Source organism: Rutidosis leptorrhynchoides, chromosome 9 (assembly GCF_046630445.1).
Source record: "Rutidosis leptorrhynchoides isolate AG116_Rl617_1_P2 chromosome 9, CSIRO_AGI_Rlap_v1, whole genome shotgun sequence".
Taxonomy (NCBI): Eukaryota; Viridiplantae; Streptophyta; class Magnoliopsida; order Asterales; family Asteraceae; genus Rutidosis; species Rutidosis leptorrhynchoides.
In genome coordinates, this window is record NC_092341.1 from 313,969,394 (window position 1) to 314,041,482 (window position 72,089).

Genomic DNA, 72,089 nt, shown 5'->3' on the forward strand with positions numbered 1-72,089 from the left:
TTGAAAGAAAATCGAGATAGTACACGTAGTTGTATAGTTCGGGGTTGAATAGTAGTTGGCCGATTATCAGAAACACAAGGACGTTAAGTCAAAGAAGAGTGAAGTATCGTTGGATTGTGTGTTATCTTAAATTCCAGTAATATCAGACAGTAACGGTGAAATAACAGAGGTATGTATGTGGTACGTGATGACGAGAAAGTTGATCGGATCTACAGTTTAGTATTCGAATTCTTCGTGCAAAATAACGAATTTTAGTTACGTTAATTTTGAGTCGAGAGAGTATGCCTTTCGGCGTTCATGTAGAAATATTTCCATGTTTGAGTTATATCTGTTGCTATACGATTTTAACTAGAAATGTTGGTGTGAAGAATCACGCTCAAGGTTCGAACACGGAGAGGTTTAAAGTTTTCCCTTAGTGAGTTAACGAGTTTAAAAGTCGGGTAACATGAGAAAAGTCAGAAATGAATCTTCGGTGATAACAGGCGAGATCTAAGATTTTACGAATACAAGTCTGAGTTGAGAGAGTTTCATGATTACGTGTGGCTTGATTTCGAGATTGATTGTAATGCCTTGACCATTAACATCATGGTCTAGAAAATTTGACTTCGTTTAATAGAAATTCTCACTCGGAGAATTTGGTATAGAGTTGCTCTTTTCTCAAAGTTCGAGCGTAAGATGATGATGTTGTTCGTTTGCCTTCTTTACTTGAATAAGTTAAGATGTCACCTATAAATATGATAACAGATTTGTCTAGATAAGTTTGCATACGTGGTTTAGGAGGTTTATGGATACGGACGAGCCTTGGATAAATCGAATGGTACTAAGAGAGATTTACAACTAACGTTGCGAGTTCGGAAAAGACTCAGGAGACATCGTCTCCCTTAACCCCCAATTGATGATAACCGGAACGGAGGTCGTTTTGGAATACACACGGGATTCATGCAAGAAATCATGAGGTCATGGATGCGAGGGAGAGGGTATCGGTTTCCAACCGAAAATTACTCAGTTCACAATAATCTATACAAGATGATGGGGAAACATTTTTTTTTTTTTTTTTTTTTTTTTTTTAACGAATAGGTTCCGAGCTCCCTAGTTCTATAGGTGTCAAGTCAAAAGTCTTAACGTATATCCTCTAATAAAATTTATAGGCACACAATATTTTCCGTTGATCACTTGAATTGCCTAAGTAGTGTCTAGGGAAAAAAGGTGGAATATAAAGAGCACGAGTCAAATCCTTGGTTATAAAACGTCTAACGGTACTCGAATCGAATAAGTATGAAATATACGGTTTGTTGTGAAGAAACGTACCCGTGACTAGTCCATCATCGTCTCGGGCATCCTAGGTGTCGATGTTGTAAGTTCAACGGCGCGCGTTGGTTTTTGCTTTATTCTTTGGGCATTCATTCCTAAAATGACCCGATTGGCCACATTTGTAGCAAATACTCGGCTTTGGTGCGTCGGGCCCCTTTTGAGTGACGGGGGTGGTACTTCCACAATACTTGGCAATATGACCACTACCTTGGCACCGATGGCAAATTAGCTTGCCACATTCCCCAAAATGATGCTTGTGGCATTTGTTGCAAAAAGGTCGTGTCCCGGCATAACTTTTCTTGCCGACGGGGGTGAGAGGTTCCTTGGCAAAGTTGTTGTTGTAGTTGCTCGATTGGGGGGCTTCCCATTTTCTTTTGTTGTCACCCGACTCATCCTCGGCTTTAGGTGCCGGCACTTCAATCTCGTCTACCGTTTCGATCAATTGACGGGCCATATTCAGGGCCTCTTGGTGATTACTGGGTTTGGATGACATTACTCCTTGTTTGATGCTCTTGGGAAGACCATCCATGTAAAGTTCAACCCTTAGAGGTTCGGGGGTCACGAGGTTTGGGCACATCAAGGATAACTCAGAAAATCGTTGATTATATGCCTTTAGGTCATTCCCGACCGCTTTTAAAGTTCTTAGTTCGTGTTCGAGCTTACGGGTCTCTTCGCGCGGAAAGTATTCGGTGATCATCTTTTTCTTTAAGTAGGCCCATGAGAGAGTGTGAGCTTCATCGATACCCACCGACAGCACATACGTATTCCACCATGTGAGGGCGATACCGGCAAAAGTGTGGGCGGAATATTTGACTTTGCCTTGGTCCCGACAACCGCTTATGCTAAAAACGGCTTCTGTTTGCTCAAACCATCGGGTGAGCACAACCGGTCCTCCGGTCCCATCGAAGGTGTGAGGTTTGCACCCCATGAAAGTTTTGTAGGAGCAACCCTCGTTTGAATTACCGGCTCCATGGTTGTTGTGGTTGTGGTTGTTATTAATGTCGGAGGAGATACTAGCCATAGCCGCACCTATGGCGGTGGCTATCATGCGTTGAAAAGCTTGTTCGGAAGTTTCATTACGTGGCCCGCGACGGGGAGGCATTGTTCCTTCAAGACACAAGAATATCGTTGATTAGTATTCTCAATAATACTAATCATGATAGGGAATGATGATGTAGAGAAAATTTTCCTTGACTCGCCTTAAATTCTTTATGTCATAATGTCGGAATGTCCATATGAATCACCGTAATATAATCCCGGAAATTATATTACCCTGATTCTCATGTGCATTTAACATTACCTCATAAAGTCAAGGTGGCGCGTCAACAAAATTTATCAACGTAAGATCAAGATCGAATACGAGTTAGATATGATAGAAGAGTTCGAGTATAAATGCACAAATAGTCAAGTAATTCCTACTTCAGTCTATATGCCGGTTGTAGTCTAGATTCACCTATGTACCCTATGACTCGGGGTGGACACAAATGAACTCTAAATCCCTACAACCAAGGCTCTGATACCACTTGTAGCGACCCCGACAAATAGTCAAGTGACGGCATCGACTACGTAGGTCCCATTACCTGGTTATAAGTCTTTAAAACAGACGTTTGACCCAAAATATGTCGCATCAATTCAAGTGTAAAGATTGTTTCAAAGTTTACAAAGATAATTGACCACAAGTTAAGTTACAACGTTATAAGTACAAATGAAAACTATGCGACACAGTTTAAATAAGTTCAAAAGATGCTCCAAAGTGCATGTATACTCGACATCCAAGCAAGTATCAAAAGAGTGCGGAAGCATGTATCACTAAGCATTCATAACCTGAGAAAACATAGAAGAATCTGTCAACGAAAACGTTGGTGAAATCATAGGTTTAGTAAGTATTAAACGTTGTTTTTGAACCACAAGATTTTGTATTTCCATAACGTAGATTATCCAAATCATTTGCATTCCAAAAGTGTTGTTATACGCGAGCACTCAATTATCAAAACTTAACCAACGTTACCCCATCACACAGTGCTAGAACCCACACTAAAACACAAAAATATATTTCATCCGCATAACGGTAGCGAACCGTCCGAATGAGGGTTTGTTAAACCCGTATGGCCACACAATATAAGTTCTCGCTTACACCCTGCAAGTGTAACTAATGATAATCGAATTGAGGCATTTTTGTTCTAACTCGCACGTGGAATGTTTGTTTTCACACTTGTGTTCAAAACATAAAAGTAAGTAGTACAAGATGTAACAAAGTATATGTTTTCTCAGCCCACGATTTAAAAGTATAAAAGTTGTTGAAAAAGTGGGACTATGATCTCACCTTGAGCGCAAGAGTTAATAAAGTACTTCAACGAGTAAACGCGTGCAAAGACAAGGCTAGTCTTGACCTAAACATATAGGTTATATCAATAACGGTAAACACAAACGGTCAAAGATGTTCAATTAGTCCTATGGCTCGTTACGACTCGATTATGTAGCATGTGAATCAATTAGTCAAGTTTCATGCACGATACAAGTAACTAAGCATGTTAGAACGATCGTATAATTGTTTGGTTAAGTTTGACTAAAAGTCAAACTTGGTCAAAGTCAAGGTCAACGGGGTGGGGTCGGGTATCCGACAATTTTCCCATGATGAGAAATCATTTATGAGCAGAATGGCCAAGTTTCATGTTAATCGGAGTTACGGTTAAGCGGGAAACATTTTGTGAAAGGAAAAATAAAAACAAAAATGAGCTGGGCATATGCGCGGCGCGCTATGGGTTGCGCGGCGCGCACCCAAGTGTAAATCCTGGTCAGAACTTAACCACGAAGGCAAACATCTGGGATTTCTAATTCTGCGCGGCGCGCGGGTATATGCGCGGCGCGCAATACCTGGGAAACATGCAGTTTGCAGAAAAATGGTCCAAGTCACGAACCAAAACTCAAATTAACATATTTTATGAACCGAAAACATCCAAAATGCATACTATATATCGTTGGAAAGGTAATTTGACAAGGAAAACAACTAAATGCATTTCATCAATCAAACTTCCACTTACAACAACCAAAAACCGCAATTAAACATTCATAATCAAAGTTCAAGTTCCAAAAACGCATTTTATGATTCGGGCAACCAATTTACATGTATGTTATGCCGTTTCGAAGGTAATCAAACATACAATCCAACTAAACACTTACCAATAATAATCCATGGCATTCAATGCATCAAAAGTCCATTTCAAGTTCATCAAACCCTAACCCAAATTCACCAAAATCAATAATCAAGTTCATGAAGTTTTCTAAGGCAACCTACACATCAAATTGAAGCTAGTGATGCTAGTAACACAATTAAAACATCAACTTTTAACACCTAACAACATATGATCATCCTAAATTCAAGAACAACGCACCAAAATTCAAGTTCATGCTAGTTACACTAAAACAACGAGATCGAGCATATAAATTACACACACGACATCACAATGAGCCATAGACACTAACTAACACCATTTCAAGTCAAAAACACGAATTTAGAGAAATCTAGAGTTTTAGAAATGTTACCCAAACTTGATGATATTGGTATCAAAATGTAGAGGATGAAGAGAGGATCACGAAAATGTAATTTGTTTTGATGTTTGCTTCTCCAATCGGATTTAGATGATGATTTTATGTTTGAGGGTTTTGAGTTCAAAAATGGGAAGTAGAGAGAAAGAGGAGGATGGAGGTGGGAGGTGGAGATGAAATGAATGGATGTGGTAAGAGGGTTGACTAGTTGACCTAGTCAACTAGTTTGCCCATTTGGCAATCTCAGTCCCTCGAGTTTCAAAGCGGGTGCGGGAATTAACCCAACGAATATTTTAAAAACGTTCGAGTAACGGATGACTTTATAATTAAATAACGAGGATATTATGAACGTTAGTTAACGAAAGATGCCAAATTAAATGACGAAAGATATTATTTAAAAAAAAAAGACGGTGTTAAAATAAATTTAACGGAAAATCACGGGATGTTACAAACGCCATCTGGAGGCGTATGTCAAATTTTAATGTGTTTACGCGGGGAGGAAGACACTCCTATTTAGATATTAATAAAGCTGAGCTTCGTATAATACATAGATTCTTATCAAATTCGATTACACAAAGAGGTAACAATAAGAAGAAAATGACCTTACACGATTTATTTTACCTTAAGTGCATTCAAAACACTAGAAGCTTTGTTAATATCCCCTACTGTGTTGGTTTTTATCTGTCCAAAATGGTGGAAGGAATACAGGAAGGGGAAATAATAGGAGGAGGTATTTTTGTTACTCTCATTGGAGAGTATTTAGGTGTAGATAGGGATCAAGGGGGTCCGATGATGGTATGTAGGGAACAGGACGAGACTTTAGGTTTGCAAGTCTATCAAGGGGCAAAGGTATTGACTAGGAGACGCAATCTGGCAGTACAATATCAGGGCCGCCATCCACAGGTAGAGAGGGATTCGGATGAGGAAATGGAGGAGGCGGATGACATTAGGGATGTCATTAGGGATAGTGCTACTGACGTTTTCCAGCGTATAGATGAGGTAGAAATGACTAACGATGATAGACATCGTCGGTATGAGCAGTGTCAAGCTGCGAATGAGTATGAGACTTCCAGGCGACGCCAACACGATAGCTGGCAAGTTCATCAGCACCAAATTATGAGCCAGCTATTATATCAGGTACCAAATAACTACATCCCGACTCGGCCTGCTTACTATCCACCGTACCAGCCCGACATGCGACCACCCTTTGACCTGTACGACCCTAATCAAACATACCAGAACACCTATCACCAACCATGGAACCCAAACGATGATATGAACTGGAACCCCTATCCAAATCAATAGTGTTCCATTGGTGATGTATAACAACCCTCATATTTCCATACTTGAATTGACTAATTGCCTATAGGGTTGTTATCCATACGTAATATATAATTAAATTTGACGTTGATCAAATATTTATTTTTAGTCGACACTTTTTGTTAACTAAAGTTTACACTAATTATATAAAATAACTTTAGTTAATATTAACATTAATGCGTATTATATTTAAAACTATATGTAACATAATTATTAATTAAATGATAAGTTATTTTAATCATTATTTACATTTTTAGCTTATAAAAAAAAGAAATAAGATTTTTTTTTATAAATTAAATAATGAGCCCATGAATTTTGACTAAATATTTTCAAAAAAAAAACTTATTAAAAACATTTTTAACATGTTTTTATTATTTTGTCAAAATTGGCACCTTTATTTTATTATTTTTTTTCTTTTCACCAACCATTTTTTTTCCTATAAATACCCACTTCCATTTCATAAAAACTTGTATCAAATCTTTGGAAAAACTCTCTCACAAACTTGGGAAACTACTTGAGGTATTTTCTATATTTTTTATCGAATTGCTTTTATTTTTTTTTATATTATTTATAAATTCGAAATTAATATATATAAATTATGTTTATATGTTATAATTAGTATTATAAGTATTATAATGTATAAAAATAATTTTGATAATTTATGGAATATTATTTATAATTAAATACGAATTATGTAGTATTTAAACGTAAAAACTATGAAAAATTGGTAATAAAATATTAAACAGTAATAAAAATAATTATAATTTTTTTTGAGATTATTATACTTTTATAAACAAGTGAAAATTATAAAAATTAAATAAATGGGTTGATTAGTATTTAAATAGAATTTACTTTTGCATTATTCTAAACTGTGAGAAATAATAAAGAAAATACAAAATAAATACAAACGTGTATTAAATCTATTTTTATAAAAAATTTATATGATTAGTAGCATCACTAGATACTGTAAAAAAAATATAAAAATTATTTTTAAATTATTTTTCCTATTTATTTAATTATAGGCTGATTAGAATGGTTAAATAATTAGAAAACATTAAATAAATAATATTTTGATATAAAATTTGATTTAATAATTTTTATAACATTTTTACAGAATATAGAACCTGTAAAAAATATAAAATTATTTATTTAGGTCAATTTGATATTTATTACCTAATTAATTTTGATTTAATCTAAACCGAGAACATATGCAAAGAAAAATGGAAATAAATATAAAAACTTGGAAAAATTATTTTTGTAAATGTTTCTACTGATTCATATGCCTTACTAGAGTTATAAAAATTATGAACATAATTTTTAGGTGACTAATGGAATTAATCAACAAATTAAATCGTATATGTATATAATTCGGCAAAACTAATTAAATACATATAAATACATAAACATGTCGTATTTCTATACGCACATAATGGGTGAAGGTTATGATCAAAAGATAACATATGACTTATACAAACTCACCGCTATTTACGGTAAAGTGGATGATGTCTAGGTTGCCATAATGGGAATAAGGTTTTGGATTAAACGAAAGGTTGTAGACTTATAGTCCAACTAAAAGTTCCTGACCCCCGGTTACATCTGGTCATCCCGATTTACTTAATAGCAATGAAGTTTGGAAAAAGTTGTACAACGTCTTAATGTGGCGGATTATAACCCAAACTTTCTAAAACTATAAAACTGCTTTAAATGGAAACTTTTCAAAAGTAGAAACTCTTACTATAAATTGTCACTATTAATATAATCCTTATATTAATAAACATACTTTTGTCTGTTAGAACATAACTGACTAAACGTTATATCTCTAGGTTGAGATCTCCGTTACTTACTCCCGTCATTTTCTTTTCTTTGTGGATTATCTTCAACTGCTATTTAAGGTGAGTTTTCATAGCTCCCTTTTTATAATATTTTTGGGCTGAGAATACATGCACTATTTTTATAACTGTTTTACGTTTAGACACAAGTACTCAAACTTTTATGCTATATACATGCTTTGCCATGCTAAATCCCTACCGTAATATCGTTAATTGCTGAGGTATAAGATGCAAGCTTAGTTATTGTGAGTAGCGCTACTGAGAGTGATGTCTCTAGGCAGTTGACCGTTGGTCTTTGACTACATAATAATAATTCAACGACACGAATAACAAGTGTCACGGGGTAACTTTTGTTTAGTCACGATATTACAAACTCAGCATTACTTTTAGATTGGTATTTCTATATCAATCAACACTTTATATTGATATTTCTATATCAACTTTATTAAATCTTGTGGTCTAACACTATTATTGAAATCATTATTTATGATAAACCTATGAACTCACCAACCTTTTGGTTGACACTATTTAGCATGTTTATTCTCAGGTATTACATAATGCTTCCGCCGTGTATTTGCTAATTGAAAGCAACATTTCAACGAGTCATTCATGGATAATTTGAAAGGCTTGCATTTGCTAATTTGATGATGATTGCTTGCTATGCTTGGAGTCTTCATTACATATCATATCAATTAAAGACATTTAATGTTCTAAATACAATGTAATCTATTTATCTTCCGCTGTAAAACTCAATAAAACGTCTCATATAGAGTCGTTCTCGTTTATACAACTGTGATTTGATATAATTAGTCACAAATACCCCAGTCCCTATTTGGGGGTGTGACAGTTTGGTATCAGAGCAGGTTGTTGTAGAGAACCAGGATTGCGTTTTATGTGTGCCTTATACAATTAGGTACCTTAGTAATGTAGGACTACAACTTTCCTTGACTATAGTGCCTTTAACTGTTAAATGCTACACTATACTTTAGAAACTTTACTTATCTTAGAATGCCGAGTCAATCTAAGAACTCTGTTCACTGTCTTAAGTATTATCCAATTACACCATCGCATTTAAATGCGACACCAAGATTTTTGAAATTCTCGACATTCCTATGTCATCTATCATGGTTTTGTGTATTACATATGTATTACATGAAATATTATCCATGAATTTTGAAACTCCTATAATTGTTACTATTCATACTCAAATGTATATAACTCCCTGTTATATATCACGTACCTGTATGTCTTATGCCTTTATGCATCAGTTTGCGAACCGGAAAATGTCATTGGGTTATCACAGTATACGAATTGAAAGTCTTTAATAGAAAGATTATTAGATTACATACTTATCATTTTATGATCTCGACACGTCATACCGCCATTATTGGAGTATAGACAAATCATGTCTTATCATATCTTATCATATCTATCCCAATAGACTTTGTCTAACACTTTTCCTAAATTTCCTCCGTAAATTACAGAAATCTTTTTGCTATATATACATATTCAAGGAGACGAATATAATATTCAATATCCAATACCCATTTCATAACAAACCCTAATTCAAATCACATAATATGGATTACTCACTTGATTCCTCGAACTCCTCGAGCTCCAATGGCAGCGTAACCGGAATGAACCAACCAATTAGCCATCATCTATTTTGGATGAATTGGAGATGGGTTCGTAGTCTACTTAATCAATGGATAAGTGAAGAAGGTGATCCTTTCCACCCACCACATTGCCCTATTGGTGAAGAACCTGAAGCGCTTACCGACGAACCCGTTCGGAACACTATTTTCACCCTCATTTCCATGGTATCCCACCACGAGTATATAATAACTAGAATTTCAGATCTTATTTATCCACTCGTCCGAACCGCCAATCATCCCGGTATCATAGAAGAAGTCAATGAGCTTCGCACTCGAGTGGTGGCTCTGGAGAATATGGTGCGAATTCTACAAGCATCAGCAGCACCAGCAGCATAACCAACACCACCAGTACCATCAACATCACCACCAACAGCATCAGCTTCACCAACAACAACATCCGCATCCCACGCCTCAACATCATACTCGGTACCGTTGATATCAACATCATACGCCCTTAGATACCAAGGAATACTAGAAATAATGAGTTAAGATGTATTGACTCATTCTTTCTGAAGAATTATATATATATATATATATATATATATATATATATATATATATATATATATATATATATATATATATATATATATATATATATATATATATATATATATATGTATATATATATATATATATATATGATTTGAAACAATAATAAATCTTTTCATACTAAGCTATTACGTGTGAGTCTTAACTGGTAGTTACTACTTGGTTAATTCATATCACTAATATGCTATGATGTATATCTTTCGTTAATGACTTAACAATCGTTAATCACTGCTTCAACACAATAAAATTTCATAATAAATCAAGTGTATTATTCAAATACATATTTGATTTTACACTTCCATTTTTGATGTATTCGAAACTTTCTAGAAAACATTATTCGTGTCTTGTGAATTTCACAAGGATTCCACGAGCATCAACATCATATACCGAGGTATATCAATAATAATGAACGATGAAGTATTGATTCATAACTTCATTAGCGAAATATATCGCAACAATTATGAAATCTCTAAGGTTTCAGAGATTATTTATTCTCGTTTCAACCATAAATCAAATGAGCTTAATATTATATAAACTCGTTAAATCCATGATTACATCTGAAGAATATATATATGAACGTATATCTTCATAAAGATGGTAATTAAAAATCCTTTTGTACAAATAGTTAATTGTGAAAATATTTTAACGGGTAGGTAATACTCAAGAAATATTTATATCTCACATTAATATGTTACATTGTACATTCTTCAATTCTAATTCAACAAGTTAGTAACTATACTACTTACATTCACAAGAGATATATATCCGTTCACTAAAGAACAACCATTTGGATACAAATTCAATTACATATTCTGATTTTGACATATCGGAATTCAAGTAAAGCTTTAGCAGATGTTATCTTCCTAAAGATTACTACATTCATGAATTATATTCATTCGTATTCTATGATGAATTATCACATCAAATCACCAAAATTATCATTCATTACTTTTCAAATCAACAACGCCTATTCGTTAACCATTAGATCCATTGACGATTACAATCAGCGTTTAATCATCTAAAAATAAAATTTATTGAAACCATCTCGGATTGATAATCAATGATTTAGATTCGTTAACCTTGAGAATGCTGACGAAGCAGCAAAAGCTATAGATGGTCTTAATGGCCAAAAGTTTGATGATAAAGAATGACGCATTGAAAAAGCTCAGATTTGGAACTGGAAAACGGATTGAGCAAACCATGAAGAAAGCTGTGGACAAATCACAAGGACTAAACTTGTAATCAAAGAATCTAGATGATTCGATTTCTGATGTAAACCACAGAAGATCTTTTTACGCATTCTAAATCTTTACGGAAGAATTTTCCTCATTATCATTCGATCGTAGAAATTCTAAGATATCATCGTATCCTTCGTTATAAATATCCTCTATATTTATGAAGATATCTTCATAACGATTCTTGGCCGCAATTAATTATCTCTTTGTGATATCTTTATCACATCATAAAGGAAATTGTTTTAGTTTCTATATTCTGTAAAATTCAAGTTTAAATTATAAATGTTTTGAAGAAGTGTTGGGAATTGAAGCATGAGTTAGTATAATATAATGACGTCAGGCCAACGTGATTATATTACAGTAATTCATGCTAAATTTTAATGGAAGATGATGATTCATAGACTTTATAATCGTCATTTGCCATGTTACACGACTCTTACATTCTACATAACCTCTGAACATATCAAGAAAATATATTCTTGATAGTTCTATCCTCGGTAATTCTGGTAATTTACCAAATCAAATCGTGATATTACATTCCTTTCTGCTTAGAACATTAGGTATTCGAAGCTTCATACCTATGAATTCTGGACCATTATTCGCTTGACTTGAAGTTGGGAAGAAGAAACAAAAGCATGGAACTCCGAAATAGAAGAATATATATATATATATATATATATATATATATATAAAACCTAATAACAACACAGAAATTACAAACCGTGTATATCTATGAGAATAGCAAGATAAAGACACGGGAGAACTAAAAACACTATAAAACCAAGAGTATAGTAGAAATGAATAGATTCTTCTGGCGGCAGATGAAAAAGAAGAATGACAGATATGAAAGTTATGAGTATATCCAGAATCAGAACTGGATGGATCATATTGACGAGACTTTAAAGTATAAATTAAGGAAGAAAGTATTGGAGTGATGAAAATAATGAAACGAAAAAGGTTAATTTATAGTGGAAATACCAGACATAGTAATCGAGGCAGATTACGAATTTAATCAAAGAAAATCACAAATTCCTTAATTACCGGAGAATCAAATCTTATAGATTACAAAAATTTCCTTTAAATTCCTTAAATTCCGAAAATCAATCGTGACTACGTCAAAAGTTAAGGCGAACATTTAATTTTCTCATTTCACTCTTTTGTGATAGCTTCGTTTATACTCTTCCTATAATCGAATCGTTTTATCCATATTACCTAATGTTGATAAAACTCTATTTTCAACTCATATTCATCACTCTTGTTGTAAAGAATGACAATCTCTATCAAATTTTACGACTATAATTTTCATGAACTCCTCTCTATTTTGTCTACCCTAGCGTGGTGGCATAAACGCTCAAGGTTTAAATGAGCTCAATATTATTCATAACACATTTTATGTATCCAATTTACTTAAATGACTTGTATAACATCATCATTTTGAATGATCTCTGCATTAATAATAAAATGCACTTCGTAGAAGAACTGGTAGAAATTATGGTTGGTATGATTTTAATTCTTGAAACGGAACAATATTCTATTCGTTGGAATTCACGCAAGGCCCCGAGCATACCTGGGAACGTGAAAACCAAATAAAACGTAAATATTCTCGTCTATGTACGAACAACGCCGATTGATGGCAACAACTAAATTTCGGGACGAAATTTCTTTTAACGGGTATGTACTATAACAACCCTCATATTTCCATACTTGAATTGACTAATTGCCTATAGGGTTGTTATCCATACGTAATATATAATTAAATTCGACGTTGATCAAATATTTATTTTTAGTCGACACTTTTTGTTAACTAAAGTTTACACTAATTATATAAAATAACTTTAGTTAATATTAACATTAATGCGTATTATATTTAAAACTATATGTAACATAATTATTAATTAAATGATAAGTTATTTTAATCATTATTTACATTTTTAGCTTATAAAAAAAAAGAAATAAGATTTTTTTTATAAATTAAATAACGAGCCCATGAATTTTGACTAAATATTTTCAAAAACAAAAACTTATTAAAAACATTTTTAACATGTTTTTATTATTTTGTCAAAATTGGCACCTTTATTTTATTATTTTTTTTCTTTTCACCAACCATTTTTTTTCCTATAAATACCCACTTCCATTTCATAAAAACTTGTATCAAATCTTTGGAAAAACTCTCTCACAAACTTGGGAAACTACTTGAGGTATTTTCTATATTTTTTATCGAATTGCTTTTATTTTTTTGTATATTATTTATAAATTTGAAATTAATATATATAAATTATGTTTATATGTTATAATTAGTATTATAAGTATTATAATGTATAAAAATAATTTTGATAATTTATGGAATATTATTTATAATTAAATACGAATTATGTAGTATTTAAACGTAAAAACTATGAAAAATTGGTAATAAAATATTAAACAGTAATAAAAATAATTATAATTTTTTTTTGAGATTATTATACTTTTATAAACAAGTGAAAATTATAAAAATTAAATAAATGGGTTGATTAGTATTTAAATAGAATTTACTTTTGCATTATTCTAAACTGTGAGAAATAATAAAGAAAATACAAAATAAATACAAACGTGTATTAAATATATTTTTATAAAAAATTTATATGATTAGTAGCATCACTAGATACTGTAAAAAAATATAAAAATTAATTTTAAATTATTTTTCCTATTTATTTAATTATAGGCTGATTAGAATGGTTAAATAATTAGAAAACATTAAATAAATAATATTTTGATATAAAATTTGATTTAATAATTTTTATAACATTTTTACAGAATATAGAACCTGTAAAAAAATATAAAATTATTTATTTAGGTCAATTTGATATTTATTACCTAATTAATTTTGATTTAATCTAAACCGAGAACATATGCAAAGAAAAATGGAAATAAATATAAAAACTTGGAAAAATTATTTTTGTAAATGTTTCTACTGATTCATATGCCTAATTAGAGTTATAAAAATTATGAACATAATTTTTAGGTGACTAATGGAATTAATCAACAAATTAAATCGTATATGTATATAATTCGGCTAAACTAATTAAATACATATAAATACATAAACATGTCGTATTTCTATACGCACATAATGGGTGAAGGTTATGATCAAAAGATAACATATGACTTATACAAACTCACCGCTATTTACGGTAAAGTGGATGATGTCTAGGTTGCCATAATGGGAATAAGGTTTTGGATTAAACGAAAGGTTGTAGACTTATAGTCCAACTGAAAGTTCCTGACCCCCGGTTACATCTGGTCATCCCGATTTACTTAATAGCAACGAAGTTTGGAAAAAGTTGTACAACGTCTTAATGTGGAGGATTATAACCCAAACTTTCTAAAACTATAAAACTGCTTTAAATGGAAACTTTTCAAAAGTAGAAACTCTTACTATAAATTGTCACTATTAATATAATCCTTATATTAATAAACATACTTTTGTCTGTTAGAACATAACTGACTAAACGTTATATCTCTAGGTTGAGATCTCCGTTACTTACTCCCGTCATTTTCTTTTCTTTGTGGATTATCTTCAACTGCTATTTAAGGTGAGTTTTCATAGCTCCCTTTTTATAATATTTTTGGGCTGAGAATACATGCACTATTTTTATAACTGTTTTACGTTTAGACACAAGTACTCAAACTTTTATGCTATATACATGCTTTGCCATGCTAAATCCCTACCGTAATATCGTTAATTGCTGAGGTATAAGATGCAAGCTTAGTTATTGTGAGTAGCGCTACTGAGAGTGACGTCTCTAGGCAGTTGACCGTTGGTCTTTGAATACATAATAATGATTCAACGACACGAATAACAAGTGTCACGGGGTAACTTTTGTTTAGTCACGATATTACAAACTCAGCATTACTTTTAGATTGGTATTTCTATATCAATCAACACTTTATATTGATATTTCTATATCAACTTTATTAAATCTTGTGGTCTAACACTATTATTGAAATCATTATTTATGATAAACCTATGAACTCACCAACCTTTTGGTTGACACTATTTAGCATGTTTATTCTCAGGTATTACATAATGCTTCCGTCGTGTATTTGCTAATTGAAAGCAACATTTCAACGAGTCATTCATGGATAATTTGAAAGGCTTGCATTTGCTAATTTGATGATGATTGCTTGCTATGCTTGGAGTCTTCATTACATATCATATCAATTAAAGACATTTAATGTTCTAAATACAATGTATTCTATTTATCTTCCGCTGCAAAACTCAATAAAACGTCTCATATAGAGTCGTTCTCGTTTATACAACCGTGATTTGATATAATTAGTCACAAATACCCCATACCCTATTTGGGGGTGTGACATGATGTCTTCTCTTTTATTATTTTTATCTATTTATGCTAAACATTTAACATTTTGATACTTTAATGTAATGTTTAATATTTTTATTATTTTGTACTAATATTTCATTTTTGTAATTTGAAAGTGGGATATTAAGTCGCATTTAAAATTACCATACATGTTTATATTTGTATTGTATGTATTGTATCTCATGTACACAACAGGGTAAAACAGCGCATTTTCAAAGACTGGCATTAAGTTCAGCAAAAACTATTAATTTTGACGACAAAACGAAAAAACAAGTGTGATGTAACAACAGACGGAATGAACAAATGATGTGCACCATTTATCATTCAACATAAACAACAATATGTTTAAAAACTTTGGGAAATTTTAATCATTTTTCTATCCTAATCACCCTCAATAATTTAAATTGTTACTGATTTCTTGCAAATGAGGGCATTGCAAGATCTTAAGTGTGGGAAGGGGTTAAATTCTTTCGGATTTTTAAAAATTTTAATTTAAACACTTGGTTACCATTAAAAATACTAGTAACGCATTAGTTGTATTAGAATCTGGTGCTCTCTGATAATAAAGAACAGCCCTAGTCTTATATACTGACTACCCAATTATAGTAAAATTTTTAAAAAATTTCAAATAAATGAATTCAAAATCATGTATATACATATTTATGAACGATAAAACTAGGTGTTAACACCGAAATTATTGTTACCTCGGAAAGGACATAAATTGAGAAACAACCCAAAATATTAGAATTCATTTAAAATGAAATAAAGGAAAATAAAAAGGTAAAGAAAGGAAAATAAAAGCCAAGTGTGGAAAAAATTTACCAAGTTATTTAGAACATATATCACATATTTTTGTACAAATAATTGAAGATACTTTTGTTTTGAACGATATTAATCAATTTTACCCAGTTTATTATAAATGGAATTTAAAAGGAAGTAAAGTCTTCCGATAAAAAGACACGCGCTTCTTGATTTAGGTCAGGAAGTTGTCGTCCAGACCAGTTGTAGAGTCTACGAAAAACCTTGAAAAGTTTTCTCGAAAATCAGCTGAAAATCCACGGACCACAGCATCAAACAGGGTCGCCATGTGGTCAGACTTATCCTAACCATGAGAAGATCTGTCTCGTACAATGGGGGAGCACCGTGCAAATTAGCTTATAAGACTAATAAATCAGATTCCCAGAAAGGATAATCTCCTTAAAGATCAAAAATCAGCTTTTAAGACTGATATTACTCAATCCTTGGGATTGACCTTAAAGATTGAGAATTCAAACTCATGGAATTCGATGATATCTAAACTTGAGCTTGAACGAGAAAATATTTTAATCAAATTACAAACCGATTTGTTTTCTGAAACCCTATTTTCAATGCGTTCATTACAATTGAACGTAAAATCCTAGGAATTCACTTGGAATTCATTAGGTCACCTGAACCAAATCGGGTGTCAACCGTAAGAACGGTGGTTGCATAGCATGGTCGAAGACAGGACCTTGTGCCAGACCGAAAAAACTATAGGGTGATCTTTACTATTGCTCCTACAAAGGATAGTAATTGCATCCGACATGATATAGACCATAATCAAAAGCATGTCATTAGACATTGCCTCAACAGTTGCTTGTTCAACGCTTTCCTTTACAACTGGACGATAGTTTACCGAAAGGTAATATACGGAGCAAGTAAACTGGACGTGTTGCTTTCCCAATACAAGGTTAGCAAGTGGGTGACACAAAACCATAACTTTTGAGCTAAAATTTTCAAATCTGAAACCCACAAAAACATTTTGCAAACACCGGTGAAGGGTTATTCCGAAAAACTAATCTAGAGTAAAAGCTAGATTGAAATTTCAAAAGATCAAATGTTTTCATAAAGATCCAATTTCCTAAAGGATCTAAATTTTTATAGTCATGTGGGACTGTAAAGCACATCGTTACTACCATTATTCATACCGCCGTATTAAAATCACTGATGTACAAAGTGTGAAGAATAAAGAAGTTATTCTAGTAAAGTTATATTCAAGTTCTATATTGCTTGAGGACAAGCAACGCTCAAGTGTGGGAATATTTGATAATGCTAAAAACGAACATATATTTCATAGCATTATCCTTCAAGAAAGACAAGCTTTTAGTTGCAATTGTTCTATTTACAAGTGATATTCGTTTAAATATTAAAAGGTGAAGACAAAAGACAGATTCGACGATTTGAAGACGCAAACGACCAAAACGCTAAAAAGTACAAAGTACAATCAAAGTGGTTCAAATTATTGATGAGAAACGTCTAAAAATTACAAGAGTACGAGCCGCAAAACGCAAAGTACAAGATATTAAATAGTACGAAAGGGCGTTCGAAAATCCGGAACCGGGACATGAACCAACTATCAACGCGTGACGCAACGGAGCTAAAATTACAAGTCAACAATGCACAAGAATATAATATATATATATATAATTATATAAAATTATATATATTATATAATATATATAAAATAATACGAGCAGCCCACGTTTTGGAATAGGAAAAGGTGGCCATGCGATCGCATGGCCAGGAAGGCTTAATCCCATGCGATCACATGGCAGACTATAGCAGGTCAGGTCCTATAAATTGCAACGTTTGGTCGACGAATTTTACACATCTTTTTCTGTCTACTCTCTATCTCTCAATATATATATATATATATATATATATATATATATATATATATATATATATATATATATATATATATATATATATATATATATTTTAATTATAATTTTAATTTTAAGTTAATAATAATAAGGTTATAGTGGCGAATTTTTTAAGTTTGTAAGTCAAAATTATGTCCGTGTAACACTACGCGATTAATACTCATTGTAAGTTATGTTCAACCTTTTTAAATTAATGTCTCGTAGCTAAGTTATTATTATGCTTATTTAAATCGAAGTAATCGTGATGTTGGGCTAAATATTAAAGACGTGGTTATTGGGCTTTGTACCATAATTGGGGTTTGGACAAAAGATCGACACTTGTAGAAATAGGACTATGGACTATTAATGGGCTTTATATTTATTTAACTAAATGATAGTTCATTAATTTAATATAGAGATTTACAATTTGACGTATCTATAAATAACCATATACACTCGATCGGACACGATGGGCGGGATATTTATAAATATTAATAATCGTTCATTTAACCGGACACGGGGATGGATTAATAGTCAATGGACTCATTAAAACAGGGGTGGATTACATACAAGGACACTTGGTGTAATTGATAATAAAGTATTAAAACCTTGGATTCCACCCAGTCGATAACCTGGTGTAATCATTAACAAAGTATTAAGACCTTGTTACAGTTTAAGTCCCCAATTAGTTGGAATATTTGACTTCGGGTATAAGGATAATTTGACAAGGACACTCGCACTTTATATTTATGACTGATGGACTGTTATGGACAAAAACCGTATGGACATATTGAATAATCCAGGACAAAGGACAATTAACCCATGGTAATAAACAAAAATCAACACGTCGAACATCATGATTACGAAAGTTTAAATAAGCATAATTCCTTTATTTTATATCTTATCGCATTTTTAATTATCGCACTTTTTAATTATCGCAATTTTATTTATCTTCATTTTAATTATCGCACTTTTTAATTTATCGCACTTTAATTATCGTTATTTAGTTTACGTTTTAAATTAAGTTGTATTTATATTTAATATTTTACATTAGGTTTTAATTGTGACTTAAGACATAAAATCGACAAACCGGTCATTAAACGGTAAAATCCCCCTTTTATAATAATAATAATATTACTTACTTATATATATATATATATATATATATATATATATATATATATATATACATACATATATAGTTTAAAAATATAGCGTTAAACTTGGCTAGCTCCCTGCGGAACGAACCGGACTTACTAAAAACTACACTACTGTACGATTAGGTACACTGCCTATAGTGTTGTAGCAAGGTTTAGGTATATCCACTCTATAAATAAATAAATAACTTGTGTAAAATAGTATCGTATTTAATAGTATTTCGTAATAAAAATATAACTATTTCGCATACACCTCGCATAACATCAGCCGTCTTCTGGAATTTGCTCATTGACCTTGCTATTATCATCCTGTTTTTCTGATACAACCTCCTTTTCATCGTCTAGATTTTTTCCTCGTCAGTAAAGTCGTATGTATCATCCACGAAGTTGTCATCATCATCTGAATCATGTTTACTTGAATGATATTCTTCTGATATCCCATCATCAAAAGGACACAAGATCACATTATTGCAATCTTCTATGACCCTAACATACGTCAATCCATCATCATCGCTCAAAGCAACCCAGCTATCAATCCTATTTGTGTTATTTCGAATGTGAATCAAAACTTTGCCAGATACTAGGTTCTGATTAGCATCATCTAAACTGCAGTTTTTCAGTTCCAGAATTCTTCCCCACCATCCAGCGATTTTACTAAAAGTCTCTTCATTCCATCTAACAACTGGCACCCCTACAATGTCTAACCAAACTAGCCTTCCAGGAGCTCGATGTTTATTGTCAAATACCCAAACATCATTGCACCATTTGTGAATGGCATGCCCTTCATTTGAAATTATTTCATTAACCTTTTCCGACGAAGGACATATCACGAGTACCGTTAACACTCCTAGATATTTTACATGGAAATTACACATTCCTTCAGCTTTGCAAAGACCTACAAACTTGTGAAATATTTCTAATCCTTTTAGTTCATACATAATTGCTTTCCCTGCTAATTTTTTGTTGCACTGATGCTCTTTGAAGTTGATGGTTCTCTCTTCTTTGCCCATTGTGTTCTCGTTTCTGCAGTTTGAGTATCCCCCACTTTCCTTCTTCATGACATTAAGCTTGTTCCTCAGGTCTTCCTTTTCCTCCTTCAACGCACCAAGTCTATTTCTCAGATCTTCCTTTGATTGTCTAGCAACTTCACTGAAGTTACGTTCATCTCTGAACGCATTTGAATGATCTTTCTCATTAGGTCTGAAATCCGATTTCTTCTCTCTTTCTCTAGCTTTGAAAATTCTTATTGGCAACCCACTGAAATTGATTTTTTCGAATGCCAATAATAGTTGATCTGGATTATTGACATTGCCAAATCTCACAAATACGAATCGACTGTCATTTCTTAGTATTTTACTCGCCACATAGATGTCCCTAATATCTCCATAAGCTTTAAGGGATCTCCATAGGTCAGGTACCGTCCAACTATCCGGGAAGCTAAAAAACATGAATGACGTCAATCAAATTCTGAATAACCTAGCTAAATGATCTTGGAGCCCACCATTGTACCGGTTTCGAACCCTTGTCGTGCCGCCGCCCTCTGACTCTCTCTATCTCCATGCCCTCTCTCTCCTCACTCTCTCTCTCTCTCTCTCTCTCTCCATTTTTTCCCACAAAACGAAATGCTGTGTACACCATAATTACCTGCAAAAAAAAAGATCGAATCTTCAAAGGACATTCAAAGTGCGAAATTTATGAGGAAGTTACATAACAAAAAAATATGTTATGGATAAGAATTTATTTTTTAATAATGATAATTGAAACATGATTTAGAAATGAGAAGTGAAATGTGATTTAGAAATCAAAAGAATATTTATAGTGAAAAAATAAGTATGTTTAGAATTAAAAAAATCAAACGCTAATATATCGGTTTGAATTCAAACGAATATATTTCTGACCAATCAAAGCGTTAGTGCGTCACGTGCCTCTCACGTCTTCTTCCTTCTCCGTTTCGCAGTTGACTAACGGCGGGAAATTGTCATCATTGACGCGGTGTTAGCGGCGTTAGCCGGCATCACCGGTGACAAATCACCGTCGCCCAAGGCCAGTGACGTCGCAATGGAAGTGGCCTTAGATCTACACAACCTTTTTCCTTTTATCTCAATCCTTTAATCTCTTAGGGAGTATCTTTTATCGGCCGATATGGTATTAAGTTTGCGGCACATAATTCATTCTACAACTAACTCACTGTTTGTGGTTGACTCTAAGCAGCCATCACTAGGGGTGTTCATAATATCCGAATCCGCAATCCGAATAATCCGAAAATTCGATCCGAAAATATCCGAAAATTCGGATATCCGGATTTTCGGATATCCGAATTTTCGGATTCGGATTCGGATATCACTTTTCGAATTTTTCGGATATTCGGATATCCGAATATCCGAATATCCGAAATATATATTTTATTTTTAATATTAATAAATTAATATCAAGTCAGTTTGCTGTTGGCCCATATTGTTAAATGTGTTGGGCCTTAAGAAATTATACATACGGAGGATTTTACTTTTAAATAAAAACAAGGAAACCCTAGATCTTGTTTTCAATAACCCAGCCTCTTCATATCTTCACTTCTCATCTTCATTTTTCATAATCCATCCCTTCATCTCATCGGAGCATAAAAAGTCGTGAATCATCTCTACAAATAAATAGTTTTATGTTTCTTATTTACCCTTTTTTTTCTTGCTAGTTGCACACTTGCACCTACTGTTCATAATTGTTTAGATAAGTTGGCAATATATGTGTTAAATTGGCACAACTAGCTAATGTTTGTCATTGACTGTTGCTGGAATAAACATCGGAATTGAAGATCGTTTTTTTGTATTTTTTTTACCTTTGTAACCATCCAGTATGATGAAATTGGGTTAAATTTAATTTGGATAATTTGGATCTTTTGTAATTTTTTATATTTATGTTTTAACTTAGGTTAAATGTAACCAGAAATTTAGGATTTGATTTGATTTTCTATATGGTCTCACTTTGGAAGTAAGGTTACTTCGGATATTCGGATAATCCGATATCCGAATCCGAAATTTCGGATATCCGAAAATCGGATATCCGAAATTTCGGATTTCGGATGGCCAAATTCACTATCCGAATTTTCGGATATCCGAAATTCGGATATCCGAATTTTCGGATATCCGGTTTTGAACACCCCTAGCCATCACATTCAATTTTCACACAACCATTATGTTTTACTCCGTATATGTCCTACGTAAATAGTTGTTTTTTTTTTTTTTTTATATATATATATAACTTCACATTAATAAAATGAATCCCCATCTATGCCGGTAAAACTAAAAAAGTTGAATCCCTATCTATATACGACTGTTTAAGTATTTTATAAATTGTATTTATATGCAAAACAACTCAATGATGGCAATTAAATAAATTGATGGTATAATATATCCATTCTATTCTATTGTTATTACGTTGTTAGTGTATATTTTATTCGTTTCAATCTAATAATTATTTTCTCATTTTAAATTGCCTTATATTAATAACTAGAGTTGGATCGGCCCGCGCAATGCGGCGCAGACTTTTGGGTTGCATATTCATATTTAATGTAGCGTTATGTATTTACATAATTAAAAACGCGTTGTTGCGGGTGTATTTGGATACACGTGGGTAGTACCTAGTATAGTTAATGGTGTGCGCTTTTTTGACGCCGAGAATATTGCGTAAAAAAGGGGGACAGAACCACATGATGTAGTTAGTTTGAGTTGTTTAACATACGTGTATATATATGTATGGCAGATAGCCCGGAATATTTAGCGTTTTTTAAAAATCGTCTGTTTCGCGTGTAGTTAGTTGCGTTGCGTTCGTGAATTTATTTCGAGTTGAACGGTGATGTCGGAGGAATGTAACTGGTGTGGAGCGGGAAGATACGGTCCGTTAAAATTTTTGGTGGAGTTTGTTTAAGTGTTTTTAATAAAATAGTTTTTTTTTTTTTTACATTTTTTACCCCTATAAAGTTTGTACATTGAGCATAATTCAGGGGGTATTATGTAAAATTTTGAGTTGCGTTCGTGAATTTATTTCGAGTTGAACGGTGATGTCTGAGGAATGTAACTGGTGGGGAGTGGAAAGATACGGTCCGTTAAAAATTTTGGTGGAGTTTGTTCAAGTGTTTTTAATAAAATAGTTTTTTACATTTTTTACCCCTATAAAGTTTGTACATTGAGCATAATTCAGGAGTGTGTTATGTAAATTTTTGGTGGCATTTCATGGTCAACAAACGACCATATTTTTCATTTCTATTAGTATATAGGATATACTAGTGAAATGACCCGTGAAATCACGGACTTGTTTAAACTAAACAGTTTAATAATATGTTTTAGGTAATAAGTGAATTTAAATGTTAAAGGTCTTAACTTTAATGACCCGTTGAACTACGGATTTGGACTAACAAACTTCTTGTGGTTTTTACTAACATATTGATGTACTTAATTTGGTCAGGATAAATAAACTACATTTAATCTCTGTAACGACCCGACTTTTTTCGACTTGCTTTTGTGCTTTGTGCCTTTCCGAAACTGCGTATATGTGCGTACTGAGCTAGTTTATGCTCTGGGATCTTATTTAATGATTAATTACTCTCATTAATATCTTACAACGTGCTATTAAGTGTGTAATCACTTAACTTGATTCCCGAAAGCCTTTATGACAGTTAGTGTTACTTGACGTTTTTAACGAACTGCGTACTACGTACACGTTTAACTTTTGTCGTAATCGGAATATTATGACTACGAAATACTAATTGTTATTTTATAGTAACAATTACTTGGGCTTTTGGATGCTTAATTACGCTTAGTAATTTACTAGAGCACACTAGTTAGTCTTGTTAGACTTTCTACCTTGTTGGACCTTAGCCCACCCTACACTAGCTAGTGGACTATTTAATTAGCCCAATTATAAATAACTAGTGACCCATTAATAAGTAAGACAAATGCTCATTTATTAGAGGGAACATACTAGCATTTTTGTCAAGTATTATCCTTAATGTTGCATGAGATCCTAATATAAGCACCAACTTTAGACAACCATTAACCAAAAAGCAAAATGATGTCCCCCACCATATCCCACGTCCAACTCACCCCTCCCCTCACCTCACCACCTATAAATACAAGCCTTATTCCATCCATTTTACACTTGCTCTCATTTACATTTTATACACACTTACTCTCTTATTCTTTCTCTAGTCTTTCTCTCTCTAAAAAGTGTAAGTATTTGATTTTTCTTCTTCTTCTTCCTTTCTCTTTCACGAAATCATAATCATCATCAAAGGTTCTAGCTTTTTAGCTTTTGATCTTGATTACATCTTGTAGATTCAAACATAGATTTGAATCCTTCAAGAACATGGAAGATTCAAGCTTTCTAGTTTTAAATCTTCACCTATTTTGTAGATCTAAATCTTTTAGCTTTAATCTTGTTATTTTGTTATAAAGATTCAAACTTGTGTTTGTAATCTTCATGTAACTTAAAGATCCAAGCTTTATGCTTCAAGATCTTCAAGAACAACCAAGATTCAAGCTTTCTAGCTTTGAATCTTTATTTCGTTTGTTGGATATAAGTTTTCTAACTTATGATCTCATTATTTTGTTATAAAGATCAAAACTTGTGTTTGTGGTCTTCATGTAACTTAAAGATCCAAGCTTTATGCTTCAAGATCTTCATGAACACCAAATATTCAAGCTTTCTAGCTTTGTAATCTCATAACTTGTGTGAAAAGGATCCAAGCTCTCTAGCTTAGGGTTCCATTACTTTATTTGATTAAGATTGTCTTCATACTTGTTTGATTGAAGTAAAGTTTGTAGCTTTAGTTGTAAATAGAACTTGTATTTGTGTTAAGACTAAGGATATGATGTAACCTTGGTTCATCATCCATCTAAGACTCTTAAATGAGTTGTGTTCTTACTTGGTCTTAACATATTGTGTGTTGATGGTTGAATCTTGATCAAGGTGATGCTAACCCATCAATGAGTTGTACACTTGAAGCTACAAGCATCAAGGATGAGAACCGTGATGAGCATCAAGCACCAAGAACGTCACCGGAGCACTTGTTTGCTGTTTATCGGGGACTGACCGGACTCCTGGGCTTCTGGAAAATTGATTTTCAGATAGTTCGTCTCGAGTAGATGACTTTCCGTTTAGGTCTCGACTTAATCCGATATACGGTTTAGGATTTATAGCCTTCCGAAAGTCACTACGCCTTTATAACGTTGTGCTGAAATTTCTTACCTACTCGCACTTAAACCGTCGTCACGGTCAAACGAAGACGAGTTAGGTTCTGAAAATTGGTCAGCGGTTAGAGGACTCACATACGGAGCCATAGCCACTGACTACGCGTCTTTTCGATTTGTATAGAGGTCGTAACATCTGTCCGAATTCAACCTTTTGTTTCGATCTCTATTCTTGTTAAACTTACCTTAGTATTGATGAATGATGATGATGATAATGATGACACTTAAACTTAATTTATTCACTTTTAACCTTTTGGGACAATATACTGACCTAGTGACCTTTGACTTAGGTTGACGACCTTTCGGACCGACTTACTACCTGCATACGTTTCGTATCGACTTTTACTGCTTATTCACTGTGAGTTATAGCTTCCCTTTTTATTTATACCATTTTTGCGACTGAGAATACATGCGTTTTTTATATTTTACTTACTTGACACGAGAACTTAAACTTTACATATGTGTGGGTTATATAACGGCATAAACATTCCCCTTAGCACGGTCACGTTTAATCATTGGTTTTGAACCGGTGAACGCGAATATTAGATATGGATCCATAGGGTTTGACATCCCCACTCGGGCTAGTCGCGCTAGCATTTAACGGGTGTTTGATACTTCGAGGACATACGCACTCGTCAAGTGTACTTTTAGGGGGTATTACTATTACGTTAAATTAGTTACCGGGTGCCCACGGATGAGCATATACTTTATCATACTGATTTAAAATACTGATTTAAACTGCTGGTTGAAGCACTGGAATCTTGTGGTCTACATTACATTACTGATTACAAACAAACTATAGCTCACCAACATTCGTGTTGACTTTTTAAGCGTGTATTTCTCAGGTGCTTAGACAATGTTGCTTCCGCTATTAGACTTGCTATCTTGGTGTTATAGACTTGCTGTTATGGACCTGCTGTGTTAGATTTCCGCTGCATTACTTAGAGATGTCTCAATCATGAAACTTTTCTTTTGCATTCGTAACTTATGTTATTTTCAAATAATGAATTGTAACGACCTTTGTGTCACGTTATCTTTTGTAAAACGCTATCTTTTATTAATGCAAAACTGGTTTTCAAACAGCATATAGTGTTTGACCTCGTAATGATCCTGTTGTTGATGAACCATACACGATGGTTTTGTACGGGGCATCACAATCTCCCACCACCTTCTTCCAATTTTCATTACAATTATTATTTTTCTTGTCATAAAAGTCTACATTACAACCTTTTATTGAGACATGTATTTCGCATAAATATGAACGTAATTAATCCCGTAAAGAATTTCTGTATTTGAATAATAATAATATAATAATTATAATTATAGTTATAATTATAATAATAAAGTTTGTTTAAAAATGAAGTATTTATATTTTTAATAATAATTATTAAACAACAAATGCCTCTTGAATTTATTTAAAAAATTAAAATACAATTATTATATAAAGGTTGTACAATATGCATCAAAATTTGTACATATGTTCATAAGGTGTTTTGTAAAAGAGTGTACAATTGGTTACAAAGTTAATACATATAATCATAAGAGTGTATTATCATAAGGTTGTACATAATGATTCAAATGTTGTATATATGGTCATGTGTGATTTACCATAAGAGAGTACATAATGCTTTAAATATTGTACATAGGTTATAGGGTATTTTATCGTAAGGTTATATATAATGTTTCATATATTATAAATTGACATGTTAATATTTTTATTAAATACAATTAATTATTTTAATGACATCATCATGTGAATCTTAGAATTTTTCTTTTTATTTTTGAATTTTGTATAAGCTTGAATAATTTATTTATGACATAATTATTATAGAGATTTATTAAATATAAATTTTTAGTAAATAATTATATTTATATCTCTAAAATAATTAAGATTAATGACATTATTTATAATTTTATAAATGGCAAGTTTAAGTAAAATAAAGAGTTAAATTGTGAAATAATAACATCATTATTTTAGAGATTTAATAGAACTATAGATATAGATAGATAGATAATACTTCCTCCGTCCCACTACAAGTGTCCACTTTTTGCACACAGTTTAAGGAAATCCCACTAACTTCATTCTCCACCAATCAGAAATCTTCTCTCTCCAGAATAACCTCTTCTGATTGGTTGAAACACAAAGTGGACACTTGAAATGGGACGTCCCAAAATAGAAATATGGACACTTTAAGTGGGACGGAGGGAGTAATACATACGGAGTACTATATAACTCAACGAATTCATAATAAAATAAATTCTTTTATACTTTGAGCACGTAAAACAAATTAAACTTTTCACTATTTCATTATAGTTTGACTAAGTAACTGATTGTACCAAAGGTCTTAATTTGCCACATCAAACGACCACTTCGACCACTTCATGAACATCTGATTCAACTTTTATTATCATATGCAAGTATAAGAACATACACAAAAAAAAAATTAAAATAACAAAATGAAACCAAGACGAAGCTCCTATGTTCGTTACAAACATCACGATAGCACTTGTGCGGAAGTCATGGCTAACCAGTGCCTATAACGTCATAGCTATGGCTAGCTCCATTACGAGCCCCATAGTGACGAGTCTAACGGAAACATATAAAATTATAACACTAAGTATATGATAAAAATAACACAAACATACCCAAATAACATAACATCGTGAGATTAAGATTAAATCCTAGGAGTGATCATAGCTCTAAGGCTATTTTTCATCACAACTGTGAACTCCAATTTCTCACTAAAATCCACCTTACTATCTTCGGGCCATGACCTCCATTCAAACTCTTGAACCATTCGAGCAATCATTAAACTCACATGACACGTGGCCATTCCTAGCCCCGGGCAGATTCGTCTCCCAACCCCAAACGGTATCATTTTCACCCCGGTCACACCCGTTATATCCGCCGTCTCACCACCCGTAAGAAACCTATCCGGGTCAAATCTCTCAGGGTCGATCCAAAGTTTTGGATCGTCACTGATTCCCGGTAGATATATCTCCACATTTGTCCCCGTCGGTATATCGTAGCCAGCGAGTTTTGCGGGCTCGATAACCGAATGTGTTAGGGAGAAATAAGTAGGAGGGTGTCTTCGTAACAACTCCTTTACTACCGCGTTTAAATACGGCATTTTCTCAGTATCTTTCTCGTCTATTTTTCTGTCTCCCGCGACAAATTTTATCTCGTCGTAAAGACGAGACTGTATGGTGGGATTTTCAATAAACCGCCCGATCGCCCACTCAATGGCGGTCGCGGTGGTATCTGTCCCACCATTCAAAAACTCCGAACATAACGTTACGATTTCTTCATTCGTAGGCGGATCTTTTCGTCCCTCGACCGTTAAATCAAACAACGTGTCGAGGTACGAAAACTCTGCAGCCGTTGGATCAGATCCCGGGTTCTTAATCGCCAATTTCCTCTGTTCGATAAACGGAACCAATAAATCGATTTGTTGCTGTCTTACTTCCATTGCTCGCTTTCTTTGCTTCGAGAAAAACGGTCGTAAAACGGGCAAGTAATCGTCTAATCTCGGATCGAGCGTGATCAAAACCGTTTTCATCATCTCGTCCATTTCTTCGATCATTTTCGCGTCCATTTCGACACCAAAACACATCGACAAAAGTATACAAAAAACCGCAAACCGCGCGTTTTTTAGCACCCAAACCGCGCCCCCGTTCGCTTCGGCCTCGGCTTTCAACCTTTCCACTAGCTTATCCATAGCCGTAACTCGAACCTCCTTAAACGTACGCAACTTACTCGCACTAAGCGCATTTTGCACCATATTCCGTCTCAACGACCTCCAAATCGGGCCGTACAAGGACGCATTAACCGTAAACTTATTACAACTAAACACAACTCGGGTCGGGTTTTCTGCGGGCCGTGTCGCGAAAACCTGACCCTTTTCAATCAAAGCCTCGTGTACTAAATCTGCTTGTGCCAATATAATCATGGTTCTTGTCCCCATCTTAAGAGTAATAATCGGGCCGTAAATTGGAAACAACTCTCTAACATATTGAAAAAACTGTTTGCCCGAGCCCGCAACTTGGAATAAGTTCCCAACAATGGGCCAACCGGGCGGGCCGGGCGGAAGATTTAACCGTGGTTTACGGTACTTTTTAATTATAATTATGATTGAGATGATGAAAGTGAGTGTAGTGGAGATAGTAATGTATGAAAAAGCCATTGTTAGTGGTGGTCAAATTGAAGTGAATTGAATTGTGTTGGGGTGAGAATGTGTTATAATAAAGGGTGGTTGTTAAATATACAGGTGAGTGTAATTAAATAGATATGATGTTATTGGACCTTTGCCAACTACATTTGTATAAAAAATTAGTGGCGTATGTTTTTAAAATTATTATTTTTTGTAAATAATAGTAGATGGTTTTGAGAAAGTGTCAAAACAAGGTTCGATGGTTGTTTGGTAATTGGTAACCGGTCAGTAATGTTCTGAGTTGAAGTTAATGTTTATAGTTGGGTAACAACTGAACAACAGGTGTAATGTTTGAGTTTCTTACAACCTTTTTCTGGTAGTAATTAAATTTTGCATTATTGACATAAATAATGTTAAATGTCTTAAGTCTTTAGTAACTAGAGTTTTAAGGCATTTTGTGATTTCTGTGTTCATTAGATTGTAATATGCCATCAATTGTAAACTAACGATTAATTTTCTGGTGAATCTATTGATACGAGTTGTGCGACGACGCCAATAGTTAATGTTTCTATGTTTAGGTTAATGTATGTTTAATGTATTGTCGATGTTCTTAGGGTATGAATCACTAAGTAATTTAATTAGATCTTTAGATCTATTCGATCTTATTAGTGTCTGAATCACTATGTATCTTAATTAGATCTTCGGTATATTCAATCACATATATGACTGATTAGGGAACTTGCCAAAATACTTGACATGTGAATAACGGTATTGGGAACTTTAGTGGTGCAAGTGTAAGCATTGAACATTATGGGAAAAGTATTTACGTACAATATAGGAATATGGGGTAACGAAATGTAGTTAGGTCATAATGTGGGGGCTGAATGTTAATTTGTGTAACGAGATGAATTATGTATGGGCCTCAAAAACAGTTGGAGCGATGGGGAGTATAGAGTTCAATTAATATGGGAAGAAAAATGTCAGAAGTAATTATGACACCATGTCCACCATACATGGTTCCCAGATCAAAGACCAAATTGTGAATCTCCAATTTTAGAGTTGACCGTAATTTAGCAAAACCTGATAAATCTTACAAACATAAGACTAATGTTTGGGTGACAAAAACATTGAGTTGTAACTCAACTGATACTGGCATTCCTTTCTTAATGAAACATCAGAAGTTCGACTTTGCTGGGCTGCAACATTGCACTCAGTTTTATTCCTGACATGAATTATCCACCCATGTCTCCTTTCGATTAGTGCGGGGCAGCGGGGAGGGGGTTCTACCGGTCATGCCTTCGGATTGATCCGAATTTCCTCTAGGACTATAGTTGAGTGCGAGTTATACAACTAAGGAAGATGAGTGTGTGAGTAATTTAGTCCCCCTGGATGATCCCAGATGTCAAAAAAAACGTTCGGGTGATAAACAAAATTTGTTTCTTTAAGTAGTATTTCATAATCACAAGATTATATCATATTATTATTTGAAATAATATTCTTAGTTTCAGTTATTAACTATAGGATGATGGTGAAGTGATTAAGACATACCTTTTTTAAATGAGACCATGTGTTCAATTTCATAAAACTGAACCCTTGTATTCATGAAGGTTCATCCGCGATGACTCTGAGCTGTCGCAAAGCAATAATCACCCTTATATTAGTTGGCTCGCACAACGGGTGAGAAATTCAGGTAATACCCAAAAAAAATCCATCATTATTATTGTGCGTGTAAATGAATCTTGTTTCTCGTGTTCGCTGCTTTAAAAGCTCGATCTAATTGAACTTAAAACAATTTAAGCACGAGTTTGAACGTATTGTATTGTAAACAAAGCTCGATCTTATTCTATCGAGCTAGAACATCCCCATGCGCTTATACAAGCTTTCATTTATATACATTAATCCTTCATTTATTTTTACAACACCACATATAGAGAATTAGAATGTAGAACACAAATAACCTTAAAATTGTTCGAACACACCTTAAAATTCTTCAAACACAATAAAGTGGTCGTTTAACATATTAATATATGTCGTTTTACTAAAAATGGTGTCATATGGGTTGTTTGCTTTTCTCTTTATATTTAAATCTACGCTATTTTTTCTATAAGTAAGGGTGTAACTTGTAGTGACCCGAACTTTTCCATGTTTATATATATTAATTGAGATTGATATTTACATGATTAAATGTTTCCAACATGTTAAGCAATCAAACTTGTTAAGACTTGATTAATTAAAATATGTTTCATATAGACAATTGACCACCCAAGTTGATCGGTGATTCACGAACGTTAAAACTTGTAAAAACTATATGATGACATATATATGGATATATATATATATAGTTAACATGATACTATGATAAGTAAACATATCATTAAGTATATTAATAATGAACTACATATGTAAAAACAAGACTACTAACTTAATGATTTTTAAACGAGACATATATGTAACGATTATCGTTGTAAAGACATTTAATGTATATATATCATATTAAGAGATATTCATACATGATAATATCATGATAATATAATAATTTAAAATCTCATTTGATATTATAAACATTGGGTTAACAACATTTAACAAGATCGTTAACCTAAAGGTTTCAAAACAACACTTACATGTAACGACTAACGATGACTTAACGACTCAGTTAAAATGTATATACATGTAGTGTTTTAATATGTATTTATACACTTTTGAAAGACTTCAATACACTTATCAAAATACTTCTACTTAACAAAAATGCTTACAATTACATCCTCGTTCAGTTTCATCAACAATTCTACTCGTATGCACCCGTATTCGTACTCGTACAATACACAGCTTTTAGATGTATGTACTATTGGTATATACACTCCAATGATCAGCTCTTAGCAGCCCATGTGAGTCACCTAACACATGTGGGAACCATCATTTGGCAACTAGCATGAAATATCTCATAAAATTACAAAAATATGAGTAATCATTCATGACTTATTTACATGAAAACAAAATTACATATCCTTTATATCTAATCCATACACCAACGACCAAAAACACCTACAAACACTTTCATTCTTCAATTTTATTCATCTAATTGATCTCTCTCAAGTTCTATCTTCAAGTTCTAAGTGTTCTTCATAAATTTCAAAAGTTCTAGTTTCATAAAATCAAGAATACTTTCAAGTTTGCTAGCTCACTTCCAATCTTGTAAGGTGATCATCCAACCTCAAGAAATCTTTGTTTCTTACAGTAGGTTATCATTCTAATACAAGGTAATAATCATATTCAAACTTTGGTTCAATTTCTATAACTATAACAATCTTATTTCAAGTGATGATCTTACTTGAACTTGTTTTCGTATCATGATTCTGCTTCAAGAACTTCGAGCCATCCAAAGATCCATTGAAGCTAGATCCATTTTTCTCTTTTCCAGTAGGTTTATCCAAGGAAATTAAGGTAGTAATGATGTTCATAACATCATTCGATTCATACATATAAAGCTATCTTATTCGAAGGTTTAAACTTGTAATCACTAGAACATAGTTTAGTTAATTCTAAACTTGTTCGCAAACAAAAGTTAATCCTTCTAACTTGACTTTTAAAATCAACTAAACACATGTTCTATATCTATATGATATGCTAACTTAATGATTTAAAACCTGGAAACACGAAAAACACCGTAAAACCGGATTTACGCCGTCGTAGTAACACCGCGGGCTGTTTTGGGTTAGTTAATTAAAAACTATGATAAACTTTGATTTAAAAGTTGTTATTCTGAGAAAATGATTTTTATTATAAACATGAAACTATATCCAAAAATTATGGTTAAACTCAAAGTGGAAGTATGTTTTCTAAAATGGTCATCTAGACGTCGTTCTTTCGACTGAAATGACTACCTTTACAAAAACGACTTGTAACTTATTTTTCCGACTATAAACCTATACTTTTTTCTGTTTAGATTCATAAAATAGAGTTCAATATGAAATCATAGCAATTTTATTCACTCAAAACGGATTTAAAATGAAGAAGTTATGGGTAAAACAAGATTGGATAATTTTTCTCATTTTAGCTACGTGAAAATTGGTAACAAATCTATTCCAACCATAACTTAATCAACTTGTATTGTATATTATGTAATCTTGAGATACCATAGACACGTATACAATGTTTCAACCTATCATGTCGACACATCTATATATATTTCGGAACAACCATAGACACTCTATATGTGAATGTTGGAGTTAGCTATACAGGGTTGAGGTTGATTCCAAAATATATATAGTTTGAGTTGTGATCAATACTGAGATACGTATACACTGGGTCGTGGATTGATTCAAGATAATATTTATCGATTTATTTCTGTACATCTAACTGTGGACAACTAGTTATAGGTTACTAACGAGGACAGCGGACTTAATAAACTTAAAACATCAAAATATATTAAAAGTGTTGTAAATATATTTTGAACATACTTTAATATATATGTATATATTGTTATAGGTTCGTGAATCAACAGTGGCCAAGTCTTACTTCCCGACGAAGTAAAAATCTGTGAAAGTGAGTTATAGTCCCACTTTTAAAATCTAATATTTTTGGGATGAGAATACATGCAGGTTTTATAAATGATTTACAAAATAGACACAAGTACGTGAAACTACATTCTATGGTTGAATTATCGAAATCGAATATGCCCCTTTTTATTAAGTCTGGTAATCTAAGAATTAGGGAACAGACACCCTAATTGACGCGAATCCTAAAGATAGATCTATTGGGCCTAACAAACCCCATCCAAAGTACCGGATGCTTTAGTACTTCGAAATTTATATCATATCCGAAGGGTGTCCCGGAATGATGGGGATATTCTTATATATGCATCTTGTTATTGTCGGTTACCAGGTGTTCACCATATGAATGATTTTTATCTCTATGTATGTGATGTGTATTGAAATATGAAATCTTGTGGTCTATTGTTACGATTTGATATATATAGGTTAAACCTATAACTCACCAACATTTTTGTTGACGTTTAAAGCATGTTTATTCTCAGGTGAATATTAAGAGCTTCCGCTGTTGCATACTAAAATAAGGACAAGATTTGGAGTCCATGTTTGTATGATATTGTGTAAAAACTGCATTCAAGAAACTGATTTTGATGTAACATATTTGTATTGTAAACCATTATGTAATGGTCGTGTGTAAACAGGATATTTTAGATTATCATTATTTGATAATCTACGTAAAGCTTTTTAAATCTTTATTTATGAAATAAAGGTTATGGTTTGTTTTAAAAATGAATGTAGTCTTTGAAAAACGTCTCATATAGAGGTCAAAACCTCGCAACGAAATCAATTAATATGGAACGTTTTTAATCAATAAGAACGGGACATTTCAGTTGGTATCCGAGCGTTGGTCTTAGAGAACCAGAAAATTTGCATTAGTGTGTCTTATCGAGTTTGTTAGGATGCATTAGTGAGTCTGGACTTCGACCGTGTTTTCTTTAAAAATGATTGCTTAACATTTTTGTTGGAAACTATATATTTTTAACATATGAATATTATGTGATATATTAATCTCTTAACGTGTTTGATATTATGTGATAGATGTCTACCTCTAGAACAAGTCCCATTGACTCACCTAATAATAATGAAGAGTCAAATGTAAATTGGAATGATTTGTGGACTGATTCACAAGTTCCCGAAGAGGAACCGGAAGAAGAGTCGGAACCGGAAGAAGAATCGGAACCGGAAGAAGAATCGGAACCGGATGAAGAAATAGAACCGGTGGGGGAAATAATAAAACGGTTAAGTAAAAGAAAATCCTCAACCAACCGACCAAAGTTAATTATGGTCAATGGTGTTTCCGCCAAGGAAGCAAAATATTGGGAGGATTACCAATTCTCCGATGAATCGGATTCCGACGAGAATTCCGATGATGTTATAGAAATTACCCCAACTGAATTTAAAAAGGCAAAAGAAAATAATAAGGGAAAGGGCATAAAAATAGAAAAATCTAATTCCAACCCCGATGAACTTTATATGTATCGTCAACCCCCGAAGTCCTTAAGTTGTAACAATGACCCGGGAACCTCTAAACCACCAGGTTTTTCTAAACCAATGTGGACAACGACGGCTCGTATTAGGGGAACATCATATATCCCTAGAAACTTGGCAAAACGAACCAAAACCGAAGAAGAAGAAATGAGCGAGTCGGAATAAGATAGTTGTATTCGTGTGGTGTAATATATGTAATATAGTGTTCTTATGCTTTATGATATATGTAAAAATTGCTTGTATTAATAAGTATTTTTTTTATGAAACTAACTCTTGTCTATTTTACAGTTTAAAAACACAAAATGGATAGACAACCCAATATTTTAAGAGACCTACCCGGAGACATGATTGATGAAATCTTGTCTAGAGTCGGCCAGAATTCTTCGGCACAACTATTTAAGGCGAGATCAGTTTGTAAGACATTCGAAGAACGTTCCAAGAATGTCTTGGTTTATAAGAGACTTTCGTTTGAAAGATGGGGGATATCACATTGGGAAACCCATAAGTTACGATGTGTTTACTTTGACGCATATATTGCGGGGAACCCAAATGCTATTTTACGCAACGGGTTAAGAAATTATTTTGACTCAATATATCCGAATATTGGACTTCGTGATTTAGAAAAAGCGGCTAACATGCAACATAAAGAAGCATGTTATGCTTACGGATTAGTAATGTTCGCTTCTCACCAAAGTGAGAACAAGGACATCGGGCTACAACTATTAAACAAAACGTTTCCACAAGTGACGGAGTCGGTAATTGGGGTAAGAAATGAGGTTTTTAGATTATTACGGGACTGTTGGACATTACGTAACCCTCGTCCCTTTGATGACGTTACAACACGCTGTCTTATCAACGGCCATAACGGTTATGTTGCACAAGACCAAGGATGGGAAGTAGTCCTAGTAAAACCAGAATGCATGACTTGTTTCTGGACGTATGAATTACGTGTCTTTATTGCCTTTGCTGAACGACTTGTGTACTAGCTAGAATTGTCTTCACAACTATCTTGTATCAAAGTTATTGTGTGCTATATTTCATGCTTTATGTAAAATAAGCAGTATTGTAAGTTTGTAAAATATTGTATAAAAGTTTGAACGCGAAATATTATTACAATCAGTTTTTCATATAGAATTGTAGTAGTTGAATTGTATATTAGCTACTAAGTATGAACTTAACGGGTAGGTACTACCCGAATTTAAACTTATAAAATGCTAATATGAAGAAAAAGCTTTTATAAATGAGTTCATATTATGCTACGAAATACTATTAACTACTCTTAATATTCTGTATGATTAACTTGTTCCATTTAACTATTTTGAAGGAAATGGCACCGACTACTCGACACACCGTGAATATGAATGAAGAGGAATTCCGTACTTTTCTAGCTTCAAACATAGCCGCAGTACAGGCTGCGCTACATACCAACAATAACCTTGGATCTAGCAGTACAGGAAATCGTGTAGGATGCACCTACAAAGAATTCACTGCCTGCAAACCTTTGGAATTTGATGGAACCGAAGGACCGATAGGATTGAAACGGTGGACCGAGAAGGTTGAATCGGTGTTTGCCATAAGTAAGTGTACTGAAGAGGACAAAGTGAAGTACGCTACGCATACCTTCACAGGTTCTGCATTAACATGGTGGAATACCTATCTAGAGCAAGTGGGACAAGATGATGCGTACGCACTACCGTGGTCAGCATTCAAGCACTTGATGAACGAGAAGTACCGTCCCAGAACCGAGGTCAATAAGCTCAAGACAGAACTTAGAGGGTTACGAACCCAAGGATTTGATATTACCACGTACGAAAGACGATTCACAGAATTGTGTCTATTGTGTCCGGGAGCATTCGAAGATGAGGAAGAGAAGATCGACGCGTTTGTGAAAGGATTACCGGAAAGAATCCAAGAAGATATAAGTTCACACGAGCCCGCCTCCATACAACAGGCATGTAGAATGGCTCACAAACTAGTGAACCAGATTGAAGAAAGAATTAAAGAACAGACTGCTGAAGAGGCCAATGTGAAGCAAGTCAAAAGAAAGTGGGAGGAAAACGGTGATAAGAATCACCAATACAACAACAACAGCAATTACAACAATAATCGCAATAATTATCCCAACAATCGCAACATCAATCGCAACTACAACAAACGGCCCAACAACAACAACAACAACAACAACAACAACAACAACAACAACTACAACAATCATCCCAACAACAATAATAACCGCAACAACAACAACAATCAGAAGCAGCTATGCCAAAGGTGTGAAAAGAATCACTCGGGGTTCTGCACCAAATTTTGCAACAAGTGTAAAAGAAATGGTCATAGCGCGGCGAAGTGTGAGGTCTACGGACCAGGGGTTAATAGAACGAAAGGAACAAATGGTGTCGGAACGAGTAATGGCGGAGCAAGTAGTGTCGGAGCAAGTTATGCCAATGTAGTTTGTTATAAATGTGGAAAACCAGGCCACATTATTAGAAATTGCCCGAACCAGGAGAACACGAATGGACAAGGCCGTGGAAGAGTTTTCAATATTAATGCGGTAGAGGCACAGGAAGACCCGGAGCTTGTTACGGGTACGTTTCTTATTGACAATAAATCTGCTTACGTTTTATTTGATTAGGGTGCGGATAGAAGCTATATGAGTAGAGATTTTTGTGCTAAATTAAGTTGTCCATTGACGCCTTTGGATAGTAAATTTTTACTCGAATTAGCAAATGGTAAATTAATTTCAGCAGATAATATATGTCGGAATCGAGAAATTAAACTGGTTAGCGAAACATTTAAGATTGATTTGATACCAGTAGAGTTAGGGAGTTTTGATGTGATAATCGGTATGGACTGGTTGAAAGAAGTGAAAGCGGAGATCGTTTGTTACCAAAATGCAATTCGCATTATACGAGAAAAAGGAAAACCCTTAATGGTGTACGGAGAAAAGGGCAACACGAAGCTACATCTTATTAGTAATTTGAAGGCACAAAAACTAATAAGAAAAGGTTGCTATGCTGTTCTAGCACACGTCGAGAAAGTACAAACTGAAGAAAAGAGCATCAATGATGTTCCCATTGCAAAAGAATTTCCCGATGTATTTCCGAAAGAATTACCGGGATTACCCCCACATCGATCCGTTGAATTTCAAATAGATCTTGTACCAGGAGCTGCACCAATAGCTCGTGCTCCTTACAGACTCGCACCCAGCGAGATGAAAGAACTGCAAAGCCAATTACAAGAACTTTTAGAGCGTGGTTTCATTCGACCAAGCACATCACCGTGGGGAGCTCCTGTTTTGTTTGTCAAGAAGAAAGATGGTACATTCAGGTTGTGTATCGACTACCGAGAGTTGAACAAACTTACCATCAAGAACCGCTACCCACTACCGAGAATCGACGACTTATTTGATCAACTACAAGGCTCGTCTGTTTATTCAAAGATTGACTTACGTTCCGGGTATCATCAAATGCGGGTGAAAGAAGATGATATTCCAAAGACTGCTTTCAGAACACGTTACGGTCATTACGAGTTTATGGTCATGCCATTTGGTTTAACTAATGCACCAGCTGTGTTCATGGACCTTATGAACCGAGTGTGTGGACCATACCTTGACAAGTTTGTCATTGTTTTCATTGATGACATACTTATTTACTCAAAGAATGACCAAGAACACGGTGAATATTTGAGAAAGGTGTTAGAAGTATTGAGGAAGGAAGAATTGTACGCTAAGTTTTCAAAGTGTGCATTTTGGTTGGAAGAAGTTCAATTCCTCGGTCACATAGTGAACAAAGAAGGTATTAAGGTGGATCCGGCAAAGATAGAAACTGTTGAAAAGTGGGAAACCCCGAAAACTCCGAAACACATACGCCAGTTTTTAGGACTAGCTGGTTACTACAGAAGGTTCATCCAAGACTTTTCCAGAATAGCAAAACCCTTGACTGCATTAACGCATAAAGGGAAGAAATTTGAATGGAATGATGAACAAGAGAAAGCGTTTCAGTTATTGAAGAAAAAGCTAACTACGGCACCTATATTGTCATTGCCTGAAGGGAATGATGATTTTGTGATTTATTGTGATGCATCAAAGCAAGGTCTCGGTTGTGTATTAATGCAACGAACGAAGGTGATTGCTTATGCGTCTAGACAATTGAAGATTCACGAACAAAATTATACGACGCATGATTTGGAATTAGGCGCGGTTGTTTTTGCATTAAAGACTTGGAGGCACTACTTATATGGGGTCAAAAGTATTATATATACCGACCACAAAAGTCTTCAACACATATTTAATCAGAAACAACTGAATATGAGGCAGCGTAGGTGGATTGAATTATTGAATGATTACGACTTTGAGATTCGTTACCACCCGGGGAAGGCAAATGTGGTAGCCGATGCCTTGAGCAGGAAGGACAGAGAACCCATTCGAGTAAAATCTATGAATATAATGATTCATAATAACATTACTACTCAAATAAAGGAGGCGCAACAAGGAGTTTTAAAAAAGGGAAATTTAAAGGATGAAATACCCAAAGGATCGGAGAAGCATCTTAATATTCGGGAAGACGGAACCCGGTATAGGGCTGAAAGGATTTGGGTACCAAAATTTGGAGATATGAGAGAAATGGTACTTAGAGAAGCTCATAAAACCAGATACTCAATACATCCTGGAACGGGGAAGATGTACAAGGATCTCAAGAAACATTTTTGGTGGCCGGGTATGAAAGCCGATGTTGCTAAATACGTAGGAGAATGTTTGACGTGTTCTAAGGTCAAAGCTGAGCATCAGAAACCATCAGGTCTACTTCAACAACCCGAAATCCCGGAATGGAAATGGGAAAACATTACCATGGATTTCATCACTAAATTGCCAAGGACTGCAAGTGGTTTTGATACTATTTGGGTAATAGTTGATCGTCTCACCAAATCAGCACACTTCCTACCAATAAGAGAAGATGACAAGATGGAGAAGTTAGCACGACTGTATTTGAAGGAAGTCGTCTCCAGACATGGAATACCAATCTCTATTATCTCTGATAGGGATGGCAGATTTATTTCAAGATTCTGGCAGACATTACAGCAAGCATTAGGAACTCGTCTAGATATGAGTACTGCCTATCATCCACAAACTGATGGGCAGAGTGAAAGGACGATACAAACACTTGAAGACATGCTACGAGCATGTGTTATTGATTTCGGAAACAGTTGGGATCGACATCTACCGTTAGCAGAATTTTCCTACAACAACAGCTACCATTCAAGCATTGAGATGGCGCCGTTTGAAGCACTTTATGGTAGAAAGTGCAGGTCTCCGATTTGTTGGAGTGAAGTGGGGGATAGACAGATTACGGGTCCGGAGATTATACAAGAAACTATCGAGAAGATCATCCAAATTCAACAACGGTTGAAAACCGCCCAAAGTCGACAAAAGAGCTACGCTGACATTAAAAGAAAAGATATAGAATTTGAAATTGGAGAGATGGTCATGCTTAAAGTTGCACCTTGGAAAGGCGTTGTTCGATTTGGTAAACGAGGGAAATTAAATCCAAGGTATATTGGACCATTCAAGATTATTGATCGTGTCGGACCAGTAGCTTACCGACTTGAGTTACCTCAACAACTCGCGGCTGTACATAACACTTTCCACGTCTCAAATTTGAAGAAATGTTTTGCTAAAGAAGATCTCACTATTCCATTAGATGAAATCCAAATCAACGAAAAACTTCAATTCATCGAAGAACCCGTCGAAATAATGGATCGTGAGGTTAAAAGACTTAAGCAAAACAAGATACCAATTGTTAAGGTTCGATGGAATGCTCGTAGAGGACCCGAGTTCACCTGGGAGCGTGAAGATCAGATGAAGAAGAAATACCCGCATCTATTTCCAGAAGATTCGTCAACACCTTCAACAGCTTAAAATTTCGGGACGAAATTTATTTAACGGGTAGGTACTGTAGTGACCCGAACTTTTCCATGTTTATATATATTAATTGAGATTGATATTTACATGATTAAATGTTTCCAACATGTTAAGCAATCAAACTTGTTAAGACTTGATTAATTAAAATATGTTTCATATAGACAATTGACCACCCAAGTTGATCGGTGATTCACGAACGTTAAAACTTGTAAAAACTATATGATGACATATATATGGATATATATATATAGTTAACATGATACTATGATAAGTAAACATATCATTAAGTATATTAATAATGAACTACATATGTAAAAACAAGACTACTAACTTAATGATTTTTAAACGAGACATATATGTAACGATTATCGTTGTAAAGACATTTAATGTATATATATCATATTAAGAGATATTCATACATGATAATATCATGATAATATAATAATTTAAAATCTCATTTGATATTATAAACATTGGGTTAACAACATTTAACAAGATCGTTAACCTAAAGGTTTCAAAACAACACTTACATGTAACGACTAACGATGACTTAACGACTCAGTTAAAATGTATATACATGTAGTGTTTTAATATGTATTTATACACTTTTGAAAGACTTCAATACACTTATCAAAATACTTCTACTTAACAAAAATGCTTACAATTACATCCTCGTTCAGTTTCATCAACAATTCTACTCGTATGCACCCGTATTCGTACTCGTACAATACACAGCTTTTAGATGTATGTACTATTGGTATATACACTCCAATGATCAGCTCTTAGCAGCCCATGTGAGTCACCTAACACATGTGGGAACCATCATTTGGCAACTAGCATGAAATATCTCATAAAATTACAAAAATATGAGTAATCATTCATGACTTATTTACATGAAAACAAAATTACATATCCTTTATATCTAATCCATACACCAACGACCAAAAACACCTACAAACACTTTCATTCTTCAATTTTATTCATCTAATTGATCTCTCTCAAGTTCTATCTTCAAGTTCTAAGTGTTCTTCATAAATTTCAAAAGTTCTAGTTTCATAAAATCAAGAATACTTTCAAGTTTGCTAGCTCACTTCCAATCTTGTAAGGTGATCATCCAACCTCAAGAAATCTTTGTTTCTTACAGTAGGTTATCATTCTAATACAAGGTAATAATCATATTCAAACTTTGGTTCAATTTCTATAACTATAACAATCTTATTTCAAGTGATGATCTTACTTGAACTTGTTTTCGTATCATGATTCTGCTTCAAGAACTTCGAGCCATCCAAGGATCCATTGAAGCTAGATCCATTTTTCTCTTTTCCAGTAGGTTTATCCAAGGAAATTAAGGTAGTAATGATGTTCATAACATCATTCGATTCATACATATAAAGCTATCTTATTCGAAGGTTTAAACTTGTAATCACTAGAACATAGTTTAGTTAATTCTAAACTTGTTCGCAAACAAAAGTTAATCCTTCTAACTTGACTTTTAAAATCAACTAAACACATGTTCTATATCTATATGATATGCTAACTTAATGATTTAAAACCTGGAAACACGAAAAACACCGTAAAACCGGATTTACGCCGTCGTAGTAACACCGCGGGCTGTTTTGGGTTAGTTAATTAAAAACTATGATAAACTTTGATTTAAAAGTTGTTATTCTGAGAAAATGATTTTTATTATAAACATGAAACTATATCCAAAAATTATGGTTAAACTCAAAGTGGAAGTATGTTTTCTAAAATGGTCATCTAGACGTCGTTCTTTCGACTGAAATGACTACCTTTACAAAAACGACTTGTAACTTATTTTTCCGACTATAAACCTATACTTTTTCTGTTTAGATTCATAAAATAGAGTTCAATATGAAATCATAGCAATTTTATTCACTCAAAACGGATTTAAAATGAAGAAGTTATGGGTAAAACAAGATTAGATAATTTTTCTCATTTTAGCTACGTGAAAATTGGTAACAAATCTATTCCAACCATAACTTAATCAACTTGTATTGTATATTATGTAATCTTGAGATACCATAGACACGTATACAATGTTTCAACCTATCATGTCGACACATCTATATATATTTCGGAACAACCATAGACACTCTATATGTGAATGTTGGAGTTAGCTATACAGGGTTGAGGTTGATTCCAAAATATATATAGTTTGAGTTGTGATCAATACTGAGATACGTATACACTGGGTCGTGGATTGATTCAAGATAATATTTATCGATTTATTTCTGTACATCTAACTGTGGACAACTAGTTATAGGTTACTAACGAGGACAGCGGACTTAATAAACTTAAAACATCAAAATATATTAAAAGTGTTGTAAATATATTTTGAACATACTTTAATATATATGTATATATTGTTATAGGTTCGTGAATCAACAGTGGCCAAGTCTTACTTCCCGACGAAGTAAAAATCTGTGAAAGTGAGTTATAGTCCCACTTTTAAAATCTAATATTTTTGGGATGAGAATACATGCAGGTTTTATAAATGATTTACAAAATAGACACAAGTACGTGAAACTACATTCTACGGTTGAATTATCGAAATCGAATATGCCCCTTTTTATTAAGTCTGGTAATCTAAGAATTAGGGAACAGACACCCTAATTGACGCGAATCCTAAAGATAGATCTATTGGGCCTAACAAACCCCATCCAAAGTACCGGATGCTTTAGTACTTCGAAATTTATATCATATCCGAAGGGTGTCCCGGAATGATGGGGATATTCTTATATATGCATCTTGTTATTGTCGGTTACCAGGTGTTCACCATATGAATGATTTTTATCTCTATGTATGGGATGTGTATTGAAATATGAAATCTTGTGGTCTATTGTTACGATTTGATATATATAGGTTAAACCTATAACTCACCAACATTTTTGTTGACGTTTAAAGCATGTTTATTCTCAGGTGAATATTAAGAGCTTCCGCTGTTGCATACTAAAATAAGGACAAGATTTGGAGTCCATGTTTGTATGATATTGTGTAAAAACTGCATTCAAGAAACTGATTTTGATGTAACATATTTGTATTGTAAACCATTATGTAATGGTCGTGTGTAAACAGGATATTTTAGATTATCATTATTTGATAATCTACGTAAAGCTTTTTAAATCTTTATTTATGAAATAAAGGTTATGGTTTGTTTTAAAAATGAATGCAGTCTTTGAAAAACGTCTCATATAGAGGTCAAAACCTCGCAACGAAATCAATTAATATGGAACGTTTTTAATCAATAAGAACGGGACATTTCATAACTTAGCCGAGCCACTCGAGTTTGACTCGTTAAAAGTTGAATTTTAGCCAAGCATAAACAATCTCAAGCTCGAGCTTAAACTTAATTTGAAGCTCGTTTAGTAAACGAGACCGAGCTCAAGCTTCATATCTAGCTCGAACAAGCTCGCGAGTTTAAACGAGTTTACACTATATATATTATTTTTGTAATAATATAATATATAATATAATATAATATATAATATATAATAAATATACAATAATAATTACTATTAATTAAATAATAGTTAAAATAGTTACCATAAATCCTAATATATGTGAATATAATTTACACAAAAAACAAATACGAAATTTAATTTAATTAAATGTTATAAAAAATAAAATGATGTAACTAACGATCCAAGCTCGAGCTTTTTGAATTTTAAATGAGTAGAGCTTTATAAAAGATTGATAACAACTTTTAAAATGTGTATGGTATTTATAAACTTGTTATGTAATTTATCAAGTAAAAGGTAAAAAAAATATAAAATAAATAATTTTGTTACCAATATTTTATTTATCAAGTAAAAGGTAAAATATGTATTGTAATTTATCAAGTTAAAGGTAAAAAAAAAAAAAAAAAAAAAAAAATCTTGTACCAATCTTTTTCATTTTTTTTTCTTTTTCAGAGTATTTTCTTTTTCTTTTTTATTTACCTTTTACTTGATAAAAGATTGGTAACAATTTTGATGTGTGTATTGTAATTATTGACTAACGAAACAAATTTAAATTTATGTAATGAAACCATTTATTACTACAAACAATCTTCCACCTCAAATGCACATGTAATCTCTACTACCGAAACAATGTTTAAGGTATCGAACAAAATCATTTACCACAACAACGAAAGATACTCACTCGGATGTCGTTTTAAGTGTTAACAACAAGGAAAACGGTTCGCAGCGGGAAAGTCGCCGCGCTATTATTTGCTTTTATTTCTGCTCAAACAAAAAACCACAACTTTCACAATACCGAAACTTTTAGTTATTCATAGTTCAGCCAACCACACGTAAACCATTAAATTCGAAAGTAGTTGAAATACTAAACTACGGGAATTTAAAAAAAAAAAAGATGAAAAATAGGGCTGAAATGTTCATGCAAAATCAAACAAAGGAACATGGATCGTCATAGTTAACCTGCAGTCAAACTCCGCGGAGTGGCTGCCATATCCGAGGGCATCAACAAAACCCCAACAAGCAAACATCTATTTAGTGGAATCGTAATCGACCTGTATTTAGTATGAAGTCTATAGTTTGATATACTTAATATGGAAAATGCGTAATCATGTCAATATGCACGTGTCCTTGCTCAAGTTCATTAACTTTCATTTTACCCATGAGCAGTGTTGTAAAAAACCCGTTTACTCGCCGATTAATTCCCGATTAATCATTTTTAGAAGCAATCCGTTCCGATTTCTAAAAATTCGTTTAATCAAACGGTCAACGTCAATTGATAGATCAAAATCGAATTTGATAATCAAATTTAGTCAAAGTAAAAAATGGTTAACATTTTAACATGAATTTGAACTAGAATTTTATAGTTTTGAAGCAAAATAAACAATGTTAGACAATTATGTTAGAAATTATCTTTATATTTATGGTTTTTTTCTATAGTTACACATATAATTTTTAAAATTTAATATTTAAAGGTATACAGTACAATCCGATTAATCCTCGAATTGCCGATTAATACTTCCAAAATTCCGACCGATTAATGCCGAATAGCGAATTTTGCAACCTTGCCCATGAGTGAGCCATGTTCATGGCAGATTCTTCCATGATGAACAGGACCGTCCGAAAGCTCTGGCTTACTTTTAACCTCTTCTATTGTCACACCCAAAAAATATCTACATAAAACCAAAATAGTATAATATATTTTATTTTGGTTGCAACAATACTAAACTAATATACTCATATGTACATATTGACTTTTTCGTGTCTGACGACATGTCGTCGCAAAAGGTCGCCGCGAAAGGAGCCACTTGATCTTTGACTGTGTCAGTCAAAGTGGGTCCCACCGTCGTCGGGATAGACGCAAAATAGGCGTCGGGAAAACCTTTTCGCGACGAGGCTTTAGGGACGACGCATAAGCGACGACATGTCGTCGGGATAGGGCTTTCTAGACGACATGTCGTCGCAAAATGTCGTCTGGAAAGGGCTCATTTGTTGTAGTGTGTCAGCTGCATTGGAAACGGTGATATGAATAGTTTAAGTGCTATATAAAGCTTGTTGATATAAAAAAACATTTAACAATCGCACAGATTTAATATATCAAGATACGGATCACACATCAGTATGAAAGTCCTCTGAAATCTACAATTAAATTTGGAATAAGCAAAATTATGAGTCGGGACTTTACCTGAGTGTTTATTCTGCACTTACATGATCAGAAGCCAACAATCTCTATTAAAACTCATTAAAAGTTAAAAGGAAGTGAGTACAAAATTAAACATTGAGTTATCAGGTAAACACCCTCTACATTCCATAAGTAGAATCAAACACTGACTTATATGTTAAAACCTATTATCCACGCTCAAGCAATATGCATTATGTTACAGATTTAACTGTGTTAACATATTCAAGAGTATCAGTATTCAAAGAATTGTCATCAATAGGAAGTTAAAAGTCAATCTACCTAAGCTCAAATAATGCATACATCAAACTCATCTATCTATAATATCTAATAAATCTCTATAATGATGATGTTATAAATAAAAATTATTCAAGCTTAAAAAAATTCAAAATAAAGAGAAAAACTCTAAGCCCTCCATGATGATATCGGTAAAATAAGATCGATTTTGCACTCCATGATGATAGTTTGCCAATTGCTCGGAGTGCAGGATGAGGCTGTACTGGGTTATTGATTGCCGCAGCGTCATTTATTGTCGTAATGATAACAGGAGATTCGATATTTGACCCGATTTGGTCAATAATGATCGAAAGACTACTCGGATGTTGATTTACGTCAACTTTCTAATTCTTTTTATATAAATATTTATTTATGTTCTAATACAAACTATACTAGTTTGCTGAGTATTTGATCGAGGATTCTCCAAGTTGGTCGAGAAACTCGACCGTTGACCAAGTTGGGCACCAAGAACTCCGTTGGTGATCTAAACCGAGAGAATATGACATTATTCTACCACCAACATGAAAAGAAAAAAAAAGGGTAGGAACGTCACATGAAATATGGTGTAAACCTTACCACACACGTAATTTTTGTTACCACCCACATGAAAAAAAAAGGGTAGGAACGTCACATGAAATATGGTGTAAACCTTACCACACACGTAATTTTTGTTCTCGTTAATTCAATTTTACACTCTCTCCACCTCGTAATGTGGTCCCCAAACAAAAAACAAGCCGTTTTAGGAATATTATAATAACATTGTATTTTTTGTACTTAATAGTTTTACCCCTTTTTACTTGTCTTTTTTTTGTCAAACATAAATACATTAGAGATATAAATGAACTTTACTTATTATTTATTCTTATCTATTTATGAGAATTGACAATTAATATATAATATAAAAATGAATAGTAGATATGGGGCGGATAGTATTATTTTTCTAGTTTAGATAACTTTATTACTCCCAGGACATGAGTTTTGATACTATATAACTTTTCAATCAAATGATTTGTTTGTCATGTAATTTTTAGATGTAATCTCGAAAATTCATATAATTGTCTTTGCAGATTGATGCATTTTTTATACGACAAAATAGACACGCGTTGCTTGGAAAATCAACTGACAACCGCGATTAAAAAAAATACTTGATTTATTGAGTGAAGACTCGGTAATGATTGCAATATAACATATATTCTTGATTTTTGAAATGGCTGATGAATGAAATACCAACATTCCCGTTGTTGCAGGTTGTCAATTCATAGTATGATTACAAAAATGAGGTGATTGGACCTGGCGTCTATAAATTTAGGGCAAAAATAGGTTGTGACAATTTTCCTTTTACTTTCTGATACGTATGAAATAAATATATAACATTAGTTAATTCAAGTCCCTTACTCCTTTCCCTTTGTTGTGCAGATTTCAAAGCAGAAATATTGATCCAAAAACATCATAATAAAAGTGGACAGGATTGGGGTAAGAAGTTTTGTGATGTTGTAGAGGAAAAAGATTCTATAGAGTTGTACAAAATTCTGCTAATATGACAAACTTACAATTAATCTACCATAAATCAACAATATTTTAGGCAACTCTAAAACATGCGTCTCCTCTACATCATCTTAAAACTTTTTACCCCGTCTTGTCCCACTCCTACTATGGTGTTTTTAGACAAATATTTTCGCTTTAAAATCTGTACCATAAATGAGAGGAGATTTGAATGAACTAATGTTACATTTTTATTTCATACGTATCAAAAGATAAAAGAAAAATTGTCACAACTTATTCTTACTCTATATTTATAGACACCGGATCTAATCATCTTAATTTTGTAATCAAAATATGAATTGGCAACTTGCAAAAACGAAAATGCATGTATTTCATTCATAAGTCATTCCAAGAATCAAGTATATATGATGTATTGCAATTATTATCGAATCTTTACTCAATAAATCGAAAATCTTTTTCAAATCACGATTGTCTATTGCTTTTCCAAAGAACCCATGTCTATTTTGCTATATAAAAAATACATTAACCTAAAAGACAGTCATATTAATTCTTCGAAGTACTTCAAAAAAGTTACATGACTAACAAATCGTTTTATTGGAAAGTTGATATACTACCAAACTTTATATTTGTTATTACTATTGGAAAGTTGACTAAAATTATATGATATCTCCCTTTTTGCCTTGAACATTCCTTTTGTTTTATTATTATTATTATTATATTATATTATATATAGTCATCATCATCATCATCATCATCATCATTATTATTATTATTATTATTATTATTATTATTATTATTATTATTATTATTATTATTATTATTATTAATTATTATTATTATTATTATTATTATTATTATTATTATTATTATTATTATTATTATTATTATTATTATTATTATAATAATAATAAACTTAAAAGTTTTAAAACTTACAAAAAATTAGTGGGAAGCCTAGAGACAATCTGGGCCCCCACACCTCTAGCAATAGCAAAACCTATCCTAGTAAAAATATGAGCAGCAGCACCGGCACCAATATCTTGCGCCATCGAACTCTTCTGAACCCGCTTTAGCAAAGAAACAGCCTCCTTCTCTAATTCCCCAAGGGAAGAAAATGAGAAAGGAATGAAACCATAACCAATCGCCAGACAACTAGATTCGTACTTGACCCGCTTCCGACGAGCCGCATTAATCACAGCACGTCCAGGGACAAAGTCAGAAAGCCCAGACTGTGTCAAAGGAGAAGACCCTGTCAAGTCAACACAAACATCGCGACCACAATCCCAGGAATAAAGTAACACATCTGCAGGTCTGAGGGCCCTGTCGTTCCCTCCAGACAACCCAATGTCAACCTCCTTTCTCGCTGAAATCCCAGATCGATAACAAACATCAACAAGGGAATCCCGGACAATATTATGTCGATGCTTAATACCCACCATACCAGCACAAGACACCGCGTGATCCCCGAAAATATCCCCAGTAAAAACCCTTGAACAGGCAGAACATGCCGTCGAGATAGAGAACAATGGAACACCTAACCGGTAGCACAACACACATCGGTAAGTCTTTGCGTTCATCGTCTGACCCAACCCCAAAATAGGGACTGCCCTTAGCCAAGCAGAGGTGTGATCACTCTGCTGTGATTTCCATAAGGCTGATTGTCGGGGAGATAACGAAAAAGTGGATTCTGCAGAAGCGGTAACCTTTGTGAAATAAACATCTGCCAATTTCTTCATGAGTATTGGGGCAGCGACCTCACTCGGATTACCTAAAATATCAAACCCAACCGTTTTATTAAACAGACCCAATGCATCTTCAAAAGCACGACCAAGACCAACAATACTCGCATGACGTAGGAGCTTGGTCTGCAATCCAGCAGACTGTAATCGAGAAGCCAGAAAAGCATAATGACGAACATCTCCCGCAGAATAAACACCAAGCCCTCCAAATGAAAATGGCAAGGTGGCAAGCCGCCACTGCCAATCACCAAACCCAGGCCCTGAAGCAGTAACAATACGCTCCAAGGAAGATCGAAGGGCTCCATCGAAAGCGCGTTGAGCCGCCTCAAATATACTAGGAGGACAAGTACGCAAGGAAAAGTAGAGTTTAGAAACTCCCGTACATGCCCTAAGCAACAACAACTCACACTGAGGATCATCAAGCTTAGCAACCTTATCCATAAGCGCAATGGACTTGGTCACCCTTTGCATCACCAGTTCACTAGTAAAACCAGGATCGGAACTTGCGGGGGCCCCAAGCAACTTAACACCATTTAAAGGCCGAGCAATATTAGGAGGAAAGACACCTACTTGCCTGCTGCGAGGGTCCTCCGTAGGCCAGAAAATTTATGTTTTTTCAACGTTGAGATGCAGCCCAAAACGAGGCCCATCCTCCATAATCAAATGCAAAACCTTCCCCACCACCAAAGTGTCCCCAATAATAGTACCATCATCCAAATACCACGCCTGAAGACAAACCTCAAAATTATCTCTGATTTTAGAAACCAAGGGTTGTAGGACCAAAGCAAAAAGCAGCGGACCAAGGGGATCACCCTGTTGCACCCCCTGAGAAGACCATAATGTGTGGTTCCCATAATACAATCTGGCTGGATTAGAGTAGCAAAATTCAACCCACCGAGAAATGCTCGGACAAAGGCGGCGAACTTCACGTAACATGACCGTACGATCAACTAGATTGAAGGCATTTTGAAAATCAACTAATAACATAGAGAGGCCAACATCAGAGCCACGATCCTCAATCAGCCAATTCACAGCATGAAGAATAGTCTCACCACCTGAAGAAACACCAACACCAAACTGAAGACCATCGAAGTAACTTCCCAAAGACTGGCCAACCATAGCAGCGCCAACCTTCGAAACAAGACGTCGCCAAACAGTACCCACAGCTATAGGACGAAGACCACCTCCGGGCTTGGCAAGCGGTGTGAGGGGAGCACTAGCAATATACTCTCCTAATTCCATAGGGCACCTTCCAGCTAGAAAGAGATTAACGACTCCGGTAATAGAGCCAACCAACTCATCCGAGACTGCCACAGCAGCACCACTCAAGCAATCCATAAGGTGTTGTGCACGTAAACCATCCCTACCACATGAAGTGCCCTGAGGAAAACTTTTAATCTGGCCCAAAACAACAGCAGAAGTCTTAACAAGGTGAAGGTGATCAACCGTCATATCAGGCAAGGAAGGAGCGATAGAAGAAGGGTGCTTAGACAGCAAGTCCGCCAGTGTGGCGTCATTATAAGGAGCAACGCCTGATGAAGAAAGAACACGAGCTGCAGCGGTGTAATGGCCATCACAAATCTTCCTACGACACTGCTTAATATTACGCTCTTCCAAATCAAGGACCTCATCATCAACCACTGAGAACATAGGAGAATCCTCTACCAAATACTCCCTCACAAGCTGTAAACTCCCACCCGCTGTCCCCCAAGAGCAAATAGCACGGGAAATATTCTCTTCCTGATGCCGACGCTTTATCGAAGACCTAGACTCACGACTACTCCGTGGCCGAAAGGTTTTAAGGGTACAAAGGGGTAACACCAACAAAGAGACCCAACTAGAAATGTCATCAGGCTTAGAGATCACCTTATCAAGAGCACCTTTCAAAACCCGAGAAAACCCCAAACGACACTTGGGAGGGATAGACTTAACCGTGCGAAACCCCTTAGAGAACAACTGATCCAGGAGAGCCACGTCAAAACCATCATTATGATCACGCACCGAACCATCCTCAATACAAAGTCGAGCAGGAGAAGAGGGAGCTAGTGGCTTGGAAAAATTATGAAGCACAAAACGAACAACACCATTTCCCTCATCGGGGGGCGGCACATCCGGGCCCCTACCATGACGGCACTTAGCACGTACCGTGTGTGTTTTGAAGCAAACACCACATAACCAAATCCCCATACGCCTAAAAGTAACATCAGCTGAAAGGACCCGTTCATATACATTATAAACGATTCACAATAGTTGATTACATCGAGTACATTTTACAAACATTGCATTCGTTTTTAAAAGACAAACTTTCTTTACGACGAAAATTGACGGTATGCACACCATTTCATAATATATCCAACTATAATTGACTTAATAATAATCTTGATGAACTCAATGACTCGAATGCAACGTCTTTCAAAATATGCCATGAATGACTCCAAGTAATATCCTTAAAATGAGCTAATGCACAGTGGAAGATTTCTTTAATACCTGAGAATAAACATGCTTTAAAGTGTCAACCAAAAGGTTGGTGAGTTCATAGGTTTATCATAACAATCATTTCAATATATTAATAGACCACAAGATTTCCGTTTATAAATATATGTACACTCGCAAGTGTATAAAAGTATTCTATAAGTTGTAGGCACCCGGTAACAAGCCTTAACGTTCATGTTTTACCCTCTGAAGTACACCAGATCAGGTGTGTTTAAAATAACCTCGAAGTACTAAAGCATCCCATAGTCAGGATGGGGTTTGTCAGGCCCAATAGATCTATCTTTAGGATTCGCGCCTACCGTACATAGACAAGTAGTTTTATGTTACCAAGCTAAGGGTATATTTCTGGTTTAAACCCACGTAGAATTAGTTTTAGTACTTATGCCTATTTCGTAAAACATTTATAAAAACAGCGCATGTATTCTCAGTCCCAAAAATATATATAAAAGGGAGCAAATGAAACTCACTTTTGCCTTGAAGGTATTTAATTCGACTTGGTCTCCGATAGATATCACGAACCTAACCATATATATAATATATCAACATATTTTCTTTTTTAAGTAATCGTTACATATATATATACTATTAATACTTTTAATATTTTCTTAGTCCGTAGTTAGCAGTCCGATGTTAGTGGTCCACAATTAGTTGCTTAAATAAAATAAATAAAGACTCCATCGTATTCGTATTGATCAGAATTAATCTCGACCCATGGTACCATGTTGTCAAATGACGTGTTGCGTACATAAAGTACCGTGTTGTCAAATGACGTGTTGCGTACAATCATGAGGTCTTATGATTAATCTTCTAGTGTTGTTTACGGGTGGTCCTGAAATATATAAAATCAAATCATAAGTAATTATATATAAAATATCATATTAATTAGAAAAGATATGATTAATATACTTTTTCTCCAAATATTTTCGTAGCTAAACTAGCTTCGGATACCCAATCTTGTTTTAGTCGTAGTTTCTTCATTACAACTCCGTTTTTGTTGGTTCAACTTGCCACTTCCTTGGATCGAGTCAAATTTTAAGAATATGAACTGAAAATACCTTAGTTTGCATTCGAAATCATAGGTTATAGGTTAAACTTTGGTGAAACTTATGAAAGTGATCATTTTTCATCATAAAAACAACATTTAATGATCATTTTTCTAAAAATACTTACACTTTGAGTTAAACCATGAAATTTTTATGTGTTAACATATTCATAAGAAATATCATTTTTCCAGAACATGAACTTCCAATTCAAAGTTCAAGATGGTTTTTAATTATCCAACCCAAAACAGCCTCCGGTTGCACTCCGACGACGTCGATTCAGTTTTTAAGATGTTCTTTGTAAAACCAAGTTATATCTTGTTAGGTTAGCATATCATTATGATATATTACAGGTCTTGAAGTGTTTTAAAAGTCAAGTTAGAAGGATCTATTTAGTTTGCGAACAAGTTTGAAATCATTCAAACTATGTTCTTGTTGTTAAAATTTTATACCACAAAATAAGATAGCTATATGAATATGAATTGAATAAGATTATGAACAAGGTTACTACCTCAAGTTACTTGGACAAAGTTACTGCAAAAGATAAGAAATAATCTTGGAATCAAAGAGTGGTGGAGTTAGATCAAAAGGTTGGAAGTAAACTTCTTCAAATGGGTGGTTATTTTGATATGTTCTTGAAAGAGTTTTCTTATGATGTTTAAGGCTTGTAATTGAAGCTAAATGATGGGGAAAATGCTTGGATGAAATGTCCCGTTCTTATTGATTAAAAACGTTCCATATTAATTGATTTCGTTGCGAGGTTTTGACCTCTATATGAGACGTTTTTCAAAGACTGCATTCCTTTTAAAACAAACCATAACCTTTATTTCATCAATAAAGGTTTAAAAAGCTTTACGTAGATTATCAAATAATGATAATCTAAAATATCCTGTTTACACACGACCATTACATAATGGTTTACAATACAAATATGTTACAACAAAATAAGTTTCTTGAATGCAGTTTTTACACAATATCATACAAGCATGGACTCCAAATCTCGTCCTTATTTAAGTATGCGACAGCAGAAGCTCTTAATAATCACCTGAGAATAAACATGCTTAAAACGTCAACAAAAATGTTGGTGAGTTATAGGTTTAACCTATATATATCAAATCATAATAATAGACCACAAGATTTCATATTTCAATACACATCCCATACATAGAGATAAAAATCATTCATATGGTGAACACCTGGTAACCGACATTAACAAGATGCATATATAAGAATATCCCCATCATTCCGGGACACCCTTCGGATATGATATAAATTTCGAAGTACTAAAGCATCCGGTACTTTGGATGGGGTTTGTTAAGCCCAATAGATCTATCTTTAGGATTCGCGTCAATTAGGGTGTCTGTTCCCTAATTCTTAGATTACCAGACTTAATAAAAAGGGGCATATTCGATTTCGATAATTCAACCATAGAATGTAGTTTCACGTACTTGTGTCTATTTTGTAAATCATTTATAAAACCTGCATGTATTCTCATCCCAAAAATATTAGATTTTAAAAGTGGGACTATAACTCACTTTCACAGATTTTTACTTCGTCGGGAAGTAAGACTTGGCCACTGGTTGATTCACGAACCTATAACAATATATACATATATATCAAAGTATGTTCAAAATATATTTACAACACTTTTAATATATTTTGATGTTTTAAGTTTATTAAGTCAGCTGTCCTCGTTAGTAACCTACAACTAGTTGTCCACAGTTAGATGTACAGAAATAAATCGATAAATATTATCTTGAATCAATCCACGACCCAATGTATATATATCTCAGTATTGATCACAACTCAAACTATATATATTTTGGAATCAACCTCAACCCTGTATAGCTAACTCCAACATTCACATATAGAGTGTCTATGGTTGTTCCGAAATATATATAGATGTGTCGACATGATAGGTCGAAACATTGTATACGTGTCTATGGTATCTCAAGATTACATAATATACAATACAAGTTGATTAAGTTATGGTTGGAATAGATTTGTTACCAATTTTCACGTAGCTAAAATGAGAAAAATTATCCAATCTTGTTTTACCCATAACTTCTTCATTTTAAATCCGTTTTGAGTGAATCAAATTGCTATGGTTTCATATTGAACTCTATTTTATGAATCTAAACAGAAAAAGTATAGGTTTATAGTCGGAAAAATAAGTTACAAGTCGTTTTTGTAAAGGTAGTCATTTCAGTCGAAAGAACGACGTCTAGATGACCATTTTAGAAAACATACTTCCACTTTGAGTTTAACCATAATTTTTGGATATAGTTTCATGTTCATAATAAAAATCATTTTCCCAGAATAACAACTTTTAAATCAAAGTTTATCATAGTTTTTAATTAACTAATCCAAAACAGCCCGCGGTGTTACTACGACGGCGTAAATCCGGTTTTACGGTGTTTTTCGTGTTTCCAGGTTTTAAATCATTAAGTTAGCATATCATATAGATATAGAACCTTTAGGTTAACGATCTTGTTAAATGTTGTTAACCCAATGTTTATAATATCAAATGAGATTTTAAATTATTATATTATCATGATATTATCATGTATGAATATCTCTTAATATGATATATATACATTAAATGTCTTTACAACGATAATCGTTACATATATGTCTCGTTTAAAAATCATTAAGTTAGTAGTCTTGTTTTTACATATGTAGTTCATTGTTAATATACTTAATGATATGTTTACTTATCATAGTATCATGTTAACTATATATATATATCCATATATATGTCATCATATAGTTTTTACAAGTTTTAACGTTCGTGAATCACCGGTCAACTTGGGTGGTCAATTGTCTATATGAAACCTATTTCAATTAATCAAGTCTTAACAAGTTTGATTGCTTAACATGTTGGAAATATTTAATCATGTAAATATCAATCTCAATTAATATATATAAACATGGAAAAGTTCGGGTCACTACAGTACCTACCCGTTAAATAAATTTCGTCCCGAAATTTTAAGCTGTTGAAGGTGTTGACGAATCTTCTGGAAATAGATGCGGGTATTTCTTCTTCATCTGATCTTCACGCTCCCAGGTAAACTCGGGTCCTCTACGAGCATTCCATCAAACCTTAACAATTGGTATCTTGTTTTGCTTAAGTCTTTTAACCTCACGATCCATTATTTCGACGGGTTCTTCGATGAATTGAAGTTTTTCGTTGATTTGGATTTCATCTAACGGAATAGTGAGATCTTCTTTAGCAAAACATTTCTTCAAATTCGAGACGTGGAAAGTGTTATGTACAGCCGCGAGTTGTTGAGGTAACTCAAGTCGGTAAGCTACTGGTCCGACACGATCAATAATCTTGAATGGCCCAATATACCTTGGATTTAATTTCCCTCGTTTACCAAATCGAACAACGCCTTTCCAAGGTGCAACTTTAAGCATGACCATCTCTCCAATTTCAAATTCTATATCTTTTCTTTTAATGTCAGCGTAGCTCTTTTGTCGACTTTGGGCGGTTTTCAACCGTTGTTGAATTTGGATGATCTTCTCGGTAGTTTCTTGTATAATCTCCGGACCCGTAATCTGTCTATCCCCCACTTCACTCCAACAAATCGGAGACCTGCACTTTCTACCATAAAGTGCTTCAAACGGCGCCATCTCAATGCTTGAATGGTAGCTGTTGTTGTAGGAAAATTCTGCTAACGGTAGATGTCGATCCCAACTATTTCCGAAATCAATAACACAAGCTCGTAGCATGTCTTCAAGCATTTGTATCGTCCTTTTGCTCTGCCCATCACTTTGTGGATGATAGGCAGTACTCATGTCTAGACGAGTTCCCAATGCTTGCTGTAATGTCTGCCAGAATCTTGAAATAAATCTGCCATCCCTATCAGAGATAATAGAGATTGGTATTCCATGTCTGGAGACGACTTCCTTCAAATACAGTCGTGCTAACTTCTCCATCTTGTCATCTTCTCTTATTGGCAGGAAGTGTGCTGACTTGGTGAGACGATCAACTATTACCCAAATAGTATCATAACCACTTGCAGTCCTTGGCAATTTAGTAATGAAATCCATGGTAATGTTTTCCCATTTTCATTCCGGGATTTCAGGTTGTTGTAGTAGACCTGATGGTTTCTGATGTTCAGCTTTGACCTTAGAACACGTCAAACATTCTCCTACATATTTAGCAATATCGGCTTTCATACCTGGCCACCAAAAATGTTTCTTAAGATCCTTGTACATCTTCCCTGTTCCAGGATGTATTGAGTATCTGGTTTTATGAGCTTCTCTAAGTACCATTTCTCTCATATCTCCAAATTTTGGTACCCAAATTCTTTCAGACCTATACCGGGTTCCGTCTTCCCGAATATTAAGATGCTTCTCCGATCCTTTGGGTATTTCATCTTTTAAATTTCCCTCTTTTAAAACTCCTTGTTGCGCCTCCTTTATTTGAGTAGTAAGGTTATTATGAATCATTATATTCATAGATTTTACTCGAATGGGTTCTCTGTCCTTCCTGCTCAAGGCATCGGCTACCACATTTGCCTTCCCTGGGTGGTAACGAATCTCAAAGTCGTAATCATTCAATAATTCAATCCACCTACGCTGCCTCATATTCAGTTGTTTCTGATTAAATATGTGTTGAAGACTTTTGTGGTCGGTATATATAATACTTTTGACCCCATATAAGTAGTGCCTCCAAGTCTTTAATGCAAAAACAACCGCGCCTAATTCCAAATCATGCGTCGTATAATTTTGTTCGTGAATCTTCAATTGTCTAGACGCATAAGCAATCACCTTCGTTCGTTGCATTAACACACAACCGAGACCTTGCTTTGATGCGTCACAATAAATCACAAAATCATCATTCCCTTCAGGCAATGACAATATAGGTGCCGTAGTTAGCTTTTTCTTCAATAACTGAAACGCTTTCTCTTGTTCATCATTCCATTCAAATTTCTTCCCTTTATGCGTTAATGCAGTCAAGGGTTTTGCTATTCTGGAAAAGTCTTGGATGAACCTTCTGTAGTAACCAGCTAGTCCTAAAAACTGGCGTATGTGTTTCGGAGTTTTCGGGGTTTCCCACTTTTCAACAGTTTCTATCTTTGCCGGATCCACCTTAATACCTTCTTTGTTCACTATGTGACCGAGGAATTGAACTTCTTCCAACCAAAATGCACACTTTGAAAACTTAGCATACAATTCTTCCTTCCTCAATACTTCTAACACCTTTCTCAAATGTTCACCGTGTTCTTGGTCATTCTTTGAGTAAATAAGTATGTCATCAATGAAAACAATGACAAACTTGTCAAGGTATGGTCCACACACTCGGTTCATAAGGTCCATGAACACAGCTGGTGCATTAGTTAAGCCAAACGGCATGACCATAAATTCGTAATGACCGTAACGTGTTCTGAAAGCAGTCTTTGGAATATCATCTTCTTTCACCCGCATTTGATGATACCCGGAACGTAAGTCAATCTTTGAATAAACAGACGAGCCTTGTAGTTGATCAAATAAGTCGTCGATTCTCGGTAGTGGGTAGCGGTTCTTGATGGTAAGTTTGTTCAACTCTCGGTAGTCGATACATAACCTGAATGTACCATCTTTCTTCTTGACAAACAAAACAGGAGCTCCCCACGGTGATGTGCTTGCTCGAATGAAACCACGCTCTAAAAGTTCTTGTAATTGGTTTTGCAGTTCTTTCATCTCGCTGGGTGCGAGTCTGTAAGGAGCACGAGCTATTGGTGCAGCTCCTGGTACAAGATCTATTTGAAATTCAACGGATCGATGTGGGGGTAATCCCGGTAATTCTTTCGAAAATACATCGGGAAATTCTTTTGCGACGGGAACATCATTGATGCTCTTTTCTTCAGTTTGTACTTTCTCGACGTGTGCTAGAACAGCATAGCAACCTTTTCTTATTAATTTTTGTGCCTTCAAATTACTAATAAGATGTAGCTTCGTGTTGCCCTTTTCTCCGTACACCATTAAGGGTTTTCCTTTTTCTCGTATAATGCGAATTGCATTTTTGTAACAAACGATCTCTGCTTTCACTTCTTTCAACCAGTCCATACCGATTATCACATCAAAACTCCCTAACTCTACTGGTATCAAATCAATCTTAAATGTTTCGGTAACCAGTTTAATTTCTCGATTCCGACATATATTATCTGCTGAAATTAATTTACCATTTGCTAATTCGAGTAAAAATTTACTATCCAAAGGCGTCAATGGACAACTTAATTTAGCACAAAAATCTCTACTCATATAGCTTCTATCCGCACCCGAATCAAATAAAACGTAAGAAGATTTATTGTCAATAAGAAACGTACCCGTAACAAGCTCCGGGTCTTCCTGTGCCTCTGCCGCATTAATATTGAAAACTCTTCCGCGGCCTTGTCCATTCGTGTTCTCCTGGTTCGGGCAATTTCTAATAATGTGGCCCGGTTTTCCACATTTATAACAAACTACATTGGCATAACTTGCTCCGACACTACTTGCTCCGCCATTACTCGTTCCGACACCATTTGTTCCTTTCGTTCTGTTAACCCCTGGTCCGTAGACATCACACTTCGCCGCGCTATGACCATTTCTTTTACACTTGTTGCAAAATTTGGTGCAGAACCCCGAGTGATACTTTTCACACCTTTGGCATAGCTGCTTCTGATTGTTGTTGTTGTTGTTGCAGTTATTATTGTTGTTAAGATGATTGTTGTGGTTGCTGTTGTTGTTGTTGTTGTTGTTGTTGTTGTTGTTGGGCCGTTTGTTGTAGTTGCGATTGATGTTGCGATTGTTAGGATAGTTGTTGCGATTATTGTTATAATTGCTGTTATTGTTGTATTGGTGATTCTTATCACCGTTTTCCTCCCACTTTCTTTTGACTTGCTTCACATTGGCCTCTTCAGCAGTCTGTTCTTTAATTCTTTCTTCAATCTGGTTCACTAGTTTGTGAGCCATTCTACATGCCTGTTGTATGGAGGCGGGCTCGTGTGAACTTATATCTTCTTGGATTCTTTCCGGTAATCCTTTCACAAACGCATCGATCTTCTCTTCCTCATCTTCGAATGCTCCCGGACACAATAGGCACAATTCTGTGAATCGTCTTTCGTACGTGGTAATATCAAATCCTTGGGTTCGTAACCCTCTAAGTTCTGTATTGAGCTTATTGACCTCGGTTCTAGGACGGTACTTCTCGTTCATCAAGTGCTTGAATGCTGACCACGGTAGTGCGTACGCATCGTCTTGTCCCACTTGCTCTAGATAGGTATTCCACCATGTTAACGCAGAACCTGTGAAGGTATGCGTAGCGTACTTTACTTTGTCCTCTTCAGTACACTTACTTATAGCAAACACCGATTCGACCTTCTCGGTCCACCGTTTCAATCCGATCGGTCCTTCGGTCCCATCAAATTCCAAAGGTTTGCAGGCAGTGAATTCTTTGTAGGTGCATCCTACACGATTTCCTGTACTGCTAGATCCAAGGTTATTGTTGGTATGTAGCGCAGCCTGTACTGCGGCTATGTTTGAAGCTAGAAAAGTACGGAATTCCTCTTCATTCATATTCACGGTGTGTCGAGTAGTCGGTGCCATTTCCTTCAAAATAGTCAAATGGAACAAGTTAATCATACAGAATATCAAGAGTAGTTAATAGTATTTTGTAGCATAATATGAACTCATTTATAAAAGCTTTTTCTTCATATTAGCTTTTTATAAGTTTAAATTCGGGTAGTACCTACCCGTTAAGTTCATACTTAGTAGCTAATATACAATTCAACTACTACAATTCTATATGAAAAACTGATTATAATAATATTTCGTGTTCAAACTTTTATACAATATTTTACAAACTTACAATACCGCTTATTTTACATAAAGCATGAAATATAGCACACAATAACTTTGATACAAGATAGTTGTGAAGATAATTCTAGCTAGTACACAAGTCGTTCAGCAAAGGCAATAAAGACACGTAATTCATACGTCCAGAAACAAGTCATGCATTCTAGTTTTACTAGGACTACTTCCCATCCTTGGTCTTGTGGAACATAACCGTTATGGCCGTTGATAAGACAGCGTGTTGTAACGTCGTCAAAGGGACGAGGGTTACGTAATGTCCAACAGTCCTGTAACAATCTAAAAACCTCATTTCTTACCCCAATTACCGACTCCGTCACTTGTGGGAACGTTTTGTTTAATAGTTGTAGCCCGATGTTCTTGTTCTCACTTTGGTGAGAAGCGAACATTACTAATCCGTAAGCATAACATGCTTCTTTATGTTGCATGTTAGCCGCTTTTTCTAAATCACGAAGTCCAATATTCGGATATATTGAGTCAAAATAATTTCTTAACCCATTGCGTAAAATAGCATTTGGGTTCCCCGCAATATATGCGTCAAAGTAAACACATCGTAACTTATGGATTTCCCAATGTGATATCCCCCATCTTTCGAACGAAAGCCTTTTATAAACCAAGGCATTCTTGGAACGTTCTTCGAATGTCTTACAAACTGATCTCGCCTTAAATAGTTGTGCCGAAGAATTCTGACCGACTCTAGACAAGATTTCATCAATCATGTCTCCGGGTAGGTCTCTTAAAATATTGGGTTGTCTATCCATTTTGTGTTTTTATACTGTAAAATAGACAAGAGTTAGATTCATAAAAAAAAAATACTTATTAATACAAGCAATTTTTACATATATCATAAAGCATAAGCACACTATATTACATATATTACACCACACGAATACAACTATTTTATTCCGACTCGCTTGTTTCTTCTTCTTCGATTTTGGTTCGTTTAGCCAAGTTTCTAGGGATATATGATGTTCCCCTAATACGAGCCGTCGTTATCCACATTGGTTTAGAAAAACCTGGTGGTTTAGAGGTTCCCGGGTCATTATTACAACTTAAGGACTTCGGGGGTTGACGATACATATAAAGTTCATCGGGGTTGGAATTAGATTTCTCTATTTTTATGCCCTTTCCCTTATTATTTTCTTTTGCCTTTTTAAATTCAGTTGGGGTAATTTCTATAACATCATCGGAATTCTCGTCGGAATCCGATTCATCGGAGAATTGGTAATCCTCCCAATATTTTGCTTCCTTGGCGGAAACACCATTGACCATAATTAACCTTGGTCGGTTGGTTGAGGATTTTCTTTTACTTAACCGTTTTATTATTTCCCCCACCGGTTCTATTTCTTCATCCGGTTCCGATTCTTCTTCCGGTTCCGATTCTTCTTCCGGTTCCGACTCTTCTTCCGGTTCCTCTTCGGGAACTTGTGAATCAGTCCATGAATCATTCCAATTTACATTTGACTCTTCATTATTATTAGGTGAGTCAATGGGACTTATTCTAGAGGTAGACATCTATCACATAATATCAAACGCGTTAAGAGATTAATATATCACATAATATTCACATGTTAAAAATATATAGTTTCCAACAAAATTTGTTAAGCAATCATTTTTCAAGTAAACACGGTCGAAGTCCAGACTCACTAATGCATCCTAACAAACTCGATAAGACACACTAATGCAAAATTCTGGTTCTCTAAGACCAACGCTCAGATACCAACTGAAATGTCCCGTTCTTATTGATTAAAAACGTTCCATATTAATTGATTTCGTTGCGAGGTTTTGACCTCTATATGAGACGTTTTTCAAAGACTGCATTCCTTTTAAAACAAACCATAACCTTTATTTCATCAATAAAGGTTTAAAAAGCTTTACGTAGATTATCAAATAATGATAATCTAAAATATCCTGTTTACACACGACCATTACATAATGGTTTACAATACAAATATGTTACAACAAAATAAGTTTCTTGAATGCAGTTTTTACACAATATCATACAAGCATGGACTCCAAATCTCGTCCTTATTTAAGTATGCGACAGCGGAAGCTCTTAATAATCACCTGAGAATAAACATGCTTAAAACGTCAACAAAAATGTTGGTGAGTTATAGGTTTAACCTATATATATCAAATCATAATAATAGACCACAAGATTTCATATTTCAATACACATCCCATACATAGAGATAAAAATCATTCATATGGTGAACACCTGGTAACCGACATTAACAAGATGCATATATAAGAATATCCCCATCATTCCGGGACACCCTTCGGATATGATATAAATTTCGAAGTACTAAAGCATCCGGTACTTTGGATGGGGTTTGTTAAGCCCAATAGATCTATCTTTAGGATTCGCGTCAATTAGGGTGTCTGTTCCCTAATTCTTAGATTACCAGACTTAATAAAAAGGGGCATATTCGATTTCGATAATTCAACCATAGAATGTAGTTTCACGTACTTGTGTCTATTTTGTAAATCATTTATAAAACCTGCATGTATTCTCATCCCAAAAATATTAGATTTTAAAAGTGGGACTATAACTCACTTTCACAGATTTTTACTTCGTCGGGAAGTAAGACTTGGCCACTGGTTGATTCACGAACCTATAACAATATATACATATATATCAAAGTATGTTCAAAATATATTTACAACACTTTTAATATATTTTGATGTTTTAAGTTTATTAAGTCAGCTGTCCTCGTTAGTAACCTACAACTAGTTGTCCACAGTTAGATGTACATAAATAAATCGATAAATATTATCTTGAATCAATCCACGACCCAGTGTATATATATCTCAGTATTGATCACAACTCAAACTATATATATTTTGGAATCAACCTCAACCCTGTATAGCTAACTCCAACATTCACATATAGAGTGTCTATGGTTGTTCCGAAATATATATAGATGTGTCGACATGATAGGTCGAAACATTGTATACGTGTCTATGGTATCTCAAGATTACATAATATACAATACAAGTTGATTAAGTTATGGTTGGAATAGATTTGTTACCAATTTTCACGTAGCTAAAATGAGAAAAATTATCCAATCTTGTTTTACCCATAACTTCTTCATTTTAAATCCGTTTTGAGTGAATCAAATTGCTATGGTTTCATATTGAACTCTATTTTATGAATCTAAACAGAAAAAGTATAGGTTTATAGTCGGAAAAATAAGTTACAAGTCGTTTTTGTAAAGGTAGTCATTTCAGTCGAAAGAACGACGTCTAGATGACCATTTTAGAAAACATACTTCCACTTTGAGTTTAACCATAATTTTTGGATATAGTTTCATGTTCATAATAAAAATCATTTTCCCAGAATAACAACTTTTAAATCAAAGTTTATCATAGTTTTTAATTAACTAATCCAAAACAGCCCGCGGTGTTACTACGATGGCGTAAATCCGGTTTTACGGTGTTTTTCGTGTTTCCAGGTTTTAAATCATTAAGTTAGCATATCATATAGATATAGAACATGTGTTTAGTTGATTTTAAAAGTCAAGTTAGAAGGATTAACTTTTGTTTGCGAACAAGTTTAGAATTAACTAAACTATGTTCTAGTGATTACAAGTTTAAACCTTCGAATAAGATAGCTTTATATGTATGAATCGAATGATGTTATGAACATCATTACTACCTTAAGTTCCTTGGATAAACCTACTGGAAAATAGAAAAATGGATCTAGCTTCAACGGATCCTTGGATGGCTCGAAGTTCTTGAAGCAGAATCATGACACGAAAACAAGTTCAAGTAAGATCATCACTTGAAATAAGATTGTTATAGTTATAGAAATTGAACCAAAGTTTGAATATGATTATTACCTTGTATTAGAATGATAACCTACTGTAAGAAACAAAGATTTCTTGAGGTTGGATGATCACCTTACAAGATTGGAAGTGAGCTAGCAAACTTGAAAGTATTCTTGATTTTATGTAACTAGAACTTGTAGAATTTATGAAGAACACTTAGAACTTGAAGATAGAACTTGAGAGAGATCAATTAGATGAAGAAAATTGAAGAATGAAAGTGTTTGTAGGTGTTTTTGGTCGTTGGTGTATGGATTAGATATAAAGGATATGTAATTTTGTTTTCATGTAAATAAGTCATGAATGATTACTCATATTTTTGTAATTTTATGAGATATTTCATGCTAGTTGCCAAATGATGGTTCCCACATGTGTTAGGTGACTCACATGGGCTGCTAAGAGCTGATCATTGGAGTGTATATACCAATAGTACATACATCTAAAAGATGTGTATTGTACGATGTGACGACCCGAAAATTTCTGACCAAATTTAAACTTAACCTTTATATGTTTCCGACACGATAAGCAGAATTTGTAATGTTGAATCTCAAAAAGTTTGGAACTACATTCATGTAATCAATTACCCTTTGACCGTGTTCGACCTTTCACGAACAATTATGAGTATATAGATATGTATATATAATATATAATATTAACTGAAAACTTTAACAAAGTATTAGATATATGATACTTTACATGAACGTATTTTTTTTGATATATTTATTGACAGAATTAAGAGATAATATCAAAAGATTGAATTATCAGATACATTATGATATGATTACGGGCCTATGTTATAAGGTCCACTGTGATTTAAGAAATCTATTCTTTTTGACAACATTCGGAAAATGGTAAAGTGATTTATAAATAAGAACAAATGTGTCAATTAACGGGAACTAGACAAGGGTTAGTGGAAATTCCTGTTTAATTTCCAAGGCATGTTTTATAATATTTTCCTCGTGACCTTGATAAGATAACTATGTTAACTTTCATTTTATTTAATATGAAAATAAGAACGTGGAATGTAAATAACTTAGATGTTGGATATCGACAAGTTAAGTAACTCGACATTTTTCATTAAGATGATTTCATACGCTTATTTAACCTTTGGACTTTATCTCATGCTTCACCAACAGACTGTAATTTAAAAACTTGAAACCTATTATGAATATATGTAATTCTACTTTTTTAAAATGTTTTGTGGTATAACGATTTCCATTATTTTAACCTTTTAACAAAATGATTCTTAAATATATTTAGTTTTGGAAAACAAAATTATCATATTTATTTGATTTAGTTTCAAAAGTACAAAAAACGTTTTCAGTTTAAAAAGAACTTTATTATTAAAACGTATATATCTTTTATAAATATCTAGAACCACTTTTGACAACTCATTACTTAACCAGTATGATAAAGATAATGATATTTATATTTTATTTTATTAAATATATATAACGATTTAAATTAGTATTATATATATTTATACGCGTATTATACGTATATAGTTTTATACTTTTACTATACTTTAACTTTACCTTTACTTTACTTTTATTTTATTTTAACTTTAATAATTCATATTTTAATAATTCACTTTAATAATTCATACTTTAATAATTCACTTTAATAATTCATACTTTAATAATTCACTTTAATAATTCACTTTAATAATTCATACTTTAATAATTCACTTTAATAATTCACTTTAATAATTCATACTTTAATAATTCATTTTAATAATTTACTTTAATAATTTATACTTTAATAATTCACTTTAATAATTCATACTTTAATAATTCACTTTAATAATTAAAAATCTATTATAAATAGAATTAAATAGTTTTCATTATTTCATAGAAACTTGAAAATATATTTCTCTAAACTCTCTCAATCGAATTACATATATATATATATTTTTTTGTATTATTTCAAGATATTATTAGTATACATAAAATACTACGACGGAGTTATACTCGGACGATTTCAAAATAAGTTTTCAAACGGGATAGAGCTAAGGAAATTATGGGTTATAGCTATGGAGGTTATGGGTATTGATCGAGGGTATTGCTCGTGAGGTCAACCTAACGTTTATCATTTTCAGTGCCGTCATATACATAATTGCTACGAAATACAGTATTGTGAGTTTCATTTGCTCCCTTTTTAATTGTTTTTGCAATATATATTTTTGGGCTGAGAATACATGCGCTGTTTTATAAATGTTTTACGAAGTAGGCACAAGTACTAAAACTAATTCTATGTGGGTTTAAACCAGAAATATACCCTTAGCTTGGTAACATTAAACTACTTGTCTATGTACGGTAGGCGCGAATCCTAAAGATAGATCTATTGGGCCTGACAAACCCTATCCTGACTATGGGATGCTTTAGTACTTCGAGGTTATTTTAAACACACCTGATCTGGTGTACTTCAGAGGGTAAAACATGAATGTTAAGGCTTGTTACCGGGTGCCTACAACTTATAGAATACTTTTAAACACTTGCGAGTGTACGGATATTTATGAAAACTGAAATCTTGTGGTCTATTACTATTACGGAAATGATTGATTATGATAAACTAATGAACTCACCAACCTTTTGGTTGACACTTTAAAGCATGTTTATTCTCAGGTATTAAAGAAATCTTCCGCTGTGCATTAGCTCATTTTAAGGATATTACCTGGAGTCATTCATGACATACTTTGAAAGACGTTGCATTCGAGTCGTTGAGTTCATCAAGATTAATATTAAGTCAATTATAGTTGGATGTAATATGAAATTGTATGAATGCCGTCAATTTTTGATGTAAAGAAAGTTTGTCTTTTAAAAACGAATGCAATGTTTGTAAAACGTATCATATAGAGGTCAAATACCTCGCGATGTAATCAACTATTGTGAATCGTTTATAATGTATATGAACGGGTCCTTTCAGTTGGTATCAGAGCGGTGGTCTTAGCGAACCAGGTCTTGCATTAGTGTGTCTAACTGATAGTTGTTAAGATGCATTAGTGAGTCTGGACTTCGACCGTGTCTGCATGTCAAAAGTTTTGTTTATCATTTTTAGTCGGAAATCATCTACTTACCATCCTTAGGAAATTACCTGCTTATCATTCTTAGTCTAGACACGTCTTGCTGCATTGATTACATGAATAGTGTATAGACAAAATTCATATCTTAGCGTATCTGCTAAATCATATATTATCGTATCTATTACCATAAACTTTGCCTGACATATTCCGTAAATTCCTCCGTAATCTATGAAATCTTTTGATCTATATATATAGATATTCTATGTAGTTAGAATACCACCCGATAGCCGAAAAATCATTTCGTATCAAAAAATCCTTTATCAAATCGTCCGAAATGGAATTCGTCATCAGTTCAAGTTCCTCGGATTCCGAAATGGAATCCCACTCAAACTCCGAAAGCAGTGTGACTGGAATGGATCAACCAATCAGCCATCATCTATTCTGGATGAATTGGGGATGGGTTCGTAGCCTCCTTAATCATTGGAGACAAGAAGAAGGCGATCCTTTCCATCCACCACATTGCCCTCTTGGCAATGAACCTGAAGCACTTACCGGCGAACCTGTTCGAAACACCATTTTCTCTCATTTCCAGAGTATCTCGTCATGATTATATACTACACCAAATTCTAGATCTTATTTATCCGCTCTTCCGAACCGACAATCACCCAGGTGTAATAAAAGAAGTCAACGAGCTTCGCGCTCGGGTAGTGGCTTTGGAGAATATGGTGCAAAGGTTACAAACACCAGCAGCAGCACCAGCAACATAACAAGTACCACCATCAACAACATCAACAGTACCATTACCACCAACAACAACAACCGCATCGCAAACCTCAACTTCACAATCTGTCCCATGAGCATCGACGTCATACGCCCTGTAGATACTAAGGAATACCACAACGATGAAGTATTGATTCATAACTTCATTGGAAAAACATTCTACGACGATTATGTAATTTCTAAAGTTTATAAATTATCTATCCTAGTCTTAACCATAAATCAAGTGAGTTTAATTTAATATTAACTCATTAAATCTATATTACATCTGAAGAAATATACACATATATTTCCATAAAGACTGTAATAAAATTCTTTTGTACAAAATGTTAATTGTGACATTTTTTTAACGGGTAGATAATACCCGAGAGATATATAAATTCACAATTAATATGTTACATTCTTCGAATCTGATTCAGCAGATCATCCATTATACTCCCTACTTTCACAACAATATACATTCTTTTATAAAAATCAAAACAACCATACTCATTCAAAAATCTAATTACATATTCTGATTTTGAAATCGCCGAATTCAATTCAAGTTATAACCGGTATCATCACTCTTAGATTCTTACATCTTTCAAAGCTATACTTTAACTTTAAAACTGTGTTAGAACATCGTATGTATATTAATGATTATAATCTGTGTTCAAACCCTTCGAAATACCTGAAGACACTTCAAATAATGAACAATCGAGATGATGATCCAACCACATGTTATCCACAGTTACGTACCTGAAAAACTCTTGAAACTAAAGTCATAATTTAACATGTATCCATGTCAGACCTTTTGACATTTACTAGCTAAAATAACTTTTCAATCCCTTCTAAAAATAGACGGTTTTGTCACAGCTCCAGCAAACCAACTTCAATTGTTCAATCGAATAAGCCTTATTATAATGATTACCCCTTCATCATTATTACCGGGGAACCTTTCATATCTCGCCACATTTGCAGTAAACTTATTAACAACTTCATTGATCTTTGATTTTTTGAAAAATCTTTATATTTATCAAAACCCCATCATTTACTCATCTGCATCTTGTAACGAGAATTGCCATACGAATCATCGGAAATTAGCAATCAGTATTTTGAAATCTCGCAGCATGTCTACACCAACAATTATATGTGTCTATCTTCTGGACTTATATACTTTGAATGTGAAGTTTCTGAAAAACACCCTAAACTGCGAACTAGTTCTCGAAATACTGATGAAGCAGCAAAAACTATAAACGACCTTAATAGCAAAAAGTTTGATGATAAAGAGTAGTGTGTTAGCAAAGCTCAGAAAAAGAGAAGATTTGGTACTAAAAAATACGGATTGAGCAAACCATGAAGAAGGCTGTGGATAAATCACAAGGATGAAATCTACCTTCAAAGAATCCAAATGATTCCATGTCTGCTGAAGTCATTATCGAATACCTTGCTCCTGACTCTAAACCCTTACGGACAATGTTCTTCATCATCCTCTGATATTAGAAATTTTAAGATATCATCGTATCTTTCATTATAAATATCCTCCATATTTCTGAAGATATTTCCATAATTATTCTTATCTGAAATCATTTACCTCTTCGTGCTGTCTGTATTACATCATAAAAGAAACTATTTTAGTTTCTAAATTCTGAAACTTTCGAATTTAAAATAGGAATATTTTTGAAGTAGTGTTGGGAACTGAAGCATGAACTAGTATGATATAATGACACTTGATCAACGTGATTATATTACAGTAAGTCATGCTGAGTTTCTAAATGGAACGTGATGATTCACAGATTATAACGTCATCATGTTCTATGTTACACGACTCTTGTATTCTCTTTAACCTCTAAAATATCAAGAAAATATTTCTTGATGATTCGGCCTTATCCGAGGTATTCTAGTAATTTGACAAGTCAAGATCGTGCCATTACAATTTTCTTCTTAGAACATTAACAATGTTCATTCCGA

At 34.0% G+C, this 72,089-nt stretch overlaps 1 protein-coding gene across 1 annotated transcript; it reads right to left on the reverse strand.

Moving 5' to 3' along the window:
* Positions 1-28,323: 28,323 nt before the first annotated feature.
* On the reverse strand, positions 28,324-30,091 carry LOC139866508 (cytochrome P450 77A2-like). Its single transcript, XM_071854762.1, has one exon. It carries the CDS (start codon positions 30,050-30,052, stop codon positions 28,544-28,546), a length of 1,509 nt encoding a protein of 502 aa, XP_071710863.1. The 5' UTR covers positions 30,053-30,091; the 3' UTR covers positions 28,324-28,543.
* Between the last annotated feature and the right edge of the window lie 41,998 nt (positions 30,092-72,089).

Bases quoted from the DNA above. Each gene is read 5' to 3' on its own strand.
- LOC139866508 (XM_071854762.1), bottom strand. From the start codon at position 30,052: ATGGCTTTTTCATACATTACTATCTCCACTACACTCACTTTCATCATC.